This window comes from Thalassophryne amazonica, chromosome 16, assembly GCF_902500255.1.
Source record: "Thalassophryne amazonica chromosome 16, fThaAma1.1, whole genome shotgun sequence".
NCBI lineage: Eukaryota > Metazoa > Chordata > Actinopteri > Batrachoidiformes > Batrachoididae > Thalassophryne > Thalassophryne amazonica.
This window is the reverse complement of record NC_047118.1, coordinates 42,881,144-42,946,390: the sequence shown is the minus strand read 5'-3', so window position 1 is coordinate 42,946,390 and position 65,247 is coordinate 42,881,144. Positions and strand designations below refer to the sequence as shown.

The 65,247-nt window shown below is 39.8% G+C and overlaps 3 protein-coding genes across 4 annotated transcripts in view; all 3 read right to left on the bottom strand.

Annotated features, from left to right (window-relative positions):
* Positions 1-12,051: 12,051 nt before the first annotated feature.
* LOC117527722 (SUMO-conjugating enzyme UBC9-like) lies at positions 12,052-25,625 on the bottom strand. Its single transcript, XM_034190191.1, has 7 exons — positions 25,305-25,625; positions 22,071-22,156; positions 21,847-21,930; positions 19,927-19,999; positions 16,425-16,534; positions 16,063-16,142; positions 12,052-13,638 (listed from the first exon to the last, which is right to left on the bottom strand). The coding sequence occupies exons 2-7, from the start codon at positions 22,134-22,136 to the stop codon at positions 13,575-13,577; spliced, it is 477 nt and encodes a 158-aa protein (XP_034046082.1). The 5' UTR covers positions 22,137-22,156; positions 25,305-25,625; the 3' UTR covers positions 12,052-13,574.
* An 11,980-nt stretch (positions 25,626-37,605) lies between these two features.
* On the bottom strand, positions 37,606-49,647 carry zgc:162544 (3-mercaptopyruvate sulfurtransferase). Its single transcript, XM_034190499.1, has 2 exons — positions 48,974-49,647; positions 37,606-38,153 (listed from the first exon to the last, which is right to left on the bottom strand). The coding sequence occupies exons 1-2, from the start codon at positions 49,560-49,562 to the stop codon at positions 37,855-37,857; spliced, it is 888 nt and encodes a 295-aa protein (XP_034046390.1). The 5' UTR covers positions 49,563-49,647; the 3' UTR covers positions 37,606-37,854.
* A 10,076-nt stretch (positions 49,648-59,723) lies between these two features.
* The window catches only part of slc25a17 (solute carrier family 25 member 17), an 11,470-nt gene continuing 5,946 nt past the window's right edge, over positions 59,724-65,247 (bottom strand). The window contains exons 4-9 of one of the 2 annotated variants that reach the window (XM_034191044.1): positions 65,100-65,247; positions 61,793-61,909; positions 61,497-61,645; positions 60,977-61,072; positions 60,798-60,883; positions 59,724-59,941 (exon numbers count right to left, since the gene is read on the bottom strand). The exon at positions 65,100-65,247 is cut by the window's right edge and continues 4 nt beyond it. In XM_034191044.1, the coding sequence (XP_034046935.1) occupies positions 59,788-59,941; positions 60,798-60,883; positions 60,977-61,072; positions 61,497-61,645; positions 61,793-61,909; positions 65,100-65,247 (750 nt within the window). In that variant the 3' untranslated portion in view covers positions 59,724-59,787. The remainder of the gene's footprint in view (positions 59,942-60,797; positions 60,884-60,976; positions 61,073-61,496; positions 61,646-61,792; positions 61,910-65,099) is intronic. The other variant, XM_034191045.1, reaches the window with a different exon arrangement.

The following is a 65,247-nucleotide window of genomic DNA, read 5'->3' as shown; positions in this document are numbered from 1 at the left end:
GATCCACACTGGGTACTACAGTGCATCCAGAAAGCATTCACAGTGCTTTATTTTTTCCACATTTTGTTATGTTACAGCCTTATTCCAAAATGGAGTAAATTAATTTTTTCCCCTCAAAATTCTACACACAACACCCCATAATGACAACATGAAAAAAGTTTTTTTTTAAGAAATTTTTGCAGCCCCAGGTCTTCTTGAATATGATGCCACAAGCTTGGTGCACCTATCTTTGGGCAGTTTTGCCCATTCCTCTTTGCAGCACCTCTAAAGCTCCATCAGGTTGGATGGGGAGCGTCGGTGCACAGCCATTTTCAGATCTCTCCAGAGATGTTTAATCAGATTCAGGTCTGGACTCTGGGTGGGTCACTCAAGGACATTCACAGAGTTGTCCTGAAGCCACTCCTTTGATATCTTGGGTGATTAGATAATGAGCTGTTATTTCTAAATGATTGGTTTTTAAGTATCAAAACTTTTTTGGTTTATTTTCTATGTGTAGGCAGTAGATCAGTTTTGACCACAAAGTACATGGACCCACTCTCGGAGTGGCCTTCTAGCTTAACCTTGCAGGATGAGCCATTCTGGCCCTGGACACAGGTATGCACTGTAATGTGTGTCCTCCTGTTATTGTTCACTTCCATCTTATAGTTCACTGAGGGCCCATTGTGCAACTCAAGATGCATCTCGCCACATGCAGAGGTCTCGCTATAACTACGCAAACCACAGAGCGTTCAGCACATACAACTATTGCAACACAACATATTTGAGCAGGCTGTGAGGTCTGAGTGGGTTTAGGCCTCCCACCTCCACCCCAACATACACACACACACACACACACACACACACACACACACACACACACACACACACACACACACACACACACACACACACACACACACACACACACACACACACACACACAGCAGAAGCAGCAGCAAGCCACAGTAGCAGGAGGCGACACATGATGTGCAGGAGGAAGCCGCATTTACGAGGTGATACGGCAGTTTGTGAAAGGTCAGAGGCCGCCATGCCCGAGGCAGGAAGCTGCTCTGAGGGCCGCGATGATCTTTGTGCTCAGAAGGCAACAAGAAAACATTCTCCATCTCCAGACCACAAAGAGGGTGGAGGTGACAACAACCAGATGTGGGTACACTCATTTATATATACACTCAACAAAAATATAAACGCAACACTCAAAGATCTAAAACTTTTTCCACATACACAATATCAATTTAATTAATTTCATTTATTAATTTATATAGCGCCAAATCACGACAAAGTCGCACCAAGGCGCTTCACATAATTCACAACAACACAAATTAAAAGCAAGAAAAGCACAGTTAAAAGATAAAACACAGTAGAATAAAAAGAAATTACAAAGCAAACACAAACAAATTAAAAAATTAATGATAAGACAGTCTAAAAAAGTGGGTCTTCAGTATTGATTTAAAAATCTCCACTGTGTCAGACTGCCGAATAACAGCAGGTAGATCATTCCAAAGAGCCGGACCACGGTAGGAGAAGGCTCTATACCCCACAGACTTTTTGTTCATCCTCGGAACACACAGAAGCCCTGCGCCCTGCGAACGCAAAGGCCTCGCAGGTACGTAGGGCTTAACCAAGTCCGCCAAGTAGGAAGGCACCAGTCCATGAACAATTTTATAAACCAACAATAAACTTTAAAATCCAATCTGGCAGAAACCGGTAGCCAACGAAGGGATGCCAGAATGGGAGTAATGTGGTCAAACCTTCTACTTTGTGTCAAAATTCTGGCAGCAGCATTCTGCACCAACTGAAGTCCTCGAATGCTAGACTGCGGCAGACCAGAAAATAAAGCATTACAATAATCCAATCTAGAAGAGACAAATGCATGAATCAGAGTCTCAGCATCAGCCATAGACAGGATGGGGCGAATCTTTGCTCAGATGAAAGAAAGCACCATTTAACCATTTCCCTCAAATATTGTTCACAAACCAGTCTAAATCTGTGATAGTGAGCACTTCTCCTTTGCTGAGATAATCCATCCCACCTCACAGGTGTGCCATATCAAGATGCTGATTAGACACCATGATTAGTGCACAGGTGTGCCTTAGACTGCCCACAATAAAAGGCCACTCTGAAAGGTGCAGTTTTATCACACAGCACAACGCCACAGAAGTCACAAGATTTGAGGGAGCGTGCAATTGGCATGCTGACAGCAGGAATGTCAACCAGAGCTGTTGCTCGTGTATTGAATGTTCATTTCTCTACCATAAGCTGTCTCCAAAGGTGTTTCAGAGAATTTGGCAGTACATCCAACCAGCCTCACAACCGCAGACCACGTGTAACCACACCAGCCCAGGACCTCCACATCCAGCATGTTCACCTCCAAGATCGTCTGAGACCAGCCACTCGGACAGTTGCTGAAACAATCGGTTTGCATAACCAAAGAATTTCTGCACAAACTGTCAGAAACCGTCTCAGGGAAGCTCATCTGCATGCTCGTCGTCCTCATCGGGGTCTCAACCTGACTCCAGTTCGTCGTCGTAACCGACTTGAGTGGGCAAATGCTCACATTCGCTGACATTTGGCACATTGGAGAGGTGTTCTCTTCACGGATGAATCCCGGTTCACACTGTCCAGTGCAGATGGCAGACAGCGTGTGTGGCGTCGTGTGGGTGAGCGGTTTTCTGATGTCAATGTTGTGGATCGAGTGGCCCATGGTGGCGGTGGGGTTATGGTATGGGCAGGCGTCTGTTATGGACGAAGAACACAGGTGCATTTTATTGATGGCATTTTGAATGCACAGCGATACCGTGACGAGATCCTGAGGCCCATTGTTGTGCCATACATCCAAGAACATCACCTCATGTTGCAGCAGGATAATGCACGGCCCCATGTTGCAAGGATCTGTACACAATTCTTGGAAGCTGAAAATGTCCCAGTTCTTGCATGGCCGGCATACTCACCGGACATGTCACCCATTGAGCATATTTGGGATGCTCTGGACCGGCGTATACGACAGCGTGTACCAATTCCTGCCAATATCCAGCAACTTCGCACAGCCATTGAAGAGGAGTGGACCAACATTCCATAGGCCACAATTGACAACCTGATCAACTCTATGCGAAGGAGATGTGTTGCACTGCATGAGGCAAATGGTGGTCACACCAGATACTGACTGGTATCCCCCCCAATAAAACAAAACTGCACCTTTCAGAGTGGCCTTTTATTGTGGGCAGTCTAAGGCACACCTGTGCACTAATCATGGTGTCTAATCAGCATCTTGATATGGCACACCTGTGAGGTGGGATGGATTATCTCAGCAAAGGAGAAGTGCTCACTATCACAGATTTAGACTGGTTTGTGAACAATAATTGAGGGAAATGATGATATTGTGTATGTGGAAAAAGTTTTAGATCTTTGAGTTCATCTCATACAAAATGGGAGCAAAACCAAAAGTGTTGCATTTATATTTTTGTTGAGTGTATATAAACTGGCTGTGAATCATAGGACTGTTGCTTCACAGCAAGAAGGTCATGGGATCGAGTCACATCTGTGCCCTTTCTGTGTGGAGTTTGCATGTCCTCCCAGTGTTTGTGTGGGTTCCCTCCGGGTGCTTTGGCTTCCTCCCACATCCAAAGACATGCAGGTTAGGTGGATTGGAAACTTTAAATTGTGTGTAAGTGTGTGTGCAAGTGTGAATGTGTTTGTTTGTCTGTATGTGGCCCTGCAACAGACTGGCGTCCTGTCCAGGGTGTACCCTGCCTCATGCCCTGTGACTGCCGGGATAGGCTCTAGCCCCACGTGACTCTTAATTAGATACATAATAACTATCATGAGCAGTCAAAGGATTCTATCAGGACAGCTGAAAATAGTTTAAGTGTCAGGGCGACACCAGCTTTCGACACACACGGTCTTCTTTCAATGTCATTTGTTCCATCATGTAAAGAAATGTGTCATTGCCAGAGGTGCAGCTGAGTCAGATCTTCCTCCTGGGTGCACACAGCTGCACGTTAGCCTGCTGCAGAGCGTCTCAGGTCGGCCACGTGACCCTGACATCAACCACTGCGTCACATGGTCATTCAGCTCACAAAGCTGTGCCCAGCTGTCAAGATCCAAGAACTGAAACAGTCTAACTTTACAAGAGCTGTAACAATTCTTCGATTGTTAAATGAATTAATTGACAACTATTTTGATAATCAGTTAATAATTGTGTCTGTGTAAAAAAAAATATCTTCAAATTCTGTGATTTCAGCCTCTTAAAGGTGAACATTTTCTGGTTTAGTTTACCAGCTTCTTTACTCCTATCTGAGAATAAACGGAATACCTTTGGGCTCTGGACAAAAAGAAGCATTTGAAGGCATCATTTTGGACTTTGTTCATAATTAAATGTAGAACTGGCTGTAAAAGTTAAGATTTATATTAACAATAATTCCAACATTTAACTTGTCCAATTAATTAAAGCCTCTGAGTCACAGTCCAAATACTTATGGTCCTGACTAACTCTCCCAGCTGACAGAAGGAATCCAAAATGATAAAGACTGAATGTTGGAAATAAATGAGCAGGTATATCAGCCTGGTCCAGGAGGGGCTGTGGACTCACATCTGCTTCACACTGTGGAACCCGGGGATCAGTCCAGGCACTGATGGACCTCAGGGCCCGCATCGGACTTACTTTTTTCTTGAGGAGCAGACGAGTTAAAACCAGAATGTTGTGCCAGTTGAGTCACACTTGGTTTCACTTGGCAGTTAATTGTTGAACTAATCTTGCAGCAAAGAACAAATGCAGACGTTTGTTATGAATGTTGGACACAAGACAGGCAGCGGGTTGTGACTAAGACAAAAGTTTCTGTGGTTTCTTTAGAAACCACGTCAACATGGCTGTCAGTTCCATTCCATCGCTTTAATACATCACAGAAAAAAAAACAAACCTCTCAGCTGCTGTTCACTGTCAGTTACTTTCATTTTGCTTCGAGTAGGTTGTAAGTACTCATCAGTAAATTCCTCTCGTCCCAACACAAAAGCAGCGGGAACATCTGCATGTCACGCTTTATGATTTGCATTTACAGAGTTGCACACAGTGTAAATCAGCAGAAGGGCACGCACGTAGTGAGTTCAGGTTAGGAAGCCGGGCCTCATTTTGATTTGTCGTGCTCTTTGTCTTGCACATGTTCAGAATGTTTCTCTTCATCCACATCACTGAAAATGCTCCACGACAACGCAAAACGGTGACAAACCTCATCAGTGCTCACCGAGAGGGAAAGAAGGAAAGAGTATACCTACACACTTGACTAAACAGGTGACAGAGCCAGGGGGCTGTAGATCAGGGGTGAACACTGAACAAGTCCTTGGAGAGAGATTTCCACACAACAGGAGGGGCTTCTGAAAGGTTTAACTCTGAATAATTATTTTTCTCCATCCCACTACTATTTACATGAGATATATCATCATGCTTACTTTTGTGAACACAACTTCTTAACGTGTGACAGACATTTCATACTTACGCATCATAAGTACACACTGAGGACTAAAAGGACTTTACATTTTAGAATAGTTCGGTGAATATATTTTTGATTCTAATGTGGATGATATAATTTAATTTTGAGCACAATAACTTAATATACAGTGCATCTGGAAAATATTCACAGCGCTTCACTTTCCCCACATTTTATGTTGCACTGATAGAAATTTCAAATATATGTTACCAACTAGAAGCACTCAGAGTGCAAACCTCCGTCAAGGCCATGGGGTCACTGACGCCATAACATCTACATGCCGTGGAATCACTGAACCTACAAAAGTCTAACAATGATGTTTGCTCAGTAGTAAAAAAGTTTCATCTGCTGTGACTGGACAGCATGTATCCTTAGCGCTTTGCATCACAGTTTATTGCAACTTGCACCTTTCCCAGAAGCTACTGTCATCTGAGCACTGATATTGATATTGCATGTGCTTATAGACAAAAACAAATAAGAGACTAAATTCAATTTATTATTCAACTGCAAATATATGATTTTTTTTTTAACATTTATGAAACACTTCTCTAAACAAGGCCATAGGGTCACTGACCCTAAAGAGATTCCCTCCTTGGCACAGTGATCTATTTCTTTTTGTCTCTTTCTCTAAAATTGTATATAATAATCATTAGATTATTAATATATAAACAAAAATAAATTTAAGAAATATTACAATTTGAAAACAAATGCACCCGAACATGATGACAGCTGCAACTGCTTAATGCTAACTTTTAACATTGAAAATGCCATAGACATGCTAACGCGTTAGCATCGGGATCTGGATCGTGATCCGGATTACCACTAAAATTTAAATCACTTGTTCCTCTTGTCATTTCCAACCACTCCACAAAAGTTCATCAAAATCTGTTCAAAACATTTTGAGTTATCCTGCTGACAGACAGACAGACAAACAAACGCGACCGAAAACATAACCTCCTTAGCGGAAGTAATAATAATGTCTCTATCCTGACTTTTCATATACATGTACAGTAGTGTTCAGAATAATAGTATATATATTATTACATGGGAAACAAGGTACCAGTAGATTCAGTAGATTCTCACAAATCCAACAAGACCAAGCATTCATGATATGCACACTGTTAAGGCTATGAAATTGGGCTATTAGTAAAAAAAAGTAGAAAAGGGGGTGTTCACAATAATAGTAGTGTGGCATTCAGTCAATGAGTTCGTCAATTTTGTGGAACAAACAGGTGTGACTCAGGTGTCCCCTATTTAAGGATGAAGCCAGCACCTGTTGAACATGCTTTTCTCTTTGGAAACCTGAGGAAAATGGGATGTTCAAGAACAGCATAGTTTGATTAAAAAGTTGATTGGAGAGGGAAAAACTTATACGCAGGTGCAAAAAATTATAGGCTGTTCATCTACAATGATCTCCAATGCTTTAAAATGGACAAAAAACAGACACGTGGAAGAAAACAACCATCAAAATGGATAGAAGAATAACCAGAATGGCAAAGGCTCATCCATTGATCAGCTGCAGGATGATCAAAGACAGTCTGGAGTTACCTGTAAGTGCTGTGACAGAAGACGCCTGTGTGAAGCTAATTTATTTGCAAGAATCCCCCGCAAAGTCCCTCTGTTACATAAAAGATGTGCAGAAGAGGTTACAATTTGCCAAAGAACACATCAACTGGCCTAAAGAGAAATGGAGGAATATTTTGTGGACTGATGAGAGTAAAATTGTTCTTTTTGGGTCCAAGGGCCACAGACAGTTTGAGAGACAACCCCCAAACTCTGAATTCAAGCCACAGTTCACAGTGAAGACAGTGACGCATGGTGGTGCAAGCATCATGATATGGGCATGTTTCTCCTACTATGGTGTTGGGCCTATATATCGCATACCAGGTACCATGGATCAGTTTGGATATGTCAAAATACTTGAAGAGGTCATGCTGCCTTATGCTGAAGAGGACATGCCCTTGAAATGGGTGTTTCAACAAGACAATGACCCCAAGCACACTAGTAAACAAGCAAAATCTTGGTTCCAAACCAACAAAATTAATGCCTCGCAGATGTGAAGAAATCATGAAAAACTGTGGTTATACAACTAAATACTAGTTTAGTGATTCACAGGATTGCTAAAAAAGCAGTTTGAACATAATAGTTTTGAGTTTGTTGCGTCAACAGCAGATGCTACTGTTATTGTGAACACCCCCTTTTCTACTTTTTTTTTTTTACTAATAGCTCAATTTCACAGCCTTAAGAGTGTGCATATCATGTTGGATTTGTGAGAATCTACTGAATCTACTGGTACCTTGTTTCCCATGTAACAATAAGAAATATACTCAAAACCTGGATTAATCTTTTTAGTCACATAGCACTACTATTATTCTGAACACTACTATATATATATATATATATATATATATATACACACATACCTAAGAAATCACAAGTACATAAGTATTCACACCCTTTGCTCAATACTTTAATGCACCTTTGGCAGCAATTGCAGCCTCAAGTCTTCTTGAATATGATGGCACAAGCTTGGTGCACCTATCTTCCTCTTTGCAGCACCTCTCAAGCTCCATCAGGTTGGATGGGGAGCGTCGGTGCACAGCCATTTTCAGATCTCTACAGAGATTTTCAATTGGATTCAGGTCTGGGCTCAGGCGGGGCCACTCAAGGACATTCACAGAGTTGTTCTGAAGCCACTCCATTGATATCTTGGCTGTGTGTTTAGAGTCATTGTCCTGCTGAAAGATAAACCGTCAACCCCGTCTGAGGCCAAGAGCGCTCTGAAGGTTTTCATCCAGGATGTCTCTGTACATTGCTGCATTCATCTTTCCCTCAATCCTGACTAGTCTCCCAGTTCCTGCTACTAAAAAACATCTCCACAGCATGATGCTGCCACCACCATGCTTCACTGTAGGGACGGTGCCTGGTTTTCTCCAAACATGATGCCTGGCATTCATGCCAAAGAGTTCAATCTTTGTCTCATGAGACCAGAGAATTTTGTTTCTCGTGATCTGAAAGTCCTTCAGGTGCCTTTTAACTAAGGAGTGGCGTCCATCTGGCCACTCGACCATACAGGCCTGATTGGTGGATCAATGCAGAGATGGTCGTCTTTCTGGAAGGTTCTCCTCTATCCACAGAGGAATGCTTGAACTCTGACAGAATGACCGTGTGGCTCTTGCTCACCCCCCTGAATAAGGTCCTTCTTTCCTAATCGCTTAGTTTAGATGGGTTGCCAGCTCTAGGAAAAGTCCTGGTGGATCTCAACTTCTTCCATTTATGGATGATGGAAGCCACTGTGCTCATTGGGACCTTCAGCACAGCAGAAATGTTTTTGTACCCTTCCCCAGATTTGTGCCTCAATAATTCTGTCTCGGAGGTCTACACACAATTCCTGACTTTATGCTTGGTTTGTTCTCTGAGATGCACTGTCAACTATGGAACCTTATATGTAGAAAGGTGTGTGCATTTACAAATTATGTCCAATCAACTGAATTTACCCCAGGTGCGCTGCAATTCAGCTGTAGAAACATCTCAAGGATAATCAGTGGAAACAGGATGCACTTGAGCTCAATTTTGAGCTTGATGGCAAAGGCTGTGAATGCTTATGTACATGCGATTTCTAGTTATGTTTTGAAATTTTGCAAAAATCTAAAGAAAAAAAATTCACATCATCATTATGGGGTATTGTGTGTATAATTTGAAGGGAGAAAATGAATTTAATCCATTTTGTAATAAGGCTGTAACATAAAATGTGGACAAAGTGAAGTGCTGTGAACTGCACAAGACACTTTATAGTAGTTACACCATAGGTGCCCCTGGTGAGTAAATACCCTAAATATATATGATTGTTTGGTGCATTCATTTACACATCACTGAGGAATAGGTAGTTTATAATCAAAATAATTTATTAAGAATACATGGTATACTCTTGACACATCAAAGGTACCCATTGAGAAGATGTGTCCATTCAATTTTATGACTGTTTGCATATTGAGGAAGTAATTTATTAGGTAATTGAAAGTAATTCAGTAACAACACAGTGTACTCTTGATCCTTACACTGAACTTGTCATTTAGCCACAGCTCTACAGTGCACATACAACATTTAAAAACAATGTACTAGGAAGAGATGGAGTCTCTCTTGGCCAAACAACATTTCTGAGCCTGGAAAAATATTCAGATTAGATTATTTACTTGGCAGGACACATTGGCATGCAGACCTTGAAATACATTGGCTTAGAGGCAGTGGCCCAAACTGTGATAGCTGTGAGGACACCAGTCACCAGCATTTATAAAGCGCTTTACAGTGATGCCTCACATTCACCCATACACACCAACCCCAGGGTGCTGGCATCCAAGGCACTCACTGCCCACCTGGAGCAACTTGGGAATACAAAACCTAGCCTAAGGGACTCAAGTGATTCTAGTCTGACAGGGATTTGAAGTGAGGATCCTCTGGTGACAAGCCCATCACCAACCCCCAATCCCCTTATAAGACTCAAACTCAGCTCAACAACAAAATGTAAAGGCATTTGTCCTTTCGTCTTCTGGGGTCAGTTAACCACAAGAGGCGAGGCAACACAAAAGGTGTTAAATTTCTTCAGAACGCTGCACGGGACACTTGAAAGCATTACATAAGGTTTCATAGCATATTCCAAAAGTCCCCCCTCATAAACGTTTAGCTCACACCTTACTGCAGTGTGAATTACACAATGATAACGTGAGGGGAGGGTGGACTGTAGACTGCATTTATATAGCGCTTTTCCATCTGCACCAGAAGCTGAAAGTGCTTTACAATGATGCCTCACATTCACCTATTCACACACATGCCAAGGTCAGGGTGCTGCCATGCAAGGTGCTCACTTGACCCCAGGAGCAATAAGGGTATTAAGGACCTTGCCCAAAGGCCTTTAATGATTTTTCCAGTCTGCCTGGGGTTTGAACAGAGGATCCTCTGGCTTGAAGCCCAACGCTTAACCACTAGACCATCACAGATTACTGCAACTTAAAGCAAAAGTTAGAAACTAATATGAGCATCACAGCCAATCCCATCCAGTTGAGAACCTCTGAAGGTAGAAAAGTAATGTGCATGAAACAAGTTAAATAGCTACTTCTACAGTCACCTTTAGCTTGTGCCGTGCACTGGACCAGACTTAAATTCGCCATTTTAATGATGGTGAGACAGGCAGACGAGCTACTCAACCTTAAGACACGGTACCACTTTCGGAGTTGGTCTCCAGCTTTTGGGGGTACAAGTCTTAATTGAGGGGGGGGGGGGGGGGCACAGCTTCCAGTACCTCCTGCACTTTGAACCATGCCTCAGTGTATAAACTCTGCACAGGAAAGCACTGGCTTAGACTGTTTAAATCATTTAGCAGCCTAAATTAAGCAAATGCTGCAGATAAGAAAAATAAATAAACGACACAGGTTTACCCCCGCTTTTGTTCTATAACCCTGGGCATATTAAAATCGAAATTCAGATCTAGGAAAACAGAAAAATCTACCATGTTTAAAGCTATAGGGCCTTTCAAATTTCACAAAACTGAGAAAATTGTCTACTGAAATCCAAGCACTATAATGTAGGTTTATTTGTGTAACATCGTGCAAAATTATCGCTCCTTTTAATGAGGATGACATATTTATCTGGGGGAAATTCCATAGTGAATATTGTCTTTTTCTTCGCCATCACACAGACTAACTACAGGAGGAAGTGTGTGAGGTTTTGAGATTACCTGTGACCCATTTTACGTTGGCATCCATAAGGGCTCCTTCACACCTAGTACAAATAAGTACAACTCGGGACAACTCACAGCAGAACAGCTCGTATGAGTGAACCACAAAAACATCGAGCCGATGGGAAGGCGTGCACGACGCCGCTGCGATGGTTTCGTGCATGCAGGAACACAGTGTGAGTCATTATATTAATCCCTTATCTAAATGCTAAGGAATAAAATTATAGTGGTACCAAAAAAAAATTATTTCTATGACTTAAAAAAAAAAAAGTGGCACTATAGATTTAAAATAGCAAAAAGACAATACTAGAAACCTACTTTAGATCATCTTACTATCTACTTTAGAATCAATTAGACTCATTTAGTGGTACAGTACAGCAGCGTCTGCAGAAATATGGTTAACTTTACACATTTTTTGGAATACATCAGTTTACATCCACATCATGTACTGAAAATAGACACTGAATTTTCCGTAAAGGCTCACAGCACAAGTAATACCACTGCGTACCACTATGCTCTCCTTACGGCAGCAAATTGTAAATATATGTTAATAACTACAATCTGCAGTTTTAAAATGTTCTGAAAAATGTTGAATTAGTTTGGAGCTACAAGTCAACCTTTTAATTTACTCATTAATTCCTTCTTTGGATTTCTTATACAACATAAAACATGAGCACAGCAAAGAGAAGCAGGATTGTGAAGAATGTTCTAATGATAGTGTAAAAAAAAAAAGTCAACTTATCCTTTAAAGTAACAAGTCATTTATTTTCAAAATGTGATTCCCCCCTAATATGGTGTATAAAGATAAACGGTGTGAAAATTATTCAGACACCCAAATATAACTTAGCTCTACTCTTCAACTTTATTTCACAATTTGATACCATTTATTGTGTTCTATAACACCACACACAAACGTCAACTTGCTAAAACAATATAAAAACATAACTTCCACAATCTTCAGTATTTATATTATGTACATGCTTCAGAGGCCAAAAAATAATAATAATAATAATAATAATAATACACTTTCACCTGTGTTTCTTGCTGGTTGAGAGGCCATTCCAATGAGGATCTCTCAGCTCATTTTGTTGACCAATGGAAGGACTGATTTATGCACACAGGTGAATTTCAATTTTACAAGCATTCTGGGATAAAATGTCAAAAGTCAAAGTACATAATGTCTGAACTTATGTCTGAACTAATATGATGCTTTTGCAAAAGCGTTAACTCCGCCCCCTCATGAATTATCGGCAAGTGCTGTTTTCCTTTATGCTCAACAGCCACACAGCACATTTCTCGTGACAGTCAATTTCACTTTCTTACTGTGATTCTGCTCAATTTACAAGTGAAAGTTAAGAGGATTCTTTTTTTCTTAACACAGTCAAGTTACTAAAAGCTTTTATCAATCCATCTTTTTTCACCATCTAATTAATATGAACTCAGTGTTTGATCATTTTCCACATTACATGAAGGAGATGACATACTGATTGTATTAAAGGGGTCATATTGTGCAAAGACACTTTTTAACCTTGCCATTACAGTTAAATGTGCTTGGGCTTTCACAATAAACATCAGTAAATTAAAGTGTATGAATGTAGAAATGACCATTTTATGGGTGAAATTTAGGCAGGAAATGACTCAGTGATGTGTTCCCGAACAGCTCCTTTTCAGTTAAATCAGCAGACACAATTAAAAAAAAAAAAGCAGCTTTATTTTCTTTGTAGATTATTTGTGACTACAAACTAACTTATTTTAAGACATCTGGTGACTTACAACAGTTTGTCAAAATATGACCCCTTTATATGAATATGTGACAAAGGATTTTTTTTTTTTTTGGTGGTTGAGCATCTGCCTTACATCCCTTTCCGCATGAAAACTATACACAATACTTGTCAAAGTCTGGTTTTATTTTATTTTTTAAAAGCAAAGGGTTAAGAAGCGTCTCTTTTATGTCCTGACCTAACATCCACAGAGTGACTTTGAAATGAAACCTTATTTATACAGGTCTGTCAATACGATAGTATAACTTACTGTATTACTGGAGCCATGAGTGAGCAGAGCAGCACTTATGAAAGAACTGGACATATGGATTATACAAGAGTTGTTGTTATTAGCAAGTGTCACGTTGCCAGTGCAGAATCTGCAGCTATGCATTTTAAAAATGCATAAATACACAGTTCTTGAATGCAGGCAAAATTATGATCTTATATCTTTTTTTTTTATATAACCTTAACACCTCTGTAACAGCACAATAACACTGAAAAAATTGGGTTCTTGTTGGAGTGGTCCTTCAGGTGCTGCCTGCCTTCTGTTTGTTACCTAAAGCAGCTGTTGCGGCTCAGGTGGGATGATGACAGCTCTCCGCTCTAAGTGGGGGCAAACTTCTTGGCCTGTGACCTCACCCGTTTCTCATAGTCCATCCTGTTCTGACTGAAACACACATAGAAGCACAGCTCTCATTTTAAAATCTGCCAGCGTTGCTGATTAACTGCTTGGAGGCAATTTCAAGATAACATATCTGCGCACAAAGAGTACTGAAAGACTACAAAACATTTCCAAATGGATCTCTTGTCTTTGTGTTATGACTTCCTTTTGGTCTGTGACATAACTTATCTGACAAAGGCGTCCTGACCTGACCTACTTGTCCTCAAAACAACAAAGGTCTCTCCCACAGTTTGGTCAGAGATGACTTCCAAAGGTAAAGTGGCTAATTCATGATAATTCTATGTAAATGTGGACATGAATGCAAAAGAAAAATTTAAAACTGAAGGTAACAAGACAAGCATGGAAATACTAAACATTGATCTGAACACAAAAATACAATTTAAATTTCACACTTATAACTTTTCTCCCTTTAAAAAAAGGGCTTCTAACATTTGTTTTATGCTTGTGGAAGTAATTGTCTAAAGGCTGAAGATTCGAGGGTCAAAGGTTCAAATTCCCTAGACAGTAAACTTGAGGTGCCCTTGTGCAAGGTTCTTAACCCGTTTTTCCCCACTGGCAACAACTGTTGCCGAAGTGTATCACTGTCATTTTCTACTTACAAAAAAAAAAAAAAAAAATCTCAAAGGTACTAATGCAACTTTATCCACTTATAAAAAAAAAAAAAAAAAAAAAAAAAAAAATCTGCGCATTAACAGGTTAATCCCCTATATGCCCCTATGAGAGCCCTGCATGGCAGCATCCTGACACTATATATAAACACATGAACAATTATTACAATATTTGTTGTTAGGTGTCCACAAAAACTGTGATACAGTGATCTCCAGCTTGCAATATCATAGTCTGCTATTCTTATATGTCCAGATGTCAATAGTTTGCAATGGACTGTTAAATGACACTTCAAGTCAAAGATTTTTGTGAAACAAATGGCACTGACACTGCACAGTACTTCAACAGCTCAGTTTCCTTTTAGTAGCTGTTGTCATTTTCTTTTTAAAACTGAAGTCACACTTTTAACTTCATGCCATGCTCTATCTCACAATGTTGTGGCAGTAGCATTCATGCTAGCTCATGCCAGCTTATTTATAGTGCAGCAGATAAGTGAATATTTACTGAGGGATCCTTCAAATGGTGATGCAAGCACCAAATTTGGCACACATACTCCTTAGACATTACTCTTTTAAAAATGCCGGGTACCCACGTGAACTTTCAATAGGCGGCCAAGAAGGGGTCAATTGAAGTATTACACAGGGGTCAAAATTTAAAAATGCTCCAATCATATTGAAAGGTATTCCATATTATTTGTCTGATCATAAAGATTCCAAAAAGGTATATTTTGGACTATCTGTGAATGAATGTTCCGGAGTTATGGGGTAAAAACAGCAAGAACAGTGACAAAGGTCAATTTCAATTTGTACAGGGGTCAAAAGTTAAAGTTGCTCCAATTTTGGTAAAAAGTGATGCAAATTATTAGTTGGGTGAATACGGTTTTAAAAAGGAATAGTTTGCATCATGTATCATGCTTAGTTATCATGTTACAGGGTAGCATATGTCACATGTCATAGAATCCAATGGATGCTGATATTGTTTAACCTTTACTTTGCAAACCAAGCATGCAACACAGTCAAAACTATTCCATTTATTAATCCTATTAGCTCAACCAGTAATTTGCACCACGTTTTACCAAAATTGGAGCAACTTTAACTTTTGACCCCTGCACAAACTGAAATTGACCTTTCTCAGTGTTCTTGCTGTTTTTACCGCATAACTCCAGACCATTCATTCACAGATAGTCCAAACTATACCTTTTTGGAATCTTTATGATCAGACAAATAATATGGAATATCTTTCAATATGATTGGAGCATTTTTAAATTTTGACTCCTGTGTAATACTTCAACTGACCCCTTCTTGGCCGCCTATTGAAAGTTCACGTGGGTACCCAGCATTTTTAAAAGAGTAATGTCTAAGGAGTATGTGTGCCAAATTTGGTGCTTGCATCACCATTTGAAGCATTTTTTTTTTTTCAGTTATCCGCTGCACTATTTAGCTACAATCAGCATTTTCCTCTGCTGCCACCTGCTGTTTTGTAGAATATTACAGTACAGGTACACCAGGATATTCAAATATTTTGAAGCATGTGAACCATCTACAACACTCCCAGGAGGAGCTACAATTAAGGCGTTACAGTCCAATAACTAATTAAGTAACACAGGTTTATACAACACACACGCTAAACGTTTAGCTATTGGGAAAAATAAGAAGTACAACTGAGCAAGACACTATAGATACAAACTGAAGATGGTCAAGTGCTTTAAATTATTTCAAAGACCAGTCAATCAAAAGAGGTTTCAAATGTGACCTTTGAACACAGGTTGTTTGGTGCGCAAGTTATGAAAGCAGATCCACTCACCAGTAAATTGTGTAAGCCTCTGCTTGTGCTGGGTCTTGAATATTGGGCTCATTCAGCAGCTCTTGGATACCCAAAAGGATCTGAAAACACAGTTCTGAACGTTCACCTCAGTGTGCAGATAGTTGTGGTCTTCAGTCCTTTAAGAACTGTGAGACTTTGAAAATGTTTCACAAGAAATCCCCCCAAAAAATATGCAGATGTAAAAGATAGATGAACACCAGTTTTGCATAATATGACCTATTTTATCCCATGTTATATCAAATATCAGAACGTTTAAATACCCTAATGGTAAAAGAGCACATCAAATGCCTTTAATGTTGGGGCTTGTGAAAAACTGATAAGTGGCTGTTTTGCATTCAAACCTGTTTAATGGTAATGGCAGGCCTCCAGTCTTTATCTTCCTCCAGGATGGACAGACACACAGTGCCTGATGGATAAACATTTGGGTGGAATATCGGTGGCTCAAACTTGCCTTGAGTAGAAATCAACAGAAAGAATGTCAGGATTTCAAAGCTTTAAACATCCTAGCATGAAAATGGAACATTTCCATTCTAGATGGGAATTAAATTATTGAAGAACACATCATTTACCAGAGGGTTTTCATTTAATATCACTAAAATACAAGAGAATCTCTGAAAGTTTTATAATTTTGCAAATGTTTCTGTATCAACTGTTGCAATTATCCTGGTGTACTACGACAAGCATCAGGCATCAATTATGTTAACAGCTGATATGAATATGTTCATGGTTTTAAGTAATAACCTTCATGCCCTATTTCAGTCCAATGTTAAATTTCAAATAAATGTCATTCTATGTTGCACTGTTGACATTCTTGCAAATTAGAACATAAGATGTGAATTATGATGTAAGCAAGAGGTACCCAGCTTCACCTAGGTGAACAAGAAATAGTTTTCTACTTAATAATTGGACATTAAATATTTTACTGGCTAATTGTGCAGAGCGTCTGGATATATCAGCTTCTTAGAGAGTCATTTTAGGCTATAAATAAACTACAGCACTAAGACAGTACTCTTATTTTTATAGCCTTAAACCACTGTGTGCTTAATTTTTTCTACACCCTGTAGATCCAGAGTTGTAAGTGTATAATTCTAATAGGTTTTTATTTGGTGGAGGTATGTACTCTGTGAGTGCTATAGCTCAGTTATAGCCCAAAACCACTGCACTGATGTGCTGATTCAAACAATGCGCTTAAATGTTTTCCACACACACAGTAGTTCCCAACTTGTCAACATTCCAACCAACATACACTTGGTTTTTAGAAGCCATATTTTCCAAATTATAAATTGCATCGGAGTATAAGTCAAATCTGTCCAAAAATACCTCTTTAAGAGGAAAAAAAGAATACAAGCTGCACCAGAATATAAGTTGCATCTACCAATTAATGCAACATGAAGAAAAAAAAAAAAAGTACACCAAGGGAACCTAAACGTATAGGAAAAGCTAGCGCAAGCTAAACGATGCCGAAAAGGCACTCCTAGGATTCACACAGGAGTAAAATAATGAGCTAAAATTTGTCACTGTTGCACTTAATGTTGCCAAAACTACATGATAAAAACTAGGTACTGTTTCAACAAAGCAATTTAGTTCAAAGTCCCTTCAGCAGCTCTGCTGTTTTTCACTCGGGGTTGCCACAGCAGATTCGAGGTGGATCTGCATGTTGAATTGGCACAAGTGTTACACCGGATGCCCTTGCTGATACAACTCCATATTACATGGAGAAATGTGGCAGGGGTAGGGTTTGAACCAGGAACCTTCTGGACTAAAACCAAGCATACTAACCACTTGGCCACCATGCCTGCTCATCAAGCAACATTAAGCAATATAAATTATTTATTTATAGGGCACACATGGCATTAAGGAGCACAGCTAACAAACTAATTATTGTCCATATACTAGGCACACAACATGAGTAAAATGCTTCTTTAAGCCACTGAACAGACTATTATGGGAGGTGAATGTGCAATGCAGTTAAATGTTTGAAAACACTTTTGTAGTACATTTGTACAAAACATCAGTTAATTTTCTTGTTGTTGTTGTTCAGTTTTTGCACAGGACTCTTGAGACAGCTGTTCTTATTGTTTCACACAACCCAAATAACTTTGTCCCTCCAAACAGCATAAAAATATAATTATTTTTTATTCAGATGTGTGGTGTTCTGTTATTTAAAAACAACAAAACAAAAAACCTATTTCTTAAGAACAAAGAACATTTTTCCTTTTCATTCTTCTCCGCCACACTACAGCTTTAGAAGGAGAAGAAGGAGTACTCTGCTAATATATTATCCTGTGTTTGGAACAACTGCTCTTTGTGTTTGGGGATAAAAAAATACTACTTTTTTTTTATTTTGCATTTTGTAACTGGGGCAGCACAGTGGCTTATTGGTTAACACTGTTGCCTCACAGCAAGAAGATCATGAGGTGATTGCCTGTCTATGTGGAGTTTGTATGTTCTCCCCGAGTTTGCGTGGGTTCCCTCCAGGCACTCCGTCTTCCTCTCACATTCAAAGACATGCAGGACAGGTGGATTGGAAAGTCTGAATTGTCCATAGGTGTGAGTGTGTTTGTTTGTCTATATGTGGCCCTGCAACAGACTGTTGTCCTGTTCAGGGGGTACCCTGCCTCACTCCCTACGACTACTGTGATAGCCTCTGGCGCCTGCGACCCTTAAATGGAGTAAGCGGTTGAAGATGAGATTTTGGAACTGTTAGAATGGCCTAAGCAGTGGGTCTGGTTTGAGTCTGAAAAGAAAAAAAAAAAAAAAAAAAATCACAACACACACACACACCAGATGTAGAGGCTTTTTTAATGTTTTTGTTCACCTATGTGTTTGCTCAGGGAGGTTGGTCCGATAACGGTTTTCAAAGTTGAAAGATAATCTGATAATGAAAACATTATCTTCGATAATTAGCGGATAGTGGATTAATTTTTATTTCAATTGATTTTCCTTTATATAGCGCCAAATCACAACAGAGTTGCCTCAAGGCGCTTCACACAGGTAAGGTCTAACCTTACCAACCCCCAGAGCAACAGTGGTAAGGAAAAACTCCCTCTGAGGAAGAAACCTCAAGCAGACGAGACTGAAAGGGGTGACCCTCTGGTTGGGCTATGTTACAAACATAAATGACAGAAATAATTCACAGACGAATATACAAGAATTGCTGCTGGTGCACAGGACAGGAGGGTCTCCAACACAAACACAACTCCCATCTCTGGATGGAGCTGCACCATAAACAGAGAAAAAAACAGAATCAGGCATTAGAAAGACAAAAAAAAAAAACTGTGTAATTTGCCAGATTAATCAACAAGAAAAACAGAAGAAATACTAAGGTGATCACCGGCCGCTAACCCTAAGTTTCACTAAAAGACCCAGAATTTAGGTGAAGCTGAGGCCATGGCCCACTCCAATTACTAATAACATAAATTAAAAAAGTAAAAAGCGTAAAGCAAAACTGTACCAGTATGCTAGCCATATGAAAGGGAAAATAAGTGCGTCTTAAGTCTGGACTTGTAAGTCTCTACAGAATCTGATTGTTTTATTGACGCAGGGAGACCAGGGATTAGCGGAACTGTGCCCACCACTGCAACTACCTCCTCAGAAAACTGATCTGTGGCTTAAAGAACATCCGTAGCTTTTGTGATCCGTGACACTCCTACATTAGCAACTAAACGAAGAGATGCAGAAACTCCGTCATCACTTTTTTGGACTTGTATTAGAAAATACAATAATCTGAGTTTGGTGTTCAAGTTATTGACAGTTTTCACTTATTTTTTTTTAATGATACAATCAAGTTCTTGCCTTTCTTCACATATTGAAACTATGTTCCAGGTGTTTAGCTGTACTCACATTTGGGTGGTGAGGAAGGATAGTCATCCTTGAACAGCATTCTGAGTTTATAAAGTCCTCCTTCCCATAAGGTCTAATGAAATTAAGAAATATTACTGTATCAGAACATTTTAAGAAATATTACTGTATCAGAACATTTAAGAAAACACAGACATGATACAGCTACACATAATACAGTATGCGACAAACAGAAACACACAAATGCAATGCCCAGATATTACATCAAATTAAGAATTAAATGGAACTTGTGTTTTAACTTTGATCATTCAAGCAGTTTTCATTTTGATATTCTGGCTGCTTTGGGTCAACACATGGAAGAAAGAGTCCGTCAGACCTGACATTTTGGTCATGTCCTGTTTTGATTTGTTGCAGACCCCCATTCCCCCCTGTCACAATAACAAATTTTGCTGGACAATACATTTCCTCACAAAATATCGCAATGAATGATAATATCATGATAGATCATATTAAAACTATTTTATACCATTGATAAAATGATAATATTGCATAAAAATGCAAGTACATCCTTTCAAAGAGCAACATTCAAAATTTGAACCGAATGATACACATTTCAAAAGGGTGGTATGGGCCAATAGCTCATCTCAGTGCATGAACGCCGGAAGCCATTTTTGTGACATGAGTCCACCAACGGGCCGATGCAAAGTGAAATAAATAATTACAGATGTCAGAGCCGTTGAGTCCATTTAAGTTAAAGTTAAATATGATGTACATTTCATATTTCATTATTGCGTTACATTTCATGTAATTTGATGTTACACATAGGTCATAAATAATGTTTAAAATGATAAAAACATTAATATTTGAAGGATATACCATTTGCTTCAGTCTTCAAAACTTACATACATTAGCCTTAACCAAGTGACGCACAGAGTGGCTGTCAGGCACTGGAGCGCCAAGAGACACAGTGTAAATGTCAACTTTATTTTTTCATTAAATGTTTCTGAATTGGATTATATCATTGGATTATGTCATTCATTTTGGATGAATTAGCAGTGCAGAGCATAATTTTTACCCCTTCAATATTTTTTCCATTTTAAGTTTGTTTGATTTTTGTGCAAATGAGAGCATCTCAAAAAACAATACTCTGCAGATTTAAAATCATCGTAGGCAACATCAATACTAAGTGAACAAAACAGTTAATTCATATAAAACATCAACTTTTGTAATAAGTTGTAGACTTTGCATAAACTCACATGCAGCCATGTGATCTCATTACAGGCACAATGATTCAACACAATTACGGATCGTATGCTTTAGCTTTGAGGGTCAGATTTAGGAAGAAAACGGTAACTTAACCAATTCCATTTCTTCTTCTAAAGTTTCTAGGTGGAGTCATGCTGTCGTTTTGCTTCGACTTGCTACCTTGTAGGAGCATGAACACCTCACAGAAAACAGGCTGACCCCGCAGCAGACAAGAAAAGACAGAAGCAGCATAACTCGTGTTCATCTTAATATATCAAACAATAACTCAATATAGCAATTATCATGACAGGCCTAGATGGGGTGAAATCAAACCCTGGTTAAGCTAGCGTTATCCGTCTGTGTCAATAGTCATCTAAAAACTGACTCACTTACACACACACCATGCGGTGTGGTTACATTACAAATTTATAACAGACATTAATGAATCAGTTATAAAATATATTTGTAGAACCAGCCTTGTGACTTTACAAAGATCTGCACAAATATCCTGTTTTTATTTTCTTCTTACTTTCCTTACAATGTCACAAAGACCTGCAAACATATGTTTAAATAGTTGTTGGCCATTATTTCTCATCGACAGAAATATTTATTGAGGAAAACTGATGAACAAATTAAGGTTAAAAGAAAACACACACACAACAACCAGTATGATATGAAACTGGACCATCTACAGCCAACCCCATGACAGCAACTTACTCCTTTCTTGCCTGGAATTGCACACTCCCAATTCATCAGATTCAAGGTGCCATCAGGATTCTTAGTAGGCACAGCAACAAAACCCTGTGCAGTTTAAAAAAAAAAATCATTGGTGTCTGACAATAACACTCCAAACATGATCAGGTACAATGAACTTTTAGCTGTTGTAACAGACATCCGTACACAATGACCAACAATGGTAAAATAGAGGGAGTGCTCCTTACAAACGGGTGGTCTTTTCTCCATGCTTTGCGCTCCTGTGAGAGTCTGCTAAGAGCAATGCCAGACATTACTGCTCATCAACACCTCCCTGTGGATAACCAAACAAAAACACATTATTCATTTTTGAGATAAAAGGTTAATTTTTTTAAGACAGAAAACAATGATTTATTACTTGTATTATTTAAAAAGGAAATACCAAAACTTTGACCAGTTGCAAGGTAAAAGAACTCAACAGTGCATCTGGAATCTATTCACAGCGCTTCACTTTTTCCACATTTTGTTATGTTACAGCCTTATTCCAAAAAGGATGAAATTCATTTGTTTTTCCTCAGAACACAATGCCTGTAATGACAATGTGGGGAAAAAATGTTTTTTTTTTTAGATTCATAAAAAAACAAAAAAACTAATAAATCACGTGTACATAAGCATTCACAGCCTTTGCCATGAAGCTCAAAACTAAGCTCAGGTGCATCCTGTTTCCACTGATCATCCTTGAGATGTTGCTACAGCTTATTGGAATCCACCCGGTGCAAATTCAGTTGGCTGGACATGATTGGACCAGATTTGACTGGACATGATTTGGAAAGAGACACACCTGTCTACATATAAGGTCCCACAGTTGATTGTACATGTCAGAGCACAAACCAAGCATGAAGTCAAAGGAATTGTCTGTAGACCTCTGAGACAGGATTGTCTCAAAGCACAAATCTGGGGAAGGATACACAAACATTTCTGATGTTTTGGAGGTGCCAATGAGTACAGTGGCCTCCATCATCTGTAAATGGAAGAAGTTCAGATCCACCAGGACTCTTTCTAGAGTTGTCACCCATCTTAACTGAGCAATCGGGGGAGAACGGCACTAGTCAGGGAGGTGACAAAGAACCCGATGGTCACTCTGTCAGAGCTCCAGCATTCCTCTGTGGACAGAGGAGAACCTTCCAGAAAGACAACCATTTTTCAGTTTTATTTTATTTCATTTATATAGCACTAAATCACAACAAAGGTGCCTCAACCATCTCTGCAGCAATGCACTAATCAGGCCTGTATGGTAGAGAGGCCAGGCGGAAGCCACTCCTTATTAAAAAGCACATGGCAGCCCACCCGGAGCTTGCTAAAAGGCACCTGAAGGACTCTCAGACCACGAGAAACAAAATTCTCTGGTCTGATGAGACAAAGACTGAACCCTATGGCGTGAATGCCAGGCATCAAGTTTGGAGGAAACCAGGCACCATCTCTATAGTGAAGCATGGTGGTGGCAGCATCATGCTGTGGGGATGTTTTTTCAGAAGCAGGAACTGGGAGACTAGTCAGGATTGAGGGAAAGATGAATGCAGAAATGTACAGGGACATCCTGGATGAAAACCTGCTCCAGAGCGCTCGTGGCCTCAGACTGGGGCAACGGTTCATCTTTCAGCAGGACAATGACTCTAAACACACAGCCAAGATATCAAAGGAGTAGCTTCAGGACAACTCTGTGAATGTCCTTGAGTGGCCCTGCCAGACCCCAGACCTGAATCTGATTTAAAATCTCTGGAGAGATCTGGAAATGACTGTGCACCCACACTCCCCATTCAACTCGAAGTTTGAGAGGTGCTGCAAAGAGGAATGGACAAAACTGCCTAAAGATAGGTGTGCCAAGCTTGTGGCATCACATTCAAGAAGACTTGAGGCTGTAACTGCTGCCAAAGGTGCATCAACAAAGCACTGAGCAAAGGGTGTGAATATTTATGTACATGTGATTTCTTGGGTTTTATATTTTTAATTTGCAAAAATTTCAAAACTTTATTCATGTTGTCATTATGAGGTTTGTAGAATATTGAGGGTAAAATGAATTTACATAAAATAAGGCTGTAACATAAAAAAATGTGGAAAAAGTGAAGCACTGTGAATATTTTCCAGATGCACTACAACTCAGTTTTTGCCAATTAAATATATATGGGCATTTGCTACACAGACAAAATAAATAAATAATGAAAATGTTTATTGCATCACCACATAATAAGTAAAAACACATAAAAATAACTTGATCCAAGACTAATTAAAATGCATCTTTTCTTTTGAAGATCTGATATTTTCAGACAAGACTAGAAAGTGAGTAATCGTGGAAAAATTAAATGTTTAAGTCAGGGCTGGGCAACTTTTTCCAGAATGGGCCAAGAGGGTGCAGGTTTTCTTTGTAGCCACTGACTCCACCAGGTGATTTCACTGATTAATATCACTTTGAGCAGGTGGAATCAGTTAATCACTGAAATCACCTGGTGGAGTCAGTGGCTGCAAAGAAAATCTGCACCCTCTTGGCCCTTTCTGGAACAAGTTGCCCACCCCTGATTTAAGTGATCATTAGAAGTAGCCAAATTCACTTTGGCAGCGGTTATCAGTCTGTAGCAGCACTAGTATTAACAATGCAATTTATTTGTACGTAGCACTTCTGATATGTCAATCTCTGTCACGTCAGGTTTACAGGCAGGTTATTTTTGGCCATAAATTGAAACCAGCTTTCAGTCCTTTCCACACACAAAGGGTAAACTCAGTACAGAACAAACTTTCCACTGTATGTGTACACCAGATAACGAATTTTCACACCTGATATGGGGGTCATCTCAGTCCGTAACACCAGCCTTTGGCAAAGCGTGGGCCATGGACCGGTGGTTCATGAGTGACCGTAATGGTCTGAAAGTATATTGGTAAACTATCACATTTTAATTTAAAATCATAAATGGACATATTTTCTTTCTATTGTTTTGGATATTTAGAGAGTTCATTTTAATTGGTCAAGTGGTCCTTTGTCTGAAAAAGATTGAGAAACACATTTTACAAGTTAAAATCATATAGTAACGTAAGTGTATTTCTCAAACTGTTTAAAAATAACTCCAAATTCTAACAGAAGGTAATATAGTGTCGGGGTCGCAAGCAGACCTATTATTTTGGTTATTTGGGGAATTAGGTGGCCCGCAACATTTTTTTTTAATTGGTCAAGCGGTCATTGTTGTGACAAAGTTTGAAAAACTAATTTTTATAAAATCCAACCTTAACCTGACAAATAGCCTCCTAATACAGCTACGCTATATACTAATATAATTTGGTGTTATTGCTACGGCTACTGGTAGGCACTTTCAACTTTAATAGGCCTTCAGTAACGACACGAATTAAAAAAAAATACAGGACAGTAGCGAGCAAACTTTACTTACAAACTATAACTAAAAACAGTACATCCCCCCTCCCCCCAACAAACTTACCTCTTATTTTATTTTTACTAGCGTATGTGTTTAGTCAAAAACTGTGCGATGGTTTGGGGACTAGCTTACTTGCTTAGCTAACTCTGCTAAGCCCTCGGCGTAGAAAAAATAAAACCACTGAAGCAACGACGGCGTCAATCACCAAACCGTTAGTTTAACAACATTCCCTAAACACTCTAATCGACGTACGTATTAAGGTCAACGTTTGATAATTACTGCTAAAACATGTCTAAAACATACACGTCTGAATCCTACTACAACGACTAGCATATCGCAAACAAGGACCCCAATGTGTTTATTTCACGAGGACCATCAGGCAGTCAGCAGGCCAACAACGACTGTGACGTCAGAGATTGACGTCAGTAGACCCTTTAAGGACTTTTCGGGTGTTGGTTTGCGTCTAAGAATTAATCAATTTCCAATAAAGAATTCAACGATGTTGTGAAAAGCATGCGTAGTGGACTGAAAGAATGATGAAGGCACATGACAAAAAGGAAATTCAGTATACCATAGGCCCAATAATGATCAATGGGATTCCATAAAAAAAATGCAGCAATAAACACATTAGAAAATTCAACATTTTAATAGGAATACAACCACCTGTAAATCGTATTGGAGCTCTCAATACAGAGATCTTAATTGGAAGCATATATGGCTAAATCCTTTCCAATATTATATTTACAATAAAATTAGAGAACTACATCGAAAAAAATTTACATCGCATTTACAGGACAAACCTGCTTATTTCCAAATTCATAGATGTAGATCCCAAATGCTGCTTTTGTGATAAAAAAAAAGAGGAGTCAATAATACATCTATTCTATGAGTGTAAGTTCATAAGAGATATTTTGCTTAATCTGGAGTTACTCGTTTACAATAAAACCACTCACAGACTTAAAATAGCAAATCATAATGTAATAACCTCTTTAGAACATAAAAATGAAAATTTACAATATTAAGTAAACCTATATACATTACTTGGCAAATATCATAGACACAAAGTTAAATTCAGTCAATCTAAACCCCTTCTCAAACTATGGATAATTGAAATCAACACCTACCTTAAAACTTTAAATAACATACCAAACAAAAAAGCAATAAAGACAATAAACCTAGTAAAGAACTAGAAGCACTCAGAGAGTGCAAACCTCTGCCAAGGCCATGGGGTCACTAATATCTACACGCCGTGGAATCATTGAACCTAAAAAAAAGTCGAACAATGATGTTTGCTCAGTAGTAAAAAAAAGTTTCATCTGCTGTGACTGGATAGCATATATCCTTAGCGCTTGGCATCACAGTTTATTGCAACTTGCACCTTTCCCAGAAGCTACTGTCATCTGAGCACTGATATTGATATTGCATGTGCTTATAGACAAAAACTCAGCCACATGGGGTGTGCAGCCAGTACAATCTGAGTGCCGGTCCCAAGCCCGGATAAATTAGGAGGGTTGCGTTAGGAAGGGCAACCGGCATAAAACAACCAACCCACTATGCAGACTAAGAATCGATTTCCCATACCGGATTGGTCGCGGCCTGGGTTAACAACGTCCGCCACCGGTGCTGTTGCCCAACAGGGTGCCGGTGGAAATTGGGCTACTGCTGGGTGAAGACGACGAAGAAGAGGAGGAAAACGTTTCCACAAACAGCGGGAGAAGAAATAGAAGGGTGGAAATGAGAGTGGGGACTTTGAATGCTGGTAGTATGACTGGTAAAGGGAAAGAGCTGGCTGATATGATGGAGAGGAGAAATGTAGACTTATTGTGTGTGCAAGAGACCAAGTGGAAGGGAAGTAAGAGCAGGAGCATTGGCGGTGGATACAAGTTGTTGTACCATGGTGAGGACAGGAAGAGAAATGGTGTTGGGGTGTCTTTTTAAAGGAAGAGTATGTTAAAAGTGTGTTGGAGGAGAAAGAAGATTTCTGGAGTGTGTTAGATGAGGTGGTGGAGAGTGTGCCCAAGCATGAAAGAGTGGTGATAGGAGCGGACTTCAGTGGGCATGTTGGTGAAGGGAACAGAGGTGATGAAGAAGTAATGAGTAGATATGGTATCAAGGATAGGAATGGGGAAGGACAGATGGTAGTTGATTTTGCAAAAAGGATGGAAATGGCTGTGGTGAATACCTACTTTAAGAAAAGGGAGGAGCACAGGGTAACATATAAGAGTGGAGGAAGGTGCACACAGGTGGACTACATTCTTTATAGGAGATGCAAGCTAAAAGAAATCAGAGACTGTAAGGTGGTGGCAGGAGAGAGTGCCGCTAGACAGCATAGGATGGTTGTTTGTAGGATGACTTTAGAGGTAAAGAAGAAGAAGAGAGTGAGAGCTCAACAAAGGATCAGATGGTGGAAGCTGAAGGAGGAAGACTGTGTGAAATTTAGCAAGCAGGTGAGAGAAGCACTGGTTGGACGGGAAGTAATTTTGGACAACTGGAAAAGTACTGCAGAGGTGGTGAGGGAGACAGCTAAGACAGTACTGGGTATGACATCTGGACAGTGGAAAGAAGACAAGGAGACTTGGTGGTGGAATGAAGAGGTCCAGGAAAGCATACGGAGAAAGAGGTTGGCGAAAAAGTTTTGGAATAGTCAGAGAGATGAAGAAAGTAGACGGGAGTACAAGGAGATGCAGCGTAAGGCGAAAAAGAGAAGTGGCAAAAGCAAAGGAAAAAGCATATTGCGAGCTGTACAAGAAGTTGAATAGTAAGGAAGGAGAAAAGGACTTGTACCGATTGGCCAGCCAAAGGGACAGAGCTGAAAAGGATGTGCAGCAGGTTAGGGTGGTAAAAGATGCACATGGTAATGTGCTGACAAGTGAGGAGTGTGTGCTGAGAAGGTGGAGGGAATATTTTGAAGAGCTGATGAATAAAGAAAATGAGCGAGAGAAAAGGCTGGATGATGTGGTGAGAGTAAATCAGGAAGTACAAGAGATTAGCAAGGAAGAAGTGAGGGCTGCTATGAAGAGGATGAAGAGTGGAAAGGCAGTTGGTCCAGATGACATTCCAGTGGAGGCATGGAAATGTCTAGGAAAGATGGCAGTAGAGTTTCTAACCAGATTGTTTAATAAAATCTTGGAAAGTGAGAGGATGCCTGAGGAGTGGAGACGAAGTGTGCTGATTCCTATTTTCAAGAACAAGAGTGATGTGCAGAGCTGCAGTAACTACAGAAGCATAAAGCTGATCAGCCACAACATGAAGTTATGGGAAAGAGTAGTAGAAGCTAGGCTTAGAAAACAGGTGAAGATCTGTGAGCAGAAATATGGTTTCATGCCGAGAAACAGCACTACAGATGCAATGTTTGCTCTGAGAATACTGTTGGAGAAGTACAGAGAAGGACAGAAAGAGTTACATTATGTGTTTTTGGACTTAGAAAAAGCTTATGATAGGGTGCCAAGAGAAGAGTTGTGGTATTGTATGAGGAAGTCTGGAGTGGCAGAGAAGTATGTTAGGGTAGTGCAGGACATGTACAAGAATAGTGTGACAGCGGTGAGATGCGCAGTCGGAATGACAGACTCATTCAAGGTGAAGGTGGGATTACACCAAGGATCAGCTCTGAGTCCTTTCTTGTTTGCAGTGGTGATGGACAGGTTGACGGATGAGATCAGACAGGAGTCCCCATGGACTATGATGTTTGCAGATGATATTGTGATCTGTAGTGAGAGTAGAGAGCAAGTTGAGTCTAGTCTGGAGAGGTGGAGATATGCTTTGGAGAGAAAGGGAATGAAAGTCAGTAGAAGCAAGACTGAGTACATGTGTGTGAATGGGAGGGAGCCCAGTGGAATAGTGCAGTTACAAGGAGTAGAAGTGGTGAAAGTAGATGAGTTTAAATATTTGGGGTCAACTGTTCAAAGTAATGGAGAGTGTAGTAAAGAGGTAAAGAGTGCAGGCAGGGTGGAGTGGGTGGAGAAAGGTGGCAGGAGTGATTTGTGACCGAAGAATATCAGCAAGAGTGAAGGGGAAAGTTTACAAAACAGTAGTGAGACTAGCTATGTTGTATGGTTTAGAGACAGTGTCACTAACAAAAAGGCAGGAGGCAGAGCTGGAGGTGGCAGAGCTGAAGATGTTGAGATTCTCTTTGGGAGTGACAAGAATGGACAAGATTAGGAATGAACATATCAGAAGGACAGCTCAGGTGGGACGGTTTGGAGACAAAGTCAGAGAGGCGAGATTGAGATGGTTTGGACATGTGCAGAGGAGGGACCCAGAGTATATAGGGAGAAGGATGCTGAGGATGGAGCCACCAGGCAGGAGGAGAAGAGGGAGACCAAAGAGGAGGTTCATGGATGTGCTGAGGGAGGACATGCAGGTGGTTGGTGTGACAGAGGAAGATACAGAGAACCGGGTGAGATGAAAACGATTGATCTACTGTGGCGACCCCTAACGGGAACAGCCGAAAGACAACGAAGAAGAAGAAGAATGTGCTTATAGACAAAAACAAATAAGAGACAAAATTCAATTTATTATTCAACTAAACTGCAAATATATGAATTTTTTAACATTTATGAAACACTTCTCTAAACAAGGCCATAGGGTCACTGACCCTAAAGAGATTCCCTCCTTGGCACAGTGATCTATTTCTTTTTGTCTCTTTCTCTAAAATTGTATATAATAATCATTAGATTATTAATATATAAACAAAAATAAATTTAAGAAATATTACAATTTGAAAACAAATGCACCCGAACGTGATGACAGCTGCAACTGCTTAATGCTAACTTTTAACATTGAAAATGCCATAGACATGCTAACGTGTTAGCATCGGGCTCCGGATCGTGATCCGGATCACCACTAAAATTTAATCACTTGTTCCTCTTGTCATTTCCAACCACTCCACAAAATTTCATAAAAATCTGTTCAAAACCTTTTGAGTTATCCTGCTGACAGACAAACAAACAAACGCGACCAAAAACATAACCTCCTTGGCAGAGGTAACTACAGTTTACAATAAATCCCCTCGTACTCTTCGGGTCAGTCTTTGTCCATGCTGATGTCTGTGTTGTATAATGAGTCTCTTGTTATGTTAATGATGCCTGTTTGTTAGCCATGCTGTATGTTAGTCATATTGCTTGTCTGTCTGTGCCTCTTATTATGCTTTCTCTCTCTTGGCTCTATCCTTTTGTGAAATGCGCATCACCATCCTATATCTGGGTGTTATGTTTTTCAAGTAATAAAAAGGCGTTGGTTTGCTTTGTTTCTTCTTCTTTCGGCTGCTTAGGGGTTGCCACAGCAAATCAATTGTTTCCATCTCACCCTGTCCTCTATATATTCTTCTGTCTCACCAACGACCTGCATGTCCTCCCTCAGCACATCCATAAACCTCCTCTTTGACCTCCCTCTTCTCCTCCTGCCTGGTGGCTCCATCCTCCGCATCCTTCTCCCTGTATACGCTTGGTCTCTCCTCTGCACATGTTCAAACCATCTCCAAACCATTTGTCCCACCTTTGCTGGTGGTGGAACAAAGGAGGCAGTGTCAAGCTCAGTGAATTACAGACGAGAAGTGAGTTAAACCACCAACCACCTGATGTGCACTACTGCAGTTCTTTCCATCTCCAGACAAAAACAAAATCAAGTCAAGCCTGGGAGCATGTGCTGGTGCTATGCTTTGCTGCATGCATGACACCATATGGAACCACCTTGGATCCTTGATGGCAACCACCCAGACAGACAACCAGTCCATTTCACATCTCCAAAATAACCATCTATCTGTCACAGCCAGGTGAAACTTTGGCATCCCCTTGGCCTTCTCCAGCTACTTGGATTCTCAATACTCAGGCATGTGCGCAGTAGATCATGCACAGAGAAAGGGCCACATGGCCAAAATGTCAAAGCTGATGCTCCCTCATAATGCAAGTGATACTCCTCATCTTAGTCTCTCTTAGTAACTGCTCATTTGATTCAAAATCATTCCAGTGGTACCCAAGGATTCTTAGAGGAGACCTAGCACCAAAGGCATCCTTCCAGCTGTTATCTTAAGCCTCTGGTTAGCATCCAAGTCTCACAACCATACAGCAAGACAGGCAGTGCCAGGACCCTAAAGACTTGTATCTTTGTTTGAATGCAATGAATGAAGATATCGACATCGCCAAATACCTCTGTCAAGTGACCTCATGACTCTATAAGCTTTTCCCAGGTACCTCTTAAAGGCAGAGGACCCAGAGAAATGTCTCTAGAAGTTCAAGTCTTTCACTACATAGATACACTTCTGATGGCAGAGGCCAGAAAAGTCGTAAAAACCCAGAATTTTAGTCTTTATCCAGGACAATCTCAAACCCAAACACTTTGATTTCTCAAGTGCTGCAATTTATTGATTGTCCATTGTAATCCATTGACTATCCATCGATTCCGCAAAGATTACAGAATCGTCCGTGAACATGAGTTTTCACTGAGGAAAATCTCCACTAAGCACTCACAGTATCTGGGTCATCCACCACACAGTAGCACCCAGGTCCAAACCTGAGGCAGTTCATGTGGGCTCCTGGAATATCCTTTCATTCAGCAAGGATGACCACTCTTCCACTGTAATCAAGGGAGCTTGGAAAATTCCACATTCCAGTGGCTGCAATGTGCAGACCTGGAAGTGGCCAGATCTCCATGGGTGGATACTACTTTTTGTGTAGTCATTCATTCCAACAGTCAGCATACAGAGGCAGTGGCCATTGCTGTGGCAGACCAGCTCCTTCTAGTAGTATGATGTTACCCGTCAACAAGTGTATTATGAGGCTCAGACTCTGTGTCTGCTGTCTCAGCCTATGTGCTCCAACAGAAACAAAATGGCTGAAAAGAAATACTGGAGCAACAATGACAGCATATCTGCCACAAAGGCTTTTGTGACCATCAGGGAAGCAACTACCTCAAGGGGAACCAAGTGCTCCAACACCATTGGTAGAAACATGTAGACCTCAGAAAGGACAGTGTTGAAAAATAACCTTTATGCTCTCATGCACAAAGTTGATCTATGAATTTTTCAGCCAAGCCTTTTATCATATTGGTTTAGTAAGAGCTGTCCAATGGGAGTTGTTCATTTCCATATTTCCAAAAGGAATTTTACTCCGTAGATGCTCTAAAATCTTTGTTTTACGTTACAACATAAAATTATCAAGACAAATGCCTTGAGTTCAAAACTGTTAGTGAAACTGTCTGTTGCTGTTGCTGGTGTGTAGGGGCTTTTTTCCTGACATTCTTTTTACTCCTTGGACATTTACGCCACGCTTTTTTTAAATCATTTACATACAGAACCGTGCACATTGTCATTCCAATGTACTGGGGTAAAATGTAAGGAAAAGGGGCTTTTAGAAAACAAGCATCTTGCCAGACACCCCAAGTCAATACAAAGAATCAGATTGAACTAGTTTTGATTTGCTCTCTCAGCATCCAAAATGATCACGTGTTCAGCTTCTTGAAAACAACTGCAGGCTGTTTGTCAGACTTCATTCTTTATAATGCAACAGATTTCCACACACACACACACATCTGCAACCGCTTATCCAAGATCAGGTTGCAGGGGGCTGGAGCCTGTCCCAGCAAGTCATAGGGTGTGAGGTGGGGTACACGCTCGACAGGACACCAGTCTGTCACCGGGCCACATTTAGACAAAGACATTCACACCCGTGGACAATTTAAAGTTTCCAATCCACCTAACCTGTATGTCTTTGAATGTGGGAGGAACCCACGCAAATATGGGGAGTACATGCAAACTCCACACAGAAAGGCCACAGGTGGGAAACGATCCTATGACCTTTTCACTGAGGCAACAGTGCTAACCACTAAGCCACCATGCTGCCTTAATTTCCAAAGTTTTCCTTAAATATGAGTTACATTCAACAGTTCAAGACACCATTAAGTTTAAAAATATAAAGAATTAACACTTCATTTGTGTTGAATAAGAATCCAAGTTGAAGATTAAAATAATTCCAGTCTGTGAAGGAACATTTTTGCCAAAAGCTGAATTTTTATTGCCCATTATGACTTCAAAACATAAAAAGCGCACATATGAAACACAATGCAAACTGGAGAACAATTTTTATTGTAATATTTGTAAAAGAATACATACTCTTCTTACGAGAATCAAAAGGTGCTATCTGGAGTAGGCACAATACAACCCCTGGCAAAAATTATGGAATCACCGGCCTCGGAGGATGTTCATTCAGTTGTTTAATTTTGTAGAAAAAAAGCAGATCACAGACATGACACAAAACTAAAGTCATTTCAAATGGCAACTTTCTGGCTTTAAGAAACACTATAAGAAATCAAGAAAAAAGAGATTGTGGCAGTCAGTAAGTTACTTTTTTAGACCAAGCAGAGGAAAAAAATATGGAATCACTCAATTCTGAGGAAAAAATTATGGAATCACCCTGTAAATTTTCATCCCCAAAACTAACACCTGCATCATATCAGATCTGCTCGTTAGTCTGCATCTAAAAAGGAGTGAACACACCTTGGAGAGCTGTTGCACCAAGTGGACTGACATGAATCATGGCTCCAACACGAGAGATGTCAATTGAAACAAAGGAGAGGATTATCAAACTCTTAAAAGAGAGTAAATCATCACGCAATGTTGCAAAAGATGTTGGTTGTTCACAGTCAGCTGTGTCTAAACTCTGGACCAAATACAAACAACATGGGAAGGTTGTTAAAGGCAAACATACTGGTAGACCAAGGAAGACATCAAAGCGTCAAGACAGAAAACTTAAAGCAATATGTCTCAAAAATCGAAAAATGTACAACAAAACAAATGAGGAACGAATGGGAGGAAACTGGAGTCAACGTCTGTGACTGAGCTGTAAGAAACCGCCTAAAGGAAATGGGATTTACATACAGAAAAGCTAAACGAAAGGCATCATTAACACCTAAACAGAAAAAAACAAGGTTACAATGGGTTAAGGAAAAGCAATTGTGGACTGTGGATGACTGGATGAAAGTCATATTCAGTGATGAATCTCGAATCTGCATTGGGCAAGATGATGATGCTGGAACTTTTGTTTGGTGCCTTTCCAATGAGATTTATAAAGATGACTGCCTGAAGAGAACATGTAAATTTCCACAGTCATTGATGATATGGGGCTGCATGTCAGGTAAAGGCACTGGGGAGATGGCTGTCATCAATCATCATCATCATCATCAATAAATGCACAAGTTTATGTTGATATTTTGGACAATTGAAAGGATGTTTGGGGATGATGAAATCATTTTTTCAAGATGATAATGCATCTTGCCATAGAGCAAAAACTGCAAAAACATTCCTTGCAAAAAGACACATAGGGTCAATGTCAATGAGCAGATCTGATTTTATGCAGGTGTTAATTTGGGGGATGAAAATTTACAGGGTGATTCCATAATTTTTTCCTCAGAATTGAGTGATTCCATATTTTTTTCCTCTGCTTGGTCTAAAAAAGTAACCGTTACTGACTGCCACAATCTTTTTTTTCTTGATTTCTTATAGTGTTTCTTAAAGCCAGAAAGTTGCCATTTGAAATGACTTTAGTTTTGTGTCATGTCTGTGATCTGCTTTTTTTCTACAAAATTAAACAACTGAATGAACATCCTCTGAGGCTGGTGATTCCATAATTTTTGCCAGGGGTTGTAGTAACACAGATACGTCATAAAAATATCTTAACATTCCATACTGTTGAAGCTACACTGGGATATTTGTTTACCTTTCTAGCCTATTAGGGCTGAGTGATTAATCATATTTTGCTTTCAATTTTGAGTTTGGCTTCCAATGATTACAAAAATAAGGTAATCAAGAAAATGAATGATGCTCTCATTTTGCCAAGTGGTGAGGAATAAAAGTGGCAACCTCCAGGGTGTGTGTGCTGCTAGGTTAGCAGTTACCCAGTAGCTGCTGTGGACTCTACCATGTTTGCCATTTCTTACAAATATCTGAGATAATATAGCTTGCTGTGTGGTTAATTCTACTAGTGGACCATCTAATTAGTCATTGTGCCAGTATTTTTACTGAGTGAAATTTTGCATTTTGTCATTTATATGGCAGCACTGTTAGTAAGTTTCGATAGCTTGGCACTGTTAGCTCCACTGATGGCGCCACAGTCACTCAGCTAATACGGTAAATGGTAGTCATAGTTTTAAATTCCTACAACCAAACCACTGTGGTGTAATTTTATCAAAGACTAGTGATGAACTAATAAAGAAACATTTTATGTTAATATGCTAATGCTACAAGATGACTATGTTGTGTACTAATTATTATATTTTAATAGATGTTGCACAGATTAGATAATAGCATTTAGAGAACACACACCTGATATATTCAAATGATGCATGCAAAAATATCTAAATGTCAGAAGATGGTTTTGTTGTGTATTACACAAAACAGTTAACAGATGTTTAGGACGACACGTTTGCTGTAATTTGCATAAAGCACTTAATTTGTGAAGAAAATAAATATTGGATTAAACTCTACAGAAAAGGGAAAATTATGGTAGTTTGGGTTTTAAAGTTGGGGTAAATTTCCATGACTCAGGCCCTGATGACCCAGAGATGAACTCTCCAAGCATGGTGATTTTCCATGAAGTGGTCTCATCACACCTGCATAAATGATGTCTTTAATAATTGTTTTGAGTGGTGTAAGATTTTCTAAAGTTTGGAAAGGCCAGCCACTTTGGATGAAGACACTGACACCTGAAATGTATAAAAATGATTGTCGCCTTTTGTGTATTCGAAGCGGCCCTGGTGTTTGCTGTTTTACGAGGACTCTGTGAGCTGCCTTTTTTGTTTTGAGACTTGATTCTCTCTGACTTTTCTGGACAACTTTAAGAAGATATTTTTATCAATGGAGCACAACTAAAACACTTAGACTCTCATCTGGTGATCAGGGACTTTGTCCTAAGGCTCCAAGACACCACCTGTTATGCAAACCATCAGAGTCTGCAGAAATACACATCAACCAAACACCCCAACCAGTCAGCCTGTTAGCCAAAGCTTGCCCGATGATTATGAGATGGGGACAGGGGGCCTGTTCAACAACAGACAGCTTGGCAACATCAGCACCATTGATGGTTTGATTGGTCACTCAGCCAATATATGCTGGTCAGTTTTTAATTCCCACACCCAAGCAGTGTTGTCAAAGTAACTTTGAAAAATTACTTTTTTAGTTGCTTTATACAGTTACTTTATGCAGTTACTTCATTAGCAGCTTTATGCAATTACTTTATTAGAATCTGCTGAAAACTTGCAACTAATAAGTAATGTAACTAATAAGGTAACGAGTAATGTGACTTGGTTACTCGTAAGATTGAGCAATCAGCAAAGTAATTCATCAGCAAAGTAAATAATAGTTACTTTTCTGAGTACTAAATCTTAAAAATAACCAAGTTAGATTATGAGTTGGCAGCACGGTGGCTTAGTGGTTAACACTGTTGCCTCACAGCGAGAAGGGCATGGGTTGAATTCCCGCCTGTGGCCTTTCTGTGTGGAGTTTGCATGTTCTCCCCGTGTTTGCGTGGGTTTCCTCCCACATCCAAAGACATGCGGGTTAGGTGGAGTGGAATCTTTAAATTGTCTGTAGGTGTGCAAGTGGGTGTGGGTGTGTTTGTTTGTGGCCCTGTGACAGACTGGCGTCCTGTCTTGGGTGTACCACCTCGTGCTCTATGGCTGCTGGGATTGGCTCCAGCTCCCCACAACCCTTAATTGGACTAAGCGGTTGGAGTGTGTGTGTGTGTGTGTGTGTGAGATTACGAGTTACTTTATTAATTACATTCAGCAGCTGTCGACAATTTGTCCGCAGCTGCTAATGAAGTAACTGTATAAAGTAACTAATGAAGTAACTTTTCAAAGTTACTTTGGCAACACTGCACCCAAGCCACCTGCTATGCAAACCATCATCCAGTGTGTAAAAATATGCATTAATCAAATACCCCAAAAAAGGTTAACATGTTAGTCTTAGTTTGCTTGATAATTATGAGATTATAAATTATGAGATTATGAGATTGAATTATGAGGTTACTGGGGAGGGGGGGCAGTCAACAACCACTCCATCTCCGTAGCTCTACAATACATAGACTGGATGTATACCTGAGTGGTTGCCATCCAGGACCCAAGGCAGTTCTGTGGTGTTCTTGATGCAGCCAAGTGCAGGACCAGTGCATCCTCCCAGACTTGACTCAACTTGGGAGCAGTTTTGGGCTTCTTTCATCCTCACTAGTTCAAGCCAGTCTTGCCAACATGTTGGGTTGGCCATATGTTATATTTTTGCATCTATTAAACTTATTTATATTTCCATGGCAGCATTTAAAATAGAAATTATATTTTAAGAAAATTTCTGTATTTTTTTTTATTCAATATATGCAGGATGTTTTGAGAGTCATTGAGTAATCATCCTCAATCATGATTTCAATTTTGGCATAACCAAGCAGCCCTGCTGCGTATTAATGGGAATCAGCTGTGTTACAGGAATTTCAAGAAACGTCAGTTACCACAACACGCTCACATTAATGCAGACCTTCCTTCATGCGCAGACATTATCTCACAGCCACAACAGTGGTATTAAAAAAGGGCATGTTTCTTCCGTTGTCGTGGCAGTCCATCACCTTCCCACTTTTCTTCATGCCTCCTTTCCCTTCCCCTCAGAGATGATGTGCTCCGGTGATGCTCGATTGAACCATTCGCTCCAGGCGCCATCATAAACACACACCCCGGGGCGTCTGAGCATGTGCGCGGCCAGAGCAATGTGACAAGCGGTGACGCCGGACCCACAGGTGGACCAGATCGGCCGCTGCAGATCCACGCCGGCCTCCTTGAAGACTCTGGACAAATCCTCCAGCCCCAGCAACTTCCCAGAGGTGTCCCAAAATGTGGTGAATGGCATGTTAATGGCACCTGGGAAATGTCCAGGCAATATATCTGCAAGGGCAACAGAGGACACAGAGACATGGGTTTATCAGGTATTTATAAAATAAAATAATTTAATACCTGATAAACCTTTCTTGCTCAAACTTTTAATAACATATCAAGAATAGAAATCTGGCCAATTTTCTTGGATCCTCCAAACTGTGACTGTCCAGCGTTGGGACCAGGAGGCAGAGCTGTGGTCTTATACACCTCTCTGCAGCTTCTCTCCCCCTGCCGTCCCCTCGTTGCCCCGTCCCCGTGGAGACGGTGCCTGCTCCCAGGCCACCAATAACCAGCAAAAATCTATTTAAGCATAAAAATTCAAAAAGAAAAAATAATATAGCACCTTCAATTGCATCACAGACTAAAACAGTTAAATGTGGTCTATTAAACATTAGGTCTCTCTCTTCTAAGTCCCTGTTGGTAAATGATATAATAATTGATCAACGTATTGATTTATTCTGCCTAACAGAAACCTGGTTACAGCAGGATGAATATGTTAGTTTAAATGAGTCAACACCCCCGAGTCACACTAACTGTCAGAATGCTCGTAGCACGGGCCGGGGCGGAGGATTAGCAGCAATCTTCCATTCCAGCTTATTAATTAATCAAAAACCTAGACAGAGCTTTAATTCATTTGAAAGCTTGTCTCTTAGTCTTGTCCATCCAAATTGGAAGTCCCAAAAACCAGTTTTATTTGTTATTACCTATCGTCCACCTGGTCGTTACTGTGAGTTTCTCTGTGAATTTTCAGACCTTTTGTCTGACTTAGTGCTTAGCTCAGATAAGATAATTATAGTGGGCGATTTTAACATCCACACAGATGCTGAGAATGACAGCCTCAACACTGCATTTAATCTATTATTAGACTCTATTGGCTTTGCTCAAAAAGTAAATGAGTCCACCCACCACTTTAATCATATCTTAGATCTTGTTCTGACTTATGGTATGGAAATAGAAGACTTAACAGTATTCCCTGAAAACTCCCTTCTGTCTGATCATTTTTTAATAACATTTACATTTACCCTGATGGACTACCCTGCAGTGGGGAATAAGTTTCATTACACTAGAAGTCTTTCAGAAAGCGCTGTAACTAGGTTTAAGGATATGATTCCTTCTTTATGTTCTCTAATGTCATATACCAACACAGAGCAGAGTAGCTACCTAAACTCTGTAAGGGAGTTAGAGTATCTCGTCAATAGTTTTACATCCTCATTGAAGACAACCTTGGATGCTGTAGCTCCTCTGAAAAAGAGAGCTTTAAATCAGAAGTGTCTGACTCCGCGGTATAACTCACAAACTCGTAGCTTAAAGCAGATAACCCGTAAGTTGGAGAGGAAATGGCGTCTCACTAATTTAGAAGATCTTCACTTAGCCTGGAAAAAGAGTTTGTTGCTCTATAAAAAAGCCCTCCGTAAAGCTAGGACATCTTTCTACTCATCACTAATTGAAGAAAATAAGAACAACCCCAGGTTTCTTTTCAGCACTGTAGCCAGGCTGACAAAGAGTCAGAGCTCTATTGAGCTGAGTATTCCATTAACTTTAACTAGTAATGACTTCATGACTTTCTTTGCTAACACAATTTTGACTATTAGAGAAAAAATTACTCATAACCATCCCAAAGATGTATCGTTATCTTTGGCTGCTTTCAGTGATGCCGGTATTTGGTTAGACTCTTTCTCTCCGATTGTTCTGTCTGAGTTATTTTCATTAGTTACTTCATCCAAACCATCAACATGTTTATTAGACCCCATTCCTGCCAGGCTGCTCAAGGAAGTCCTACCATTATTTAATGCTTCAATCTTAAATATGATCAATCTATCTTTGTTAGTTGGTTATGTACCACAGGCCTTTAAGGTGGCAGTAATTAAACCATTACTTAAAAAGCCATCACTTGACCCAGCTATCTTAGCTAATTATAGGCCAATCTCCAACCTTCCTTTTCTCTCAAAGATTCTTGAGAGGGTAGTTGTAAAACAGCTAACTGATCACCTGCAGAGGAATGGTCTATTTGAAGAGTTTCAGTCAGGTTTTAGAATTCATCATAGTACAGAAACAGCATTAGTGAAGGTTACAAATGATCTTCTTATGGCTTCGGACAGTGGACTTATCTCTGTGCTTGTTCTGTTGGACCTCAGTGCTGCTTTTGATACTGTTGACCATAAAATTTTATTACAGAGATTAGAGCATGTCATAGGTATTAAAGGCACTGCGCTGCGGTGGTTTGAATCATATTTGTCTAATAGATTACAGTTTGTTCATGTAAATGGGGAATCTTCTTCACAGACTAAAGTTAATTATGGAGTTCCACAAGGTTCTGTGCTAGGACCAATTTTATTCACTTTATACATGCTTCCCTTAGGCAGTATTATTAGACGGTATTGCTTAAATTTTCATTGTTACGCAGATGATACCCAGCTTTATCTATCCATGAAGCCAGAGGATACACACCAATTAGCTAAACTGCAGGATTGTCTTACAGACATAAAGACATGGATGACCTCTAATTTCCTGCTTTTAAACTCAGATAAAACTGAAGTTATTGTACTTGGCCCCACAAATCTTAGAAGCATGGTGTCTAACCAGATCGTTACTCTGGATGGCATTTCCCTGATCTCTAGTAATACTGTGAGAAATCTTGGAGTCATTTTTGATCAGGATATGTCATTCAAAGCGCATATTAAACAAATATGTAGGACTGCCTTTTTGCATTTACGCAATATCTCTAAAATCAGAAAGCTCTTGTCTCAGAGTGATGCTGAAAAATTAATTCATGCATTTACACCTAAAAACATCAGGGTTAGTGCCTCACTCAGCGCCCTTCCAGCAATGGCGGTCAGATTCAAGAGTGCATAAAAAAAAAAAAAAAAAAAATCAGAGGTTGGTAAAACTATGTTTTAATTTAACTAGATTTTATCATTGTGATAAAATTTATGCCAACAACAATGAAAATGAGCTTTGAATATTTGTAGTTGATATGAAGCACTTGAACAGCAGAAACAAACATGAGATTATCTGCAGTTTTTAGTTTGCAGATCAACATGCACGGCCATTTCTGTTCGAAGCGTTTTTTTCCCCCCTCCAAATACCGGTGTGACAGACCAAACGCTCCACCCAAAAAAATTGGTTCGCCCTGCCTCCACTGCGCATGCATCATTTTGGAGCTCAGCTGCTCGTCTAAGACAGAGTCTCTTGACCCAAAACGATCAAATGGATTAATGGGATTATTAACCATCAGATGACAACGTAAAACCTCTTAAATCATTCTAAAGTCAGTTTTAAGCAGAAACGAGGCGATATTCTGTGACACTTTGAAATGACCAACGAGCACTGTACGCTTCACCTAGCAGCTCATGTAGCTGTGGCACTCTGATCGCTTCCTCCGTCTTTTATGATGAAATAATGCTGAATTTATGTGGAATTGTTGATTGTTGTACAAAAGCAGGGTGGACTGATTTTTAGGGGGGGACTGCTCGGTTGGCGACACTGGTGCTAACAAAAGCACGAGAAAAAAAAAAAAAAATGGTGGTGTTGGGTCAAGCAGGCTTGGGACACGAAAATAACTGAAGTCAACAAACCCACTTGACCAGATTCATGACATGAAGTATCCCTATGTTGTCTGACAAAAAGAAGCCTGAACCAGCTCGGCTAACCTCACTGTTGATGCTAATCTCTGTTTGGGTGTCTATTAAATCATATTTTTGGGGACTGTGTTGTGGTTGTGGTTTTTATAAGTTTCCTTTGGTGTCAGCATAAATGTTATGAGCTGCTTAATTTCTTAGTAGCTGTGTATTAACAGGACCTAATGGATCACTCTACTGATAGCTGCTAAAAGTACTATTGCAGTTGGCTTAGAATATTAAATAAGATGAAAATATCACTCAGGGAGGTCTTGAATGATCCATTAAGACATTTTACCACATAAACCATATTATTCTAGGTATATGTAACACTGTTGACTTCTGCACTTGTCAAAAAGCCGTAGCACCACAAGTTTTTACAGGTTGCTGCATTATTAACTGCACCAGTCATTTCCTGATTGGGAACCGAAAATATCTCTGTGGATTACTGTAATTTGACACAAGAACTGGGTGCCGTCGGCTCACTCCTGTGCTTGTGTTATCCACTTCTTGTCAGGGAAGTCACAAGTACATTGAAATAATCAGAAATGTCAAAGGAATAATTTTCTATTTTAGTATGGCACGCCAATTCGATAAAGCTCCTCACTTTCCACCATGCAGCAATTTATTTATACCATATATTTACATCCATTGTTGGAAAATGGATGTGGTCTGTTCAAGGGGATGATGAGCTTGTCTGTTTAGACTTTAAATTCCTGCCCAACTTCAAAATTACACACAAATCCATCAAAAGCCCAGATATCTCAGTTTTACATCAGCATTTAAGTGCAGCACTCATTTATTAAGGTACATGGAGCTGAACAGTGTGAAAAGGGTGTTTAAGCTTCAACCTGACCCATGCATAAATATTCATCTGTAAATAAATGCAAAATGATGCCACAATTTATTTTTTTAAGAACTTATTTACAAAAGAAAATCAAATATATCAAGATGAAGTTAAAAATCTGTACGTAATATTATTATGTGTTCAGGTTATGATAGGACTATTATAGATGTATCATTGATCAACTCAGTAAACAAATCCCAAATTTTTTACATCCATACAGGGGTATCGAGAGATGATCCAACCGACCAAGACTATGTTCCTCACCTGAGGATGGGTTACGACGAAGAACAGGCACTGGAAAATTAAGAAGAGAGAAAGAAGCACATGTCGAAAGTCAGAAGCACAATACAGTTATTGGCTCTGGCAGATTTGTCTCATCCTCACTCTCAGAGGCAGTCTGTCTCCTCTGAAAAGAATGCAGCACTTGGACAAATATCTAGGTTTTGAAGTACTGCACTGTCAGGTAGGTCAGGTGATGGTGTATACTTAACCCACTTCACTTCTCCTGTTTCTTTTCAAGAGGTGTTTGAATTCAGATACCAAAATCAGAATCAAAATAGCCTTTATTCACTAAGTATCTACAAGAATACAAGGAATTTGACTTTGGTTTGACCTGTACTCTCTCTGTACAAACATGTATAAATATACACTAAACACTGAATAATTCACAATAAAAATGTGCAAATAAAATGTGTCAATACAATAAAATATGCAGTAAAAAGTGTGCAAAGTTGAAACAAGACAGAGTGAAGTTGTACATGAGGAAGATGAATTAGTGAGGTTTTTTGGCAGGTTAAATTGTTCATCAGTCTGATGGCCTGTGGAAAGAAACTGTTCCTGTGTGTGGTTGTGTTGATGTACAGAGCTCTGCAACGTCGACCAGAAGGGAGGAGTTTAAACAGTGTGTTTGTCCAGGGTGAGAGGTGTCTGCAGAGATGTTACCAGCTCGCAGGAAAAACACCTCCGTGTTGATAACCATTTGTTAAAATCCAGTTGGCTTTTGATGGGTTTCAGTGGAGTGAGTATATGAGAAATTGTTTATCAGCTGGACATGTTCCAACTTGTCCTCAAGGCTTCCAACAGAGGTGTTTTTCCTGTGGCGGAGCGTCGCGGCGGCTGCGAGCCGACGCTGCAATCCACCCGCACGTCTTTCATTAAAAAAATCTCCTTTAACAGTGGAATATCCGGATAAAATGCTGAAACCGACTTCTTCTGAAACTTCTCTGTTCTCTCACGACGTCCTGGATCAACAGAGCCTGAAATGTGGAGGTTTTAAGGTTGAAACAGGCTGATGACGCTGCCTGAGAGCGCTGCGCGACGTCTCGCACCGTGAAAAGTCCTTAAAGCGACAGAATCACCTCAAAATCTCTCATCAGCTGTTAAAATTTTCACTGAAGACCAGCTTAATTTTTCGAACCATGTCCACTTCGATGTGTCTCACAGGTTTAGAAAAAATTTTGATCAAACAAAGCGCCAGTCTCAGCAACTTCTCAAAGGAATTCCGACGAGGGGCTGGACGACTCCTCCCACAAGGAGTGCTCACAGGCGAATGACGTCACCGACAGGCATGGAAAAACTCACGCATGCGCACGAGGGTTCAAGCATGTCAGACGTAAAAACATATGAATGAAATCCATATAGTTTTTGAAAAAAATAAAAAGGACCTATACTTTACGGACAGACCTCGTATTCTCCAGTCTTGAGTGGGTTCAGTTACAGTTTGTTCTGACCACACCAGAGGACCAACTGTTCCACCTCCTGTCTGACTTTGCCTTGACCTACTGAGCAAAAAGAAGTGTATTGTAAGATCATTATTACATACACATTAGAATACACTTTTTAATTAAAAAAAAAAACTGATAAGAATCACTGAGATTACTACACAACTGATTCCTTACAGTGCAGGACATTATGTACTGTAATGCAGTCAGTGATATGTCATCTAATACACAGATTTTATTTTGCAGTGATTGTGTCCTCTGATAGCATCCAGATGACATCAAAATGTGGTAGGAACAAAGATGCATGCTAGCAGCCACAGGTAAGTATGTTTTTATGTCATTACAGAAGTACATGGATGCACACACTGTCAAACAGAATCTATTTTTATGCAATGAGTTAAAAATTAAAATATTTCAATATGAAAAACCTTTTGGCTGTCATGTTTTCATTTGTGCATTCAAACTCAGACAAAAAAAACAACAAAAAAAAACAGGAACAAATCAAAATGTGTGTTTTACACTTCATTGATGATTTCAAATGCAAGATGGATGTTCACTTGAAGGGTGTCAAAAATAGACACACCATTTTGCGTTTGATTGTTTTGAATGTTTTGATTTACTTGTTCTCGGAATGTCTTGTTCCATTTGCAAGCCTCAGAAGTACTTGATGTTGTTGTTAAGCCAAACTTCACACCTGCCTCAGCTTTAAACAGCAGAGCTGCAATATGGCTGCAAACTTCTCCAAGACTGTAAAGAATGCAAAGGCAAATTAACCTTCCATTGTCAGATCAATTTAAAATCCTTACACTGATCAATTCCCCAGTTCTCATAATAACAATTTACTAATTCATCAGTTAGCTTGACAATCTCTGAAAGAAAAAAATTGCACTCTGATCACTTGTGGTGTGAGTAAGTTATTGAAAAGTGGTTTGGAAGCATTCAAAATATTTTCACTCAAGTTTAATAATATATATATATAATTTAATAATATGGCTTTCAGACATAAGATATTAGTGGTTCAGATGTAAAATGACACTTACCTGTCATACAGTAAGCACAATAAACAGAAGCATTATATTTCTGTAAGCAGATCCAAGGATCATGTGGTCGGTCATTTATCCTCTGTGAAGGAAGAACTTTCCGCTTCAGGAAACAGAACGGGCTGTCGTCTCCAACAGGATGGCACCACAGGACTTTAAGGTGGCCACTTATAAAAAACAGGTAACGCCGAATCGCTTCCTGAATTCGAAGACGCTGCACTGTCTGTCTTTCCAGGTATATTTACACGTTCTTGCCAACACGTCAATGCGCATGCTTGGATGTGACATCAATGTTTGTAAACATGAAGCATCACTATAGAATTTGGAATTAGCCTACTAAAGGCACCTTGACAAGTGTACGCATTTAACCCCCACGCAATTTGTCGTGCCAATTTAATTTATCCATAAATCATCATGGAAGTATGCCTGGTTTAAGTGTATTTATGGCACACACAAACTTTCAGATCGGAAAACATTTTATTTATTTACTAAATACATGTATCCAAACGAAGGCACTCATTCGGTCACATGGCATAGGACACTTTCCGATAAAGAAATTAAATCATTGTTGACACACAGAACTTTCTTCATATTTTAAATACACTGTAAACTGGTAGTTATATTTTTCTTCTGGAGCGAATAAATACTATTAGAAATAAATTCTATAAAATTCCAAAAACTACACTGTAAATTTGTAGATCTATTTTTTTTTTCTTCTGGAGCGAATAAATATTAAAAATAAATTCTATAAAATTCTAAAAACTACACTGTAAATTTGCAGATCTACTGTTCTTCTGGAGCAAATAAATAAATTCTGCAAAATTCTAAAAATTTTATTATTTTTAAATTATAGGGAAGTTCCACACCCATGTGATACATGAATAAAATAAAATACAAATAAAAGAATGAAGATCATTGAATAACAAGACGCGTATGATTTTTACTTTATCATTGGGCAAAAATGCATCTGTCAGATCTTCACTCTGTATCCAGCCCTGCCCGTTGGGTCGGCAACACCAGAATCACAGAGGAACGCATAGTTTGCGAGTTTAATGTCTGGCACGCCAGATTTTGTCCAAGTGTCAAGGTACCTTAACACGGCTAGCCACGAAAAGCCACTTCCTTTTTTATAATGGTTTGGCCCAACCGTATGACTAGGGTTGCAAAGGATGGATAGATTTATTTGGTGAAATTTATGTATGTAAATGCAGTATGATATAGAAATAACAGGATAACAAAGTGTAAAACACACTTATCTCCAGGTTGGTACAGTCACTTGCCAAGTTCCGGATCATTGCCGGTTCCAGATCACTGCTATAGTATTTGCGCCGCCATTTCTCATAATCAGCGCAAATAAGCTAATACTTGGTACCAATGGAAAGACTGATGTTATGTCTACAAACGACCACAAGCTCAACCGGATCCAGCCATCCTTGTGATCAGCAGAGGAATCTAAACATCCCGGTGTCTGTGGTGTGCGCGTGTTTTCTGACTCACTCATTCCTGCAATTTTGAAAGTAACGATCTCTAAGACGTAGTAAAGGTGAGTGAGCCATTCGGTGTTTTTGGTTCTAGAGTGGGAAAATACTTACTTACTTGGGCAGAAAATGTCAGTGTGCTATGTCTTGCTGTTTAATTGCTGCACGCATTTATCTCCGACGCGAAAATTTGCCGGTTGTGGATCACTGAAAGAGCAGCCTCGTGTCAGTACTTGTGAGCCATGTGTACTTTGGGGGGGTGTACTTTGGGGGTGGCTTTTACTTTTTAATTTGGGAGAAATCTCACCTCCACAATTCAATGGCTCGTAAAAACGTATAACAGTGCCTTTCGAAACTAAGTCAATTCTCATTTAATAAGAATTTATATCATTTTGTGTTCAAAACACATTCTCAGGCACAGTGTGTATCAGGGCCGGCCCAAGCCTTTATGGGGCCCTAAGCAGAACTTCATCTGGGGATCCCCCCATTATCACGTTACACACAGGCTGCACTGTGTGTAACGTATCCACTATCATTAGATTGATTTGTAATTAGCTTACATCATACCAGTGTCATTCTGGCTATTGTTTTGAACCTTACGGGTTAGCAAACTTCCAAAAATGTTCTAATTGACTTCTAAATGCAGAGTGGTGTATAAGTGTGGCATAATTACATTAACTATTTTAACTATTTGAAAGTAACATCAGCAGACAAGACACTGCAGTTACAGTAAACAAGTTAACCAGTTTCATTAATTTTATTTTTAAAATATGGAACAGATGTGCAAGGGTGTGCAAAACGCCCAATCTTCCAAGACAAAATGAAACCAAATGACATTTACATTATCTTCTTATATAAAAATAATCAGTTGTAATAAAAATAAATATACTTAAATAAGAAATAAATAAAATACTGTCAGAAGCCTAGATTGGTGTGATTGAATTATTGATTTATTGTCCATATACTGTCATATGATTATTTGTCTTTCTTCTGACTGTTGCTGTGTCTGTCTTTCTTATTCAGCTCAGTCTCGCATTGTTTTCTTTCGTGCTCCCGTGACAAATGAGTCACATTTTCATGGCGGGGTTTTTTTTAACTCGCTATTCCTAACCCTAGTCCTACCCCCACCCTAACCTTAACCATAACCTAATCTTACTCCTCCCCGTTTCACTTTTAATTTTGTGCCGCCATCACGGAATGAATTAGAATGAATTTGTGCTGCCATGACGAAAATGAGGCGCTTTTCATCCAGCTGTTCTTTTGTTTTAAAAAAAAATACATTTGGGTGAATGATTCCACCACAGTAAGCTGCTTTTTAGCAGGAGTTTGTTTGTTGTAGTGCTCTTGGTCACCTTGTAAGGTAAGCTTGGTCACCTGGCTGGATGCCACTGCTGTAGATGCTGGAATAGGTTTATTGTGCTGCTGCCTTTTGTTTCAGGAGGCTCACTTCTTCCCCGTCTATCACAGCAACCCCAAACCACTGACCAAATACTCGTTCTTTGGTAGCGTTAGCCATGTTGTTGTGCGAAGGAACGGGGAAGGGTGGGGGCGGGGGAGCAGGAGCTAAAAAAAACTTCCATTTGTTTAATTTTTTAAATCATATCATCTGTCCGCAACAAAAAACTTGAATTATTCGATATATAATATATCAATGAATTTGAATTTTTCGATATTATTAATGATTCAAAATTATATTTATTTCTTGGTGCTCTTGGGGGCCCCCTGGTGGCATGGAGGCCCTAAGCGACCGCATATTTCGAGTATCCTTTGGGCCGGCTCTGGTGTGTATCATTCTGCATTAGGAGAGCTCCAGCCAGATGCCAGGAATGCCCCCAAAGTGACAGAGTGTCGTGATCCAGAACCGGGCAAAGCGATCCATTTCCGGAAAATATTTGCACCACACATAATGTGGCTTCACACTTTAAGTAGAAGGGCTACTCCACCCACACTTTTTCAGCTAGATAACATCCAAATACCAAATACAGGACATTCAGTTGCATTATGGCTCCGTATAGCGGGACTTTAAAAAAGGTGATCTGGAACTGGGCAACTGTCTGTACTCATGATGACTGCAAGCAACAAACACGGACACTTTGACCCCTTTAAATGCCTCTAAGCTCACTCACCGTCTCTGGGCTCCGGCTCCGTGCCTCTGAACCTTCCAGCAGACCTGGCATCCACCACCTGGGCCTGTTTGGTTTTGATGTTGTCCAGCACGTCCTCGTAGTTCTTCACCCAGGACCGGTTGATGTTCGCCCAGAACTCCCGTCGCTCGGGTGTCGAACACTCGCTGGTCACCGGGTGACCTTCAGCCAGCCAGTTCTTCATGCCGCCATCCAGAACCGACACCAAACTGTGGCCGAACAGCTGAAACATCCACCACACTCTGGGCGCGCTGAACGCACCCACGTCACTGGTGTCGTACACGACAACGTGCGTGTCATTGCCGATGCCCAAATCTCCGGCATAATCCGAGAAAACCTCCGACGAAGGCAGCATGTGATCCAGAGCGGAGTTCTTATCGCAGCACTCGTCTATGTCGAAGAAAGACGAGCCCGGAATGTGCTTCTGCTTAAACTCGGCTTTGGGGTCCCGGTTCGTTTTCGGGAGGTACCACGAAGCGTCGAGAACTCGAAGCTTTTTACCGACGAAATTTTTTCTGATGGCATCCGCGAGCCACTGACTCGTCACCATTGCGCGCGCCTGCGCCGCCATGACAGTTAAAGAGATGGAACTCTTCTTCTTATGTTGGGTTTAGTCGTTTATTGCCCGCCAGCCCCCTCCGCTGGGGCGAAACCAGCAGAAAGTTATTCCGGTTTCAACACTTCTGATAGGCGAAGACGCAACGTTAGTCTGTTTTTCTCTCCTCCGTCGGTGTCGCTCAGTCGCTCCCCTCGGGGCGAAAACTCACGGTTACAGCTATCGCTGACCGAACGGTCCCCCCTAAAATTGGTCCGACCTGTCTTCACTACACCAGTGTTGCCAGAGTAACTTTGAAAAGTTACTTCATTAGTTACACAGTTATATTTTACAGTTACTTTATACAGTTACTTCATTAGCAAATGCGGACAAATTGTCGGCAGCTGCTGAATGTTATTAATAAAGTAACTCATAATCTATCAGTTATTTTTAAGGTTTAGTACTCAGAAAAGTAACTATTAGTTACTTTGCTGATTAGTTATAATAAAGTAACTCATAATCTATCGGTTATTTTTAAGATTTAGCACTCAGAAAAGTATTAGTTACTTTGCTGATTAGTTTGCTGATTGCTCAAGAGTAACCAAGTTAAATTCCGGGTGGTGATGCAGCGAGGAGTAGCTGCGTGCTGAAGAGTGGGGGATGTTTTGGCTTAATTTAACCAATTATAGACTGCCTACTTTATTAATTTCTACTACAACAACTATCGGAACCTCAGAACTCATGAGTAAATCCAGCTCCAAACACTCCAAACCATCAAATACGCTCAAAATGTGCTAACTTGTACGCAGCCTTGGGCTAACGAAGCTAACACAGAGCAAGCTAACTCAGATAACCCCACGCATATGGAGGCTAACAATAGCCAAGCTAATATCCCCGGCCCCATTCCAGTTAGAAACGCATCTACAACAAGAGATGATACTTCCAAAAGGGACATGGGAAACATGACAGAAATGCCAATGGGTGACTTTGCATCATTTGTTGGAGAAATTAGAAGCATGTATCGCAAACATCAAGTGGATCTACAAAAGGTTGGGGCCAATGTGATAAGCATCATAGACAGCATGAACTCCCTAAGAACAGAGGTGTCTTACTTGGGGAACAGAATCAGTGAGACCGAGGAGAGAGTGTCCACTTTAGAAGACGGCCACACAAGCCTAGCCAGCATCACCTAAATAATGCTGTCCGACCTAAATGACAAAGTTGCTTGGCTCGAGACTCGACTCCAATATATGGAAAACTACAGCAGACGAAACAAACTGCAGATTAAAGGAATTCCAGAGGATACTGAACAAGGGGGAAAAGTGGTTGAATGCGTGATGAATCTGCTCCGCTGTTTAATGCCAGACACCGAGGAAGCTAACAGTATAGTGATTGAGCGAGCCCATCGCGTGCCCACAATGAGACAGCGTGACCGACAGGACAGAGCGCCCCCCGCCGGCACATCTTGGTGAGATTTTTGAAGTATGGAGACAGAGAAAAAGTTCGTCTCAGAGCCAGGGATCTCAGAGATTTCCACTGGAATGGGAAAAAGGTTGAATTTTTCCCCGACTTCACTAAAGAGGTACAGGATAAGCGGAGCAAGTTTACAGAAGTGAGGCATTTGTGCATGAGGAAAGGACTACGGTACACACTACAATATCTGGCGGTGTTCTGGGTCACACTGAAAGGTGTGCATCAGCGATTTGAGGATCCCGCTGCTGCGAAGAGGATCATAAGTGACTACCAAATGCAGAATAAGGATGACTAAATAAACCTCACAAGGTATACAGTAAATTATCTCAATGCCACTATTATGCCTAAGAGATTGGATACGAGTGTGTTGTCACTAATAATATGTGTTCTGTTATTTTATTGTGTGTGTCAAGCAAACTACTGGAGAAACATTTAAGCAACTTATTTTCTTATAGTTAAATGTTGCTGTTGTAAGTTTTTTTTTTTTTTTTTTTTTTTTTTTTTTTTACAGTTTTAATTTTGGAGTTACTTCCTGACACAGATTCAGAATGTATATTATGTTGGCAGTCAAATTTAACATTGAATAATTGCCTAACGTCTGGCTTGGAAGACCTCTATGCTTTCCACATGGACTGTGGTTTTGAGTTGGTGGGGGAGTGTTAATAACTTGTTCATGTTCAAGGGATGGGAGCCAGTCAGTTTTTGTTTGTTTTTTTTTAGGCGTAAATACACAGATAAACCAACTGTTAAAATCTAAGAAGAATATAAATATAGATTTGAGGATGGAGTCAACAGTCAAAGTATCTTCCTGGAATGTAAATGGTCTATGTTCTTTTGTCAAAAGGTGGAAATTGCTCAATTATTTAAAACAAAAGGGCTCTGATGTAATTATGTTACAAGAAACACAGGGGCATATTAATACAACAATCATCTCTGCTTAAAAAACAAGACCAAATTAAAATTTCAAAGTTAGAAGATGACATAAAAAAGTTTGAAAAAGATTATAGAGACAACCCTAGCTCGCTCACACTAGCTGCGTCTGAAAAAGCTAAATACGAGCTGAATATGATTATATCAAAAAAAGTTGAATACTTTGTTTACAGAATGAAACAAAAATGGTATGAATCCGGTGACAAAGCTAGCAAACTACTGGCCAGCCAACTTAAAGCACGGCAAGCTTCCTGCCAAATTAGTGCTGTTAAAAATAAGCAAGGCAAAATAATCACAAATCACAAAGAAATTAATATGTTTTTTAAAGATTTCTATGAAAACCTCTACACTGAAGAAGGCTATTTTTCAATACATGAAGCAGAGGAATTCTTCGGTCGACTTCATCACCCCAAAATCTCTGAAGATCTGGCTAAAAATCTGGAACAACCCATAACTGGAAGAATTAAAGAAAACTCTAAATAGTTCTCCCAACGGAAAGACCCCTGGTATTGATGGCATACCAAATGAATTTTATAAAAAATATGAATCAGAACTTTGTCCGGAACTTTTAAAAGTATTCAACTCTGCCATCTCTTCTCAAAAACTACCTTCTTCGATGTCTGAATCAATCACCCTCATATCTAAGAAGGGGAAAGATCCTTTGGAATGTAGCAGTTTTAGGCCCATCAGTCTTTTGTGCTGTGACGCAAAATTTTTCACAAAAACCTTCGCAATTAGAATCAATAAGGTAATATCTGAAATAATACACTCTGACCAGGTGGGGTTTGTCAGGGGTAGGTCTTCCTCTCATAGCTTGAGACGTTTTTTACATCTGGTCTGGAAAGCACAAGACTCAACTGACCCTATTGCAGCTTTGTCACTGGACGCAGAGAAGGCGTTTGATAGGGTTAGCTGGAGCTATTTATATTTTACACTAAATAAATTTGGATTTGGTAAAATTCTTCAAGACATTATTAAAATGATTTATACAAATTCTAAAGCAGTAGTAACAAATAACGGGTTGAGATCCTCTGTATTCTCTCTGGAGCGTGGGACTAAGCAGGGCGACCCCCTTTCGCCCCTGCTTTTCATATCTCTGGAACCATTGGCTCAGGCTATCAGACAGAATGACAAAATAAAAGGTATGCATGGGTGGTCACAATAACAAAATGTTGATTTTTGCCGATGATGTATTAGTTCTGGTATCTGATCCTCAGAAATCTGTACCTTCACTTCTAAATGTGATAAATACATTTTCGAACCTATCGGGATATAAAGTAAACTGGACTAAATGTGAAGTAATGCCCCTGTCTAAAGCATGTTTTAAGAGTCACTTTGATAATTGGAAATTCAAATGGGTTACAAAAACCTTCAAATATTTGGGTGTTTTACTAAATCCAGGGTTGGGTAATATTGTGGTAGATAACTATGAGCCTCTGATTCAGAAAATTGACCTGCTTCTAAAAGGATGGGATAAACTCCAGATTTCGTTATGGGGCAGAATACAGGCAATCAAAATGGTTATTGCTCCTAAATTGAATGATCTCTTCAGTTTATTGCCTCTCACAGTTCCACAATCAGTATTTAAAACAATAGACAAACTAATAAATACATTTGTGTGGGCAGGCAAATGACCCAGAATGACACTTAAAAAACTCCAGGCAAGTACAACCCATGGAGGAGTGAATTTGCCCAATTTACAGCTATATCATAACGCCTTCACAGCTGCCCAGATAGCCTCACTTTTATCAAATAGGGATGATAAACCATTATGGGTACATCTGGAAGATGAAATCAACACTCCGTTTAAGGCTGAACACTATTTGTCTCAAGTCCCCAGTGTCACCATTAAATCCAACCCAGTTATAATGCATACGGAAAGTGTGGTTGCAGCTTAATAAAAGGAAAAAAAATGTCCCCTTTCCTCATTGGCTCAGCGTCAATTTGGAAAAATCCTATGCTTATGATTGGAGGGAAGACTGTATTCTGGGGTCAGTGGTTTAATAAAGGAATTTGTCAGATAGAGCATGTTTTTCATGATAATAAATTTAAGACTTTTGAAGATCTTCAGTTAACTTACAGCCTCTGCAACAAACAATTTTGGCAGTACGTATATTCATCTGAAGGACTGCCCGACAAAACTAACGACATCTTTCTCTACTATTCCTTCTAAATCACTGGTACAATCTAAATTTAAAAAATTGCATAGTCTACCTCATCTAGTTAGCAATATGTACAAATATTTAAACGAAGATACTAGTAATGCTAATAAAGGATTGAAGGATGTGTGGGAAAAAGATCTGGAGGCAAATTTTAATGGAGATGAATGGAATACCCTGGTTAAACATATGTTGAAGCCGATGAGGGATGCACGTTCTAAACTGATACAATTTAAAATATTTAATAGACTATATTGGACACCAGTGAAGTTACATAGGGCTAAGATCAGTCTATCCGATACTTGCTCAAGACCGCCCTGACCACAGCCAAAAGGATCATCTTAAGACATTGGAAAGGACAGAATGGCCCCACGTTTTCAGAGTGGTTCACCGCTTTGTCAGAAACTGATTCAATTGAACGACTCATCTGTAAAATAAATGGACAACTGGACACATATGAAAGAATTTGGGAACTGTTTTTAAATTCTATCGCAACTATTTGACATTCAAGCCATCAATACTTTGCACCTTTGGTTTATAATTATGTTTTGGAAATTTTTTTGTTTTATATATGTGTTTAATAATACTGTGACTGGTGGGAGGAGTGGGTGTTCAGGGTATAAGCATAAAAAAAAATTCCTTCTCAGACGTTTTATTGAAATGCACGGCATTGATAGCTGAGGCAGATCCTAAGCGGGATGGCTCTGATGTACAGATTATTGTTTTATCTGCATATAATGATAGCTGTTACTTCTGTATTTGTTGAAAGAAGGAACAAATAAATACATAATTGGAAAAAAAAGAGTAACCAAGTTAGATTACTAGTTACCTTATTAGTTACAAGTTTTTGGCAGCTTCTAATAAAGTAATTGCATAAAGCTGCTAATGAAGTAACTGCATAAAGTAATTCTATAAAGAAACTAAAAAAGTAACTTTTCAAAGTTACTTTGACAATACTGCTCTACACCCAAAGCGATAAAAGGGAACAATGTGCTTATTAACCATCAGATGACAAATTAAAACCTCTTAAAACCATTTTAAAGTCAGTTTTTCTCATTTCGCTACTGGTCGCTCGAAATGACGCTCTGATCGGTCCCCCATCTTATTATGAAATAATGCAGAATTCATGTGGAAATGATTGTTGTACAAAGGCTTCAGATATCTTGTTGCTGATATGATGACTGGAGAGCAGTTTTAAGCATAAACAAGGTCATAAACAGTGAATCACTGCTGATGCTCAGAAATGATGCATATACGCAGTGAAGGCAGGGCGGACCGATATTTAGGGGGGACTGTTAGGTCCGCAACACTGGCCTGTGAGGCAGGTGCTCTGACCAGAGGGCGGATCGATCCTAATATTGATAATATTGATACCAACACTGGTATTGATATTGAACGATCCTCGTGTAAAAAGATCGATACTCAAACTTTTTTCTCTCCCACACGCACTGACTGTGCACGCAGATTCATCAAAGTCTACTCTCTGTCTGTAAGAGCAGCGCTGCGCTGTGTCACACAAACATGGAGCAGCGCACCCTCCCCCCTCTGGTCTTTTGTCGTTGCTCAGCAGCGCCAGCCAACAGCCATGCAGGTAATCTCAGCCGGCCGCCCACTCAGCGCTCCTTGAGTCAGCCCCCTACCTCATGAGATTTTGTTCTAAGTTGTGTTAAGTGATTTTTTTTTTTTTTTTACAAAAATGTTGATGGTGATAATAAAGTATTTTGTTGTCACGTACAATGTTTGGAGAAACTCTATTATAGGGCTTTTGGATCCTTTGGATCTATGAAGCTTAAATATGAAAAAGTATCGGAATCGGTATCAATATCGGCGATACTGGACCTGTATTTACTTGGTATCAGATCAATACCAAAATTCCCGGTATCACCCACCTCTAGCTCTGGCGTCTGTAGCCAGAGCATCTTTTGGCGTTGAGGACAGCGACTCCTGCTGGCCTCCATCATAATAGCACCGGTCAGCACTGGCTGGTTCTGCCTGCTCATTTTTGTTTATTTTTTGCATATAAAATTCTATTCATAAATAGTTTTTAGCCCTAGTGCTAAATGTTTTCTTCCCCCCACCCCACTGAAATGCAAAATCAAAGCATAACAGCAAAATAAACAAATAAATGTATGTACCCACTTCCTATGTCTCCATGCCCATATTACTTTATCTTAACTCACTCTAAAGTATTAACAAATTTGATTATTTTTAATTCATGTTTTTATTTGGAATACAATGTGCAGTGCTCCCAATGCATTAGCGTGTATGGAAATAAAAGCTAGCGATTATAAGGCTTTCAAACTTTACTTACTAAACACACTATTATTTTGAACACAACTGTATGAAAGTTATTAAACACTTTTTATTGTATCTTCAACACAAATTCTATCCAAGAACAGCGCTGCCAAATATCCTGCATTGGGCGGGACAGTCCCGCAGTTGTGTGGGTCTCGGCACACTCCCGGACCCCCAATTACACTTCGCGCCCTTGGCGCTTGCAGCCACGTGTGGGTATCTCACATTGGTAAATTTAAATGTTGGCAGGTATGCAAGAATAATGCAGGCATCATCAGCAATGAAGAACATGAAGAAGATCTGTTAAGACCAATCAATCACCACCAAGTATAAGATCAGAGTCATCAGAGCTCTCATGCTTTCCATCTTTAGACATGCTTGAGAGACCTGGAACCCGAACAAAGAACACCAACAGAAAATAACAGCTTTTGAAATGAGATGCTACCAGAATACACCACAAAGACAAGATATTTAATGTTCAAACTGATAAACTTTATTGTTTTTGTGCAAATATTTGCTCATTTTGAAATAGATGCCTGCAACATGTTTTAAAAAAGCTGGGACAGTGGTATGTTTACCACTGTGTTACATCACCTTTCCTTCTAACAACACTCAATAAGCGTTTGGAAACTGAGGACACTAATTGTTGAAGCTTTGTAGGTGGAATTCTTTCCCATTCTTGCTTGATGTAGGACTTCAGTTGTTCAACACTCCAGGGTCTCCGTTGTCGTATTTTGCGTTTCATTATGCGCCACACATTTTCAATGGGCAACAGGTCCGGATTGCAGACAGGCCAGTCTAGTACCCGCACTCTTTTACTGCGAAGCCACGCAGTTGTAACACGTGCAGAATGTAGCTTGGCATTGTCTTGCTGAAATAAGCAGGGACGTCCCTGAAAAAGACATTGCTTGGATGGCAGCATGTGTTGCTCCAAAACCTGGATGTACCTTTCAGCATTGATGGTGCCATCACAGATGTGTTAGTGCCCATGCCATGGGCACTAACACATGAAGAACTCAACTTTACAAGATGAGTTGAGTTGTAAAGTTGAGTTCAACATCCAAAACTTGTAAGAGCTCTTTATGTTAAAGAGAGGTGGCAAGTGGACATAACTAAATGCAGCTGCAATGTTTTAGAGTGTTCTTCAGCAATGAAGAACATGAAGATCTGTTAAGACCAATCAATCACCACCAAGTATAAGATCAGAGTCATCAGAGCTCTCATGCTTTCCATCTTTAGATACGCTTGAGAGACCTGGACCCCGAACAAAGAACACCAACAGAAAATAACAGCTTTTGAAATGACATGCTACCAGACCATCTTGGGCATCATCTGCCAAGACCACATTCAAAACGAGGAAATCAGAAATACAACGATCTATTAACCAGTGTGAGGAAGTGAAAACTTAAGTGGTATGGACACATCACGAGATCAGATGGAATTGCCAAAACCATACTGCAAGGAAATGTAGAAGGCAAATGAAGAGGATGGCAGAAAAAAGATGGTCGAACAACATCGAAGAATGGACCAATATGGCATTTGCGGAATCGCAACAGATGACACACAACTGTCAATGTAGGAAACTGGTGGACTGTAGCTTAAAATGGCGCTCTAACGACCCCACAAAGAGTAAAGAGGAGGATTGTGTTTCTATAAATCACTGCATTTTAAAGCATTTACAATTGGACGTAGATAGCTGGATGTTATTGCAAGGACTTACAGTACCTTGCAAAAGCTTTTTCCATCATAATTTAGATTAAAATGTAATGTTTAATTACAACCCCCATTCCACTGAAGTTTGGATGTTGTGTAAAATGTAAATAAAAACAGAATACGATTTGCAAATCCTCTTCAACCTATATTCAGTTGAATACACCACAAAGAAGATATTTAATGTTCAAACTGATAAACTTTATTTTTGTGCAAATATTTGCTCATTTTGAAATGGATGCCTGCAACATGTTTCAAAAAAGCTGGGACAGTGGTATGTTTACCACTGTGTTACATCACCTTTCCTTCTAACAACACTCAATAAGCGTTTGGGAACTGAGGACACTAATTGTTGAAGCTTTGTAGGTGGAATTCTTTCCCATTCTTGCTTGATGTAGGACTTCAGTTGTTCAACAGTCCGGGGTCTCCGTTGTCGTATTTTGTGTTTCATAATGTGCCAAACATTTTCAATGGGCAACAGGTCTGGACTGCAGAAAGGCCAGTCTAGTACACGCACTCTTTTACTATGAAGCCACGCTGTTGTAACACATGCAGAATGTGGCTTGGCATTGTCTTGCTGAAATAAGCAGGGACGTCCCTGAAAAAGACGTTGCTTGGATGGCAGCATGTGTTGCTCCAAAACCTGGATGTACCTTTCAGCATTGATGGTGCCATCACAGATGTGTTAGTGCCCATGCCATGGGCACTAACACATGAAGAACTCAACTTTACAAGATGAGTTGAGTTGTAAAGTTGAGTTCAACATCCAAAACTTGTAAGAGCTCTTTATGTTAAAGACAGGTGGCAAGTGGACATAACTAAATACAGCTGCAATGTTTTAGAGTGTAGTGTTTCAGAAAGTTACTTAAACTGTGGACGTGGGAAGAACAAAAATCACTGACAAAATCATGAATGATCGATTGGTTCAGCACAAGCTAATATTAGCTGGTGAAACAAGGCATTGTGTAGGTAAAACGTCTTCATCCCAATATGGAATGTTATTTGACATTCATTGTAAATCTCATTAAACTCCTTTTCCATAATGAAAACCTTAAACATCTCTATACATGAATGAGAGGCACATACAATAACAAACTCAAGAATTTTGCAAAGAAATAATAATAATAATAATAATAAAAACCTCTTCATGTATTTTCCATTTAAGTTCAGTAGAAAATTCAGGTAAGACATACCACATGTAATCATTAAGTTTACATGGCCAGCTATAATCAGACTATTGACTTTATTTTAAATAGGACAACATTCCTATTACAGTACATGAATTGCTTATAGACTATTCCATTCATAATCTCGTATCATGTTACAGAGCACTGTCCGAGTAATGACTTGCTCACATTTAGTACAATGCTGTAAAAATGGCAATAGGACATTATAGTGTGAATGAGGTGTAAATATGTCAACAATAGTGAGACAAGAGTGGAAAACTACATGTAATAATTTGATTACTGCTTATTCTGAGTATGACTTTATGTGACTTAAGATCATCAGAAAATGTAGGTTACTTGGCAGTGTCTTAATTGGGTTAATATTGCTGTGTTTTTAGTTACTGTAAACTGTCAAATCACTGACAAATCAACTGACTAGAAGAATATGACGGGGCACGGAGGAGTGGAGAGGTTAAAGTCTCTGAGCAGTTATCCTTTAATGCAATGAAGGATCTGTGATTGTGGTAACTAGCGTTTCCTCTGGTATTTGTTGCTTAGTCCCATTACTTTAAAGGTTGTGCTGGCAATCTTCTCATAGAACAGAAACATGAGAGCAGCGGTCAGCACCGTCTGCAACAGCTTGGCTTCCAGACCTTTAAACAGGCCCAACATGCCATACTTTCTGCAAAACATGAAAAACACAAAATTATTTGTCCATATGAAAAATGTAGAGGTCTTCTTAACATTTATTCATGTACATGATATGTAAACTATGTACTGTACAAATATGTTTTGTGATGCAGTTAATGCTGACCAACCATATACTGGATTGAAAGTTATCATTCAGTGAAAATTTAATTTGAATAAAATCTTTCCTGCAATGAATGTTTTACATTACTCGCAAATGAATGAATGAATGAATGACTTAGAGTTTCACTGTTTCACATATTCTGATTCACATTAAATACTTCAGTATTACATCATAGATTTTTTCTGGGGGCTAAAAACTAGTTACAAAATTTTGCTATGAAGAAATTCCAGGTTTATTTGCAAAGCTAATGAAAGATGAGTCGATGTACAGTACTGTGCAAAAGGTTTAGTTACAATGAATTAATGAATAGCTTCTACATATATATTATAGATAAATATAAATTTGCAAACTGTGTGGCCACTTTCCACGTATAAATCTGTAATACCAAAAACCTGGTTGTATTTAACCTTGTTTTCATAATCATTTTATTTTTAAGTGATCACCAGCAACAGCCTTTGCTTTGTTGTGAGTCAGATAGCACAGCTATAAAGGAATAAAAAAAGTTTTTTTGGGGTGGAAAATGAGGCTTGTAATTTCATAACTGATTAAACTCTTAAGGATTTTTTTTTGTTGTTGTCTGAAATGTCACAACCCCATTCTCAGAAATGTTTGGGCACGAAATCTTTCCTGACCCATTGATGAAGGAATTCAATAAGATGTTTAAAAATTGTAGGATGCCCAGCAGTTCTGCACAGTACTGCATAGGTATTTAGACGTGGTTACTCACTTCACTCTGTTGACCAGAAGACACTTAACAGTCCTTACGCTGGACATTAGCTTCGACTTGCCCAGAGACTCGTTATACTGACCAAACTGTAGCAATAAAAAGCAGGAAAAACATGTCATATTATTTTAGGGAAGGAAACTCTAATGTTGCACATCTCTAAATAGGGGAATTGTACCTACCCTCAGGATGGATTGTATAGTCTGCAGTGGGTATGTGACAATGGTGGCAATCGTTTTGGCAATGGCGCCAATCACAAAGACTTCCAGAGACGTCAGCTTTGAGGAAAAAAAGAATCCCATAAGCTTTTTTCTCTGCGACAAATGTAGAGGTTTTTTTAAAACAGAATTTTACTGGGGCAGCATCATTGTTGACCAGGTAGTTACTGCACTGTATCTAACTAGACTGCTTAGTGAGTTAAAAATTCTAAACAAAGTGCACAACCACTCAAGTGTTATTTCTCCTTCTTGGTTTCTTCTATCCAGATAAAGTCCCACACTGTATCACATCAGGAGAATGGTATCCATGGTACCACATTCTCCCCTTATTATTTTTATTAATCAGTTACTGTATTTCATTTTTAGGTTGTGTAACAACAAAAAAATAAGTATGTATAATGTTGGTAGCTGTGGGCGCCACTGCTCCATTTTCAGCACACCCTCTGTTCCCAACACTCTCTTCTTGTGTCTTGTGCTCATTCACCTCTTGGTGAAGCTCACTACTCAGATGCCTCTTCAGGCCTTCATAAATCATAAACTGGACAGCAGGGTTCAGAACCAGAAGCAGGGATGGGAAGGTCCCATTCCACAGTGCTCCCACACCCTCATCTCGGATGATCTGCACAAACGCATCTGCAGAAACAGGACAATAATTTACTGTTCAGAGAAAAAAGACATCACAAAGAACCACCTGTGAGTATGGTACTAACTGCAGCTCCTGTTGTGTGTCTCTATGTAAGATAAGTAAAGTATATACATATGCATGAAATTATGTTTTACCAAGAATCCCAGAGTAGTTGGTAGGACGTATGTCTGCACTGCGAAACCTAGATCCCTGAAGCTTCAACCGTGTGTTGACGACCCACAAAGGAGTGGTGATGAGAACGTTTACAACCCCTAAGATCAGTAAAACGGCAAAAGGGAGCTGTGGTTAAAGATTTGCATCAACATTAATAGTAACTCATTAAGACCTAAACACTAAAACACAACTTCACTAAGTGTTGAATAGAGCAGTTAAACATGAAGCTATAGACCCCTTGCAGTCACGTGACCCGGCCCCTTCCCAGCCACTTCCCATCGGCATGTTGACGGTCATGCACAGTGCTTCCAGGATTATTTACACGAGAAACAACGTACATACTGCGAAGTGTGGGACAAGCTTAGAGATGAACCCATTATGTCTGAACCTGCTAGTGGAGGAAACAAATATATCAGGCACCTTTCTGGTGCTGAATTATGGCGGTACAAGGCGAAAGTTGCCATTTGGGCGCTTGTACACAGCAGTGGGTGTGTTGTTTTCTTTGTTGATTGCACCTGGAGCAACACTGTTATTGCCACACATGTTAAGTACACTCAGGACTTAATAAGTTAATTCAGGATTGCAGACTTACATATTTGTAATAGTACTTAGTGATAAAGTTCATCATTAAATTTATTGCTGTGAGACTGTGGACCAAAACTCAGCTGAGTCTCACTTTTCTTTTGTGGTCACGCTGTGGCTTCCGCAACAAAATGAGTAACATTCTCATGATGCTTTTTTTTTTTTTTTTTTTTTTTTAACTGTTTTTAACCCTACCCTTAGTGATAATGTTCGGCATTAACTTTACTGAATTTTGTGTACGCTGCTGTGGGATTGTGGAGCAAAAGCCAGCGCTCTGTGTTCACCGGAATCCTGTTGAAGCTCACATTCTTCTTTTGTCCACATCTGGTGTGACAGTGAACTGCACAGCAAGTCTATGGCATGGTGTATTAGTGGAAAAATGGCAAAAAAAACAGAGGAAAGACGAGTTGAGATGGCTTGCTTACACAGCAAACTGTATTGTGACTGGCAAAACATGACCTTCAGCTATGCATGGCACCCCTGCTCATGACCTGTGATGTCATGTGCAAAGCCTGTATCGAGCTTGCAGACAGCAAGACACTGTCCAGTCTTCTCCACACAAGACGGCACCTAGTGTCGTCACGTTGAAAGGATGTATTATCATTCACATGGCAAAGGAATGTCATACATATAAGGAATACGACCATTCCCGTAAGCGTAAGCACCTACATTAAGCACGATTACCTTATGCTGCGTTTACACATAGGCAGGACATGTTACAAATGTCATATTTGCGTTATTCTTGGCATGTGACTTAATGCATCTGAATAGGTATCTTAATAGTGCATGTTGGTGCGTTATATTCGTGATTTTCATGGAGCATGTTTCTGGCTGTTAAAAAAATCTTCCACAAATGTCATGCACCACCCTCATTTCACCTCATGTCATGAGAGGTCACAACTGAGCGTGTTGATACATCTTGATTAGTGGTGATCCTTAATAGAGTGTGACAGCATTCTTCTCTGACATGCACACAATTAAACCCTATTACACTGCATTTGGTTTCATTGCTGCAGTATGCTGAAGAAGGACAGTGATGCCAAGTCGGCTAAAAGTTTCGTTCCAATGTTCATCAGCGCGTTCCTGCAGGTGTTCCACCTGCTGCATGTGCCTGATGTTTGGGAAAATGAGTGAGACGAGAGCCATGTGGATCCACACATCTGGCTCTCTCTGGCTTCTCCGCCTCTCTGCACCACTCCATGGCACAGAGCCCAACTAAGCATGCAATCACAAAGTTCTTCTGCTGTGGATTTTGATGAGCAAACTGGAGTGATCTGAATTGTTCAGCAGCTGATGGTAGGATGAATATTGATGTGTGTGTGTATGTGTGTGTGTGGAGACAATTCGCCTCATTTACAACGTGACAGAACGTAATGATGCGCTGTTACGTGCAATAGCGCGGAACAGCACACAACAGCACGGAACATTATTCTTGACTGTGTGTAATGGTTCTTCATAATTCGCCAGCAACATGTGCCATTAATCGTAATGTGTGGTAACAGGTTGCAGCATTTCCTGAGGACACCTGACGCCTCTGCCCCGAATCATCACATTCGTGATCAGCGGCCAAGAATGTATACTTTGTGGCATTCGTGACTTGTCATCGTTATGTGTAAACGCAGCATTAACCTTTAACTCTAGTCTGATATGACATACTGAAAATACCTGAAGTGGCTTATCAAGCTGACTAGGAAAATGACGAGTTTGGTATCTAAGATGGACCAGTGTAACAAGAACTGTGGTTAATGACATGGTTACTGCATAGTTCTAAAAGTGGGCCTGACCTGAAAGCGATGGCGAAAGGGAGTGGGAGGGTGAGTTGACAAATGGAGCAGAGATGGCCTGATTTTGTGAAGGATATTGATGGATTTCGTAACATTTAATGTGAAGAAATGAGGTCTAATGGCGATCGGTGGAAATTTTGTAATCCAAGATTGCATTGGGCCGGAAGTGGTAATGGCTGATGCGGTTCCACGCCAATGCTACAACTCTTACGCAAAAGCTCTGCTTCTGATATGTACTGCAAGATCATTTCACTCCACTGGAAACAACTGATTTTAGTGATTTGCATGGTGCTACAGTATATTAAAACAGGAAGCTTTAGCTGTGATGGCAGCTTAAAAAGTCAGCTTTTTGTCACACTGCAGTTCAATTCCTCTTTGTAAAGAATATCAAACATATTATTCATGATTGCCTGATAAGGCTGAGTGATGCACTTAAATAATACATCTCTTACTGTCTTTTTTCATTGGTAAAGATAAAACATTTGTTCTTGTCGCTACGGCAAGCAGTAAATTTTTTAACTTTTGGTGCTAAGTGCTGTCATGGTGCACAGTTATTGTGCTCTGAGCCTGTGGTGGATTAATTTTACCATCTCTCACTGAAAACAATCCAGTTTAAAATCTGCCGCTATCATCTAACCCACTGCCTATGACTCGATAAATAACCACTTTAACAAATATTACAAAATGTTGCATTTGTTTGCTGGTGGTTCAAAAAGAGGACTCCATCTTTACCTCTGAAAATGAACAGAATTTGCACCCAACTACTGCAGAACTGTTCACCAGTTTCAAATGAAATGGAATGCAAGGACAAGTGTTTTTTTTTCTGGGTGAAAGACTCCTCCATGTTTGGTTGAGAGTCTTTCACTACATGCAAAGCAGTGTGAAAAATGTGACATAACTCTACTGGCTGTTTGTGTCTCACCTGCAACAATGCCTATAACTAAGTCAGAGCTGGGTGATGACTGCTGTCCCCTCCGCCAGCTTGCCTTCAGGCTGTGAAAGCAGTAAAAGTAGACAAAGTTGGAGCAGCACAGGCTGTAGATGACCAGAATCCAACCTCTGTATGGAGC

Excerpts from the sequence above, each read along its gene's own strand:
- LOC117527722 (XM_034190191.1), bottom strand. The coding sequence starts at position 22,136 with ATGTCTGGCATTGCTCTTAGCAGACTCTCACAGGAGCGCAAAGCATGG. Across the intron at positions 20,000-21,846 it reads CAATTCCAGGCAAGAAAGGA|ACCTTATGGGAAGGAGGACT; the intron begins GTAAGTTGCTGT and ends TAATTTCATTAG. Across the intron at positions 16,143-16,424 it reads CTGCCATTACCATTAAACAG|ATCCTTTTGGGTATCCAAGA; the intron begins GTTTGAATGCAA and ends CTGTGTTTTCAG.
- zgc:162544 (XM_034190499.1), bottom strand. The coding sequence starts at position 49,562 with ATGGCGGCGCAGGCGCGCGCAATGGTGACGAGTCAGTGGCTCGCGGAT. Across the intron at positions 38,154-48,973 it reads GGAGCCGGAGCCCAGAGACG|ATATATTGCCTGGACATTTC; the intron begins GTGAGTGAGCTT and ends TTGCCCTTGCAG.